Genomic DNA, 72,089 nt, shown 5'->3' with positions numbered 1-72,089 from the left:
ACACTAATGCATTTGCTATTAACAGCAGACCTTGGAGAGAGTTCATTTAATGCTAAAAGTTAATGACAATTTTGTTCTACGAAATTGCGGTGGAGTGATGCCTTAAAACTAGCTTTGTAATCAGTCGGAACACATTTAAAGAGGATTTTATTTGCAAGGTTTAGTCATCAATCTTGCCTTAAATCTATAATCTCTGGTGGGTTGGTCACTTCGTCAGCAAAGAAGAGTAATTTCTACACCAGCTATTCACCCTTTGCCAAAGCGATGTAAACTGATTGATCTATCCCAGTTTACACCCTCAGGACAAAATTGGTCTATTGGCCTCTATAATCCTGAATGACAGCATGGATTACATGATGCACAGCATCTAAATTCACTGGTATTTGCATTCTGGTGACTATGTTTTCAAACTTTTTACTAAATAATTATTATCCCTACCTACTGTAGGCACAGCACTTTACAGTAAAAAAGTCAATAGACATGGCACCTGTCCCGAGGTGTTTACAGTCTAAAGGCCCACTCCTCTCAGTGATACTACAATATAACTTCAATAAGAAGTGATGAGAATAATGAGGATGGGTGGGGAGGAGAGAGAAAGGACCTGTATACAGGAAGGGTAAGAGTTATGTTTAGCCATTACCATCATGTGATTAGAAAATGCCTTCCCGGATACACCTGAATTTTTAATAATTGATTTTATTTATTAAAAATATATTATAAATATTGAAAGTGTTTCTTCATTATGCAATGGAATAAAACTACATGCACTTATTACTTTTTATCATACCACAGCAATAGCATAGAACACTGAACATTTTTGGTTAGATCTGGAGTTTTTAGCCCTGTACTAATGCAAGAGCTGCAGGCTGGCCTCATTAAAAACCTAAATTTAGCAGGAATCCATGTTATTGGTGGTATAAGAATCAGTTCTTTTCCAATTCTTTATTGATAAAAATGTGGAAGGATCAGGCTAATGTGTGGTAAAATGACTTTTCATTGATACTTCAGCAACAGCTTTTAGCAAGTAAGCATATTCCTATACAGCCTGATCCCAATGCAACTAAAGGCAATAAGACTCTTTCTGCTAATTTAATGGACTGTGGATCAGGCCCATCAGCATTAAGGGCCAGAGTTTTACAAGATACTTAGTCACCTAAAGATGAACATAGTCATTGAGTGGGATTTTCAAAAGCATATAGGTACCTAACTCCCATTTCCACTAGGCATATACATGTATGTATCTATCTTTATGCGCTGAAATACCTTTAAAAAAATCTGTTTCTAATGCCCACAGTTTTAAGAGGGTATACCAAAAAAACTGGTGAGCATGTGGAAGTTGGGGATATGTACACAAACAGTTTAGTTTGCATCTAAACTGGGTTATTGTGAACATAATAAAAACTATGCGTCCAAACTTTTAAGGTCAAGTCTTTACTCAGACAAAAACTCCCTTTGAGTTGAATGGGGAATTTTTGCCTAAACACTGTAATTTAGGTTAATTTAAATTAATTTATTTTAAATTACTATACTTGAACTATACCTGAAATATACTATACCTGAACTATACCTGAATATGTAATATTTGTGTAACTTGGCTTCTAAAGAAACATTCACAATAGATTATTGCCAGGGAATTTTTTTTCTGGTCAGGAAACAGTTATATTTTTGGTAAAATGTGAAGTTTTCAAATTTTTAATTTTGCTCATTGTCATTTCTCTACTTGAATAGAAACACATTTTGCTCTGAATTTATTACAAATGCATAGCCTATTTGTTTTCAAGTTCATTTCCCCTGGGATAAAGTGGTAGTAAATGGATAATCCATGGCTTGATTTCACACAGTTGGGTATCCCAGCATGCAATGGGAATAGAGCAAACGAAAGAATCGGAACATTTATAACAGAGCTCCCTGCAGACTCATTATTGGCAGTGCCACAAACCATTACAAAACTACAGACCTGAAAGGCAAGCTGTGGGGAACAGAGTTTTCTGAAATATTCATCAACAATATATGGGTTAAATAGCTAGAAATTGCATTATGCCTTACTATGAGTTGTGCTAATTTAGCTTCTTATGTAAAAGACCCATACTTGTATCTTTCTATTACATATATCTTAGCTTATATGGATGTAGTAACATTGCATCTTTGAAAATGCATCTAGAAAGGTAAAATTGTGGGTGATATGATTTTCAACCTTCTAGGCTCTACACCTCTGTTTTGGAAGAAAGGAACTGAGAAATGAACTGCTATACAGCTTTATTACAGATCAGGATGTTGTAATTCAGTAATGAGATCTAAATTGACAAAACAGCTCTATGTAGCTGTCAATCTTGGTTGCAAACTCTGCTTCAATTTTTGGAAATATTTATTCTAGCTGTGCTGCGTATAGAAATACCCAGAATACTTCTCCTGTTCATCTTTCTTTCATAGCCATCCCAGTGTCTGAAATCTCATAATAAACCAAAATATTTTATAATATCAAGGTTCTAAAATAGTTTTTATAATTTAAAGTTATATATTCTGAAATTATATTTTCTCATTTTTAAAATAAAGACATGATTGTAATAAATTAAGACCTCACAACAGTAGTTTTCCAATTTATCTATAAAATCTAAAGTCCAAAGCATCCCTTTAATCTGTGTATTTCTAAAGGGACAAAAGTTTTATATTTTTGCAAAATCAGAAGTGACCTATTGAAGAAACTGATATTACTTACAAAAGATTTTATGTAAATTGACTTTCGAACTGCGAGTGGAAAAGTTGCTGGTTATGCTGTACATGACTTCATGACTTTTTCATCATCAGTTATGGCATTTTAAAGACTCAAGCAAACCTTCATTTCTTACTTGTGTACCTTATCATAAGAATATAAGAATGGACAAACTGGGTCACACCAAAGGTCCATCTAGCTCAGTATCCTGTCTTCTAACAGTGGCCAATGCCAGGTGCCCCAGAGGGAATGAAATGAACAGGTAATCATCAAGTGATCCATCCCCTGTTGCCCATTCCCAGTGTCCGGCAAAGAGAGGCTAAGGACACCATCCCTGCCCATCCTGACTAAGAGCCATTGGTGGACCTATCCTCCTTTATTTATCTAGTGTTTTTTTTTAACCCTGGTCTTCACAACACCCTCTGGCAAAGAGTTCCACAGGTTGACTGTGTTGTGTGAAGAAATATTTCCTTTTGTTTGTTTTAAACCTGTTGCCTATTAATTTCACTTGGTGACCCCTAGTTGTGTAAAGAGAAGGAGTAAATATTTACTTTCTCCCTATTTACTTTCTCCACACCAGTCATGATTTTATAGACATCTATGGTCTCGCCCCTTAGTTGTCTCTTTTCCATGATGAAAAGTCCCAATTTTATTAATCTCTCCTCATACGGAAACTGTTCCATACCCCTAATTATTTTTGTTGCCCTTTCCTGAACCTTTCCAAATTCCAATCTATCTTTTTTGAGATGGGGTGACCAGATCTGCACACAGTATTCAAGATGTGGGCATACAATAGATTTATATAGAGGCAATATGATATTTTTTGTCCTATTATCTATCCCTTTCTTAATGTTTCCCAACTTTCTGTTAGCTTTTTTGACTGCCACTGCACATTGATTGGATGTTTTCAGAAAACTATACATGACATCAAGATCTCTTTCTTGAGTGGTAACAACCAATTTTGACATGTACAGTTGGGATTATGTTTTCCAATTACTGCATTACTTTGCATTTATCAACATTGAATTTCATCTGCCATTTTGTTGCCCAGTCACCCAGTTTTGTGAGATCCCTTTGTAGCACTTTGTAGTCTACTTTGGACTTAACTATCTTAAGTAGTTTTGGATCATCTGCAAATTTTGCCACCTCACTGTTTACCCCTTTTTCCAGATCATTTATGAATATGTTGAATACTACTGGTACCAGTACAGACTCCTGGGGTACACCACTATTTACCTCTCTGCCTTCTGAAAACTGACCATTTATTCTTATATTTTGTTTCCTAGCTTTTAACCAGTTACAGATCCATGAGAGGACCTTCCCTCTTATCCCATGACAGCTTACTTTTCTTAAGAGGCTTTGGTGAGTGACTTTGTCAAAGGCTTTCTGAAAAATTAAGTACATTATATCCACTGGATCACCCTTGTCCACATGCTAGTAGATTGGTGTGGCATGATTTCCCTTTTAAAAAAAACATGTTGACTTTTGCCCAACTAACTATGTTCATCCATGTGTCTGACAATTTTGTTCTTTACTACAGTTTCAAACAAACAGTTTGCCCAGTACTTAAATCAGGCTTACTGGCCTGTAATTGCCAGCATCACCTCTGGAGCACTTTTAAAAAATTGGTGTCACATTAGCTATCCTCCAGTCATTTGGTACAGAAACTGATTTAAATGATAGGTCACAGACTACAGATAGTAGTTCTTCAATTTCACATTTGAGTTCCTTCAGAACTCTTGGGTGAATACCATCTGGTCCAGATGACTTACTACTGTTTAATTTATCAATTTGTTCCAAAACCTCCTCTAATGACACCTCAATCTGGTACAGTTCCTTAGATTTGTCACCTAAAAAGAATGGCTCAGGTTTGGGAATCTTCCTCACATCCTCCTCAGCTATGAAGACCAATGCAAAGAATTCATTTAGTTTCTCCACAATGGCATTATCGTCCTTAAGTGCTCCTTTAGCATCTTAACCATCCAGTGGCCCTACTGGTTGTTTAGCAGGCATCCTGCTTCTAAAATACTTATTTTTTTATTACTATTACTTTTTGAATCTTTGGCTGGATTTTCTTCAATTCTTTTTTGGCTTTCCTAATGATGTTTTTACACTTCACTTGCCAGAGTTTATGCTCCTTTCTATTTTCCTCACTAGGCTTTAACTTCCACTTTTTAAAGGGTGCCTTTTTGCCTGTCATTGCTTCTTTTACTTTTGTTGCTTAGCTATGGTGGCACTTTTTTGGTTCTCTTACTATGTTTTTTTTAATTTTCGGTAATACCTATGTATCTAAGTGGAGCTTCTATTATGGTGTTTTTAAAAAGTTTCCACACAGCTTTCAGGGATTTCACTTTTCACATTGTGCCTTTTAATTTCTGTTTAACTAACTTCTTCATTTTTGTGTTGTTCTCCTTTCTGAAATGAAATGCTACCATGTTGGGTTGCTGTGGTATTTTCCCTGCCACAGGCATGTTAAATTTAATTATATTATGTTGTCATTATACCTATTGTCATGTGACATTTAGCAGTTAGGGCATGTAGCTGTTTCTTGTTTTTAGGATCTGATCCTGCATTTTTTATGCACACTGAGAACTTCCATCGACTTCAATGGGAGCTGCGGGCATGGTTAGCATGCAGAATCAGGGCCCTAAGTGTTCACTTTTAGATACTGCTTTTAAATTCACAAGGATTAATTGTTCACCACCTGACTTGTTTGACTGGCACATCCATTTTTTAAATGTGAAATCCAGTTGAGTACATACCAAATAGTAATTGTAAAATAAATATTCTATACAATACTTTAATATATAATAAAATGCCTTTTATCTAGAGTGGTTTATAAACACACACACACACACACACACACACACACACACACACACACTTACTTTACCACTTTATATGAAAGGCATCTCTCGGTCTTTTTTATTTCACTATTTTATTTATTATTTATTCATCTTTATTATTTATTTTCAAAGTATTCCCAAGTCTCAGTCAGTGACAGTATAGCCAAAGTTTCCATGGAAAATAGTAATAGGAGGGAACATTTTGTGTTAGGGGTGTTGTAACAATTATTATAAAAATATCTAGCCTAAAATTCCCCCACCTACACTCCTGATAACTTTGGCATCTTCTAAAAACCACAAGTTTACCTGAAGAAAATGACCCTCTTAATCTGCCCCCAACCAGATGATCTATGATGGACACACCCTGAAGGTCAGCTGATTGAGGCTTTATTAAAAGTGTTATGTGAGTTCCTGTGTCAAGAGACCTTCTTGGAGAACATTTCGCCAGCAAACCCTTCTGTGTTATCTGAGTCAGCTCAAATTCAAGCATTTTTCCTAACTGTACACTATGGTGCTAACAAGTGATGGTCACATAAACACCACCCTATACCGGAAACCTACTGACCACTATTCCTACCTACATGCCTCCAGCTTTCATCCAGACCACACCACATGATCCACTGTCTACAGCCAAGCTCTACAATACAACCGCATTTGCTCCAACCCCTCAGACAGAGACAAACACCTACAAGATCTCTATCAAGCATTCTTACAACTACAATACCCACCTGCTGAAGTGAAGAAACAGATTGACAGAGCCAGAAGAGTACCCAGAAGTCACTTACTACAGGACAGGCCCAACAAAGAAAAGAACAGAACCCCACTAGCCATCACCTTCAGCCCCCAACTAAAACCTCTCCAACGCATCATCAAGGATCTACAACCTATCCTGAAGGACAATCGATCACTCTCACAGATCTTGGGAGACAGGCCAGTCCTTGCTTACAGACAGCCCCCCAACCTGAAGCAAATACTCACCAGCAACCACACATCACACACCAGAACCACTAACCCAGGAACCTATCCTTGCAACAAAGCCCGTTGCCAACTCTGTCCACATATCTATTCAGGGGACACCATCACAGGACCTAATCACATCAGCCACACTATCAGAGGCTTGTTCACCTGCGCATCTACCAATGTGATATATGCCATCATGTGCCAGCAATGCCCCTCTGCCACGTACATTGGTCAAACTGGACAGTCTCTATGTAAAAGAATAAATGGACACAAATCAGACGTCAAGAATTATAACATTCAAAAACCAGTCGGAGAACACTTCAATCTCTCCGGTCACTCGATTACAGACCTGAGAGTGGCTATCCTTCAACAAAAAAACTTCAAAAACAGACTCCAAGGAGAGACTGCTGAATTGGAATTAATTCGCAAACTGGATACAATTAACTTAGGCTTGAATAGAGACTGGGAGTGGATTGGTCATTACACAAAGTAAAACTATTTCCCCATGTTTATTCCCCCGCCCACCCCCCCACTGTTCCTCAGACGTTCTTGTCAACTGACCACCTTGATTATCACTACAAAAGGTTCCCCCCACCTACCTCCTCCCCCGTTCTCCTGCTGGTATTAGCTCACCTTAAGTGATCACTCTGGTTACAGTGTGTATGGTAACACCCATTGTTTCATGTTCTCTGTGTATATAAATCTCCCCACTGTATTTTCCAATGAATGCATCTGATGAAGTGAGCTGTAGCTCACGAAAGCTTACGCTCATAAATTTGTTAGTCTCCAACTTGCCACAAGTACTCCTTTTCTTTTCACAGTATTATGGTAAAGGAAGAGAGAAAGAGAGAGAGCCATTTAGGCAATGTTCCACTCTGTTCTACAAGACTTAAGTGACTTAGGAAGCTAAGTCTTATTTTAAAGTGCCCTAAGCACTGACATTCCCAAGTCTCATTGACTTTCAAAGAGATTTAGCCTCCTAAGTGTATAAGACACATTTGAAAATGAAGCTTAGGAGCCTAAGTCAGGTGTTTCAATGCTGAGCAGACAAATATTTAGGGCTAGTCTACACTACCATGCTACATCAGTGTAGCAGCACTGATGCAGCTGTGCCAATGTAGCGCCTGGTGAAGATGCTCTATTCCAATGGGAGAGCACTCTCCTGTCAGCATAATTACTCCACCTCAACCAGAGGTGGAAGCTATGTTGGCAGGACAGCATCTCATATCAACATAGCGCGGTGTGGATATCGCTTTAAGTTGATGTAGCTTGCATAACTTAGGAGGGTGACTTTTTTACACCCCTGAGCAACATAAATTACATCAACTTAAGCAGCAGTGCAGACTTGCCCTTAATGTACCTTTAAAAAGTCTAGACCTTAGGGTTTTATAGGTCAAAACCAACATCTTAAAATCTATCCTGAAACCAATAGGGCAGATCATAGAACACCATTTAAAAGCTTCAGTTTCTGGATGGATTTAAGATTTAGTCTGATGTAAAGTGCACTGCCGTAATACAATTTAGAAGTGATGAAGGCATGGATGGCAATAGCAATGTATGCATCCAAAAGAAAGGATTACAACAAGTGATGAACTGCCAAAATCTTAACCACCGGTTTCTTATACAAAGTTCTTACTGAAGGGATGTGCCAAGAGGTGGAAGGGGTGGGGGGTGTAGTGGCAGGGAGGAGATTACACAGATGCAAAAGGGGATCATTGCAGGGTGTGCAGTGACAGGAAGGGAAGAGGCACAAGGGAGAATTGGACAGGAGGGGGTTGTTGCAAGGGGCTGGCAGGCGGGGGGGTGTATATGCCTGGGGTCTTTGCTTGGGGGTGAAGGCGGCAGAGAGGGGTTTGCACAAGGGAGGAGTGGGCAGGAGGGAGATGGCAGGCGGGGGGGGCATCCTGAGGTTGATGCAGAGGTGAAGAGTAGCAGCCGTGGTAGTCTGTATTCGCAAAAAGAAAAGGAGTACTTGTGGCACCTTAGAGACTAACAAATTTATTAGAGCATAAGCTTTCGTGAGCTACAGCTCACTTCATCGGATGCATTCAGTGGAAAATACAGTGGGGAGATTTATATACAGAGAACATGAAACAATGGGTGTTACCATACACGCTGTAAGGAGAGTGATCACTTAAGAAGAGCTATTGCCAGCGGGGGCGGGGGGTAAGAAAACTTTGTAGTGATAATCAAGGTGGGCCATTTCCAGCAGTTGACAAGAACGTCTGAGGAACAGTGAACTAGATGACAAAAGGCAACACACAACTGCAATACACTTGATAGCACCTAGATTAATGGATAGGTACTTTTCCATATGTGCATAAATCTAAATAAATAAATGGAGCAATGGTCCCAGATAATAGCCCCTGTATGTGCTGTGACTGACACATCCGGATCAGTCTCATGCAGTCCGGGCTGTCCGCTGCACCACTTTCTCACTCAGGTAACAAGGGCCACAATAAGGAGATGATTAAATTCTTCCAGAGTTGAGAAGGAAACCAACTGTCAACCCAGGCCTGAGCCTCCTCTTCTGGAATGACTGGCCAATTGACATAACTAGGAGACACTAGGCAGGAAAGGGAGACCTTCTCTTCCCTGTTTCTGTAGTCTACAGAATGTACCAGTTTTGCCAGATGAGCAGTTTGAGCATGTGCTAACCTGAGTCAGCAATTGGAAGATGCTGTGAAAAAGGGCATAGCACCTTTAAAATGTTATGGGTATAGCACCTTTAAAATGATATAGCACCTTTAAAATGTTCCTATTATTCACAAATCACTTTTGAAGCTGGTGTTTTATCATCCACAGTTTTTATTACTATGACCAGCTCTTAAGAGTCTCTAAATGTGCGTGAAAATAAGATTTGTGCTTACAGTTAGGTGGAAAAAAACATTCTAATTGGAACTAAGGTGTTGGGTGGAAATGTCCACTTATTGTACTGCAAATTGGCACAGAGGGCATTACCTGAATTAATGTCTGCTCATTTGGGAACATAAATAGATTTTTTTTAACAAGCACGTCATCCTAAAAATAGTGTAGGCCTAACTTGACATGAGTAACTTGACATAAATAAGAACTCATTTCTAAGTGGGCAAGATTGGGAAGGTAAATGGAAGATTACGTTGTAAAGAAGGGCATAGCATGCATTAGGCTGGAGTCAGCCTAGCTAAGATAAGAAAGAACACCTTGGTACTAGGGACAGGATAAATCTAGACTGTAGATCAGGTTATACATGAACAGCACATGGACAGAGCGTGCTGTGCAGGCATTGGTTCCTGAAAAGTAACTAAGCCAGTCACAAACAATGTGATGCCATGTATAATAAGGCATGCGGGCGTTAATAAAGGTATACATAAAAGAAAGTTGTCCTGTATAGCCTGGGATTTGTGATGTATGCTGCATCCATTCCCCATGTCTGAGCCTGGCCAGCCTGGGCATAGTGTTGTTATAGCTGTTACGGACCAGGATGAAGGCTGTCTTGTCCAGTAGTCAGAGCAGGAGTCAGACCTAGTGGGCAAAGCAGGTATCCAGGTTGGGAACAAAGCCAAAGTTCAGCACCAGAGTCATCTTCAATTGCCACAGCCAGGGGTCATGCCAGAGTCAAAACCAGGAATCAAAGCTTATCAGAGCCAAGGTCAGATACCAAATGCCAGAGCCAAGGGTCAAGCCAGAGTCAGGAGACAAGGGTTGGAGCCAGGACTGGTAACTGATAATTGGAGGTGAAGTGTCAGGGCAGAAACTGTGGGAGAGACACAAACCAAGCATAAAGCAGGAGCATGGTGGAAACAGGCATGAAGGCATGGGCCATTGACAAGGTTAGGTGAAGGCGGCAGGCACACACGGAGTCCAACACAGGCATCACTCAAAATCAGCTTGTTGCTTGGACAAACTTCCTGTGCCTCTCTCTAGCTTAAATAGTGGGGCTGGACCAACTGAGTGAGCTGAGCAATCCTCCAATCAGGGCTCCTGTGGTAGTGTGTTGGCTGAGGCTATAGTTCTACTATCTTCTCAGCCCGCCCCATTTCAGCAGACGTTGGGTGAAGGCCAGAATGCAGCAGCTTTCTGGGGTGGCCCAGCCCTGGGTTGAAGACCTGGGACATCACAGATGCCAAATAAAGGTACCTAACTGATGAATTATTCAGAGGGTCTCAGGGGATCCCAACAAATAGTAAATACAGGCCCATCATTTTGGGTATCTAGGTCAAGGGTTTTGTTCTTTAAATGAGTACGTAAAACACCCAGAACCCAATACCATCACATGTGAAAGTAAGTTAACCTTTAAAACTTTGCATACACGATTTTTATTGCAAGACTATTATCCTATGTTCAGGTTAAGGTGACCAGCTGTCCCAACACTACAAAGTGTTTCAAATAATAACTCTACTATGTTCATGCCCCAACACCCATTAAAGCTTTTGTTTTCTTCAAATGCAGCCAAATCTCCTTCAGACTCCTTTAAGATTCCTCTTAAAATTCAATAATACCTTTAAATGAGGGACAATGTCACAGCATTTAAGGCCATAAGGAATCACCAGATCATCTACTTTGACCACCTGTATGTCAAAAGCAACACCATCCAGCACCTGCACACTAAACCCAACAACCAAAAATAGACCAAAGTATTACAGGCCCCTACTCCTTCTCTCCCCACCCCCCAATTTTTTCCCACTTAGAGTTTGCAAAAAAAATAAAATAAAATAAAATAAAATAAAGCATTACCCTAACTTGTGCTTCTTTTGAAAGCCAACTTCTAGATTAGGGTCTCACAAAAAGGAAACAATAAGGATTTATCTTCCCACAAAGACAGAGCATTCCCTCTGTGATCATCAGGTTCCCTGGTTCAGTGTACAACTGAACAACCTATAAACACTGCCGCTAGCTTTCTGTGCTGAAGAGAGTAGGCTGCTTCCAGCACTGCTCTTCCTACCCTTCACTAGACTGGGAAAAGGAGGTGTGATGCGAGAGGCAGTACTGATCCACATTTCACCTTCCTTTCTCTTTACAGGAGCAGAAGGAGGCAGAGCTAGTCTTTCTCCCCTCAGCACAAAGAGCCAATGACAGCCATGTTTGCAGACTCTTCAGCTGCACTGAACTAGGAGGTCCTATCCATGCTATGGGTGAGACTGCAGAACTGGGGCTGTAATGGGAGGAGAGAGAGGAGTTTACAATGGCAGTGTTGGGAGCTAAGTGTTGGACAGGGAACACAACCAGGACTAGTGGACAAGAATGATAAAGGTGGGTTCATGAGAAGGGGACAGACTTGGAGCTGTAGGGAAAGCAGGAGAGGATTTATCTGGGGCAGGAGGAGTGAACTGGGGAGGGGGAATGAGGAGCAGAGCAAGATGTTAAGTGGGATGGGGAAGGAGATTTTTGGAGGTGAGAAACCAGGAGACAGAAGCAGACACTGATAGGGGTAAGAAGCTAGTTAAGACATGGTGAAGGAGGGATAACATAACAGAAAGAAAGGAGAGAAAGGAAACAGTGGAGGTAGAGGGAAGGAAAGGAATTCTGGGATATATGGAAAGAGAAAGAGACACAACACAACAGAAGGAAAGAAAAAGTGATGTGGAAGAATGGAAAGTAAAAAGGGGTAGGCTGAAGGTACCAACAGATGTAGCAAATGAAACTTTTAAGAACTATATCACTGAGCTGAGTGTCAAAATATTGCAATGAAATAATGTAAATGTTAGTGTAAGTGTCCACACACACACACATACAGAGTCCAGATTGTGGGGGATTTGCCTGCACTGGTAGAATTCATCCCTGCTTCCAGATACTGCCGTGCTAAATAGTCCTTCCAGAGCTGATGTTTATCCCTAGATCTTAGATTATTCAGAAAAAGTGATTGATTTATTCATTTTGCCTTTGGAACAGACCAAACTGCACAAAAGAGACTAAAAACTAAACATGCAGGGAATACATCTGAACCCCTTTACAAAAAATTTATTCCCTTCTGTGTGGCCATTTCCACACATACCTTAAGTTCACCATCACCTTAGGCTATATTCTAGGCTGGTCAAAAGATGTCATCTGGGTCATTGTGCAGCTGTCAAAGAAATCCTATCAGAACTTGAATCTGCACACCAGCACCAGCAAAGACTGGAGGGGACAGGGATAAAAATGTATCAGTATTTGGCAGAGAGGCATCTTCCAAAATTTAGTGAGGGGTCCCTAGAATCACGTAGTGTGGGTGCCACTGTTATAGAGGTCATTAAATGATGATTCAGGGGCAGCATTAGCTATATTTGAAAAGCCACTGACTTTCAATAATACAGTACTGTAAATTCCCATCTTTCATACTGAGTGAAATGGAAAAATCCTTTTGATACTTTGTAGGTAACAGCCTGGCAATTTTCTTTACATACTGTGATTGCTTCATGGGAAGGAAATGTCATTTGCATTACATTTTAGTGGGGATTTCATGTTATTATGTTAGTGTGCTTCATTTCACTAGCATCTGCGCTTCAACAGTGCACAACTTGGTTGACTTGATTCACATGTTAAAATGTGCATGCAGCCTTTTCTGCTTCATTGTGCATTCTGCCCATGTAATGCACAAAATGATGAAATGCACAAAAGTCATACAGCAGCAATTCCAGATTAAAACATTGTCTTGTCTTTAAAGTCTTCGTCAAAATCCCTATCAGTCAATATGATCTGCTTTATTTTTATTTTATCCATCAATCCATTATCAATACGATCTCCTATTCAAGTAGCACAAATTATTTTAGGGATTATATTTATCCAAACAACAGTCCTATATTACACGTCTTAATTCTGTTCCATTCCCATTTCTGGTATAGAATCATAGAATCATAGAATATCAGGGTTGGAAGGGACCCCAGAAGGTCATCTAGTCCAACCCCCTGCTCAAAGCAGGACCAAGTCCCAGTTAAATCATCCTAGCCAGGGCTTTGTCAAGCCTGACCTTAAAAACCTCTAAGGAAGGAGATTCTACCACCTCCCTAGGTAACGCATTCCAGTGTTTCACCACCCTCTTAGTGAAAAAGTTTTTCCTAATATCCAATCTAAACCTCCCCCATTGCAACTTGAGACCATTACTCCTCGTTCTGTCATCTGCTACCATTGAGAACAGTCTAGAGCCATCCTCTTTGAAACCCCCTTTCAGGTAGTTGAAAGCAGCTATCAAATCCCCCCTCATTCTTCTCTTCTGCAGACTAAACAATCCCAGCTCCCTCAGCCTCTCCTCATAAGTCATGTGCTCTAGACCCCTAATCATTTTTGTTGCCCTTCGCTGTACTCTTTCCAATTTATCCACATCCTTCTTGTAGTGTGGGGCCCAAAACTGGACACAGTACTCCAGATGAGGCCTCACCAGTGTCGAATAGAGGGGAACGATCACGTCCCTCGATCTGCTCGCTATGCCCCTACTTATACATCCCAAAATGCCATTGGCCTTCTTGGCAACAAGGGCACACTGCTGACTCATATCCAGCTTCTCGTCCACTGTCACCCCTAGGTCCTTTTCCGCAGAACTGCTGCCGAGCCATTCGGTCCCTAGTCTGTAGCGGTGCATTGGATTCTTCCATCCTAAGTGCAGGACCCTGCACTTATCCTTATTGAACCTCATTAGATTTCTTTTGGCCCAATCTTCCAATTTGTCTAGGTCCTTCTGTATCCTATCCCTCCCCTCCAGCGTATCTACCACTCCTCCCAGTTTAGTATCATCCGCAAATTTGCTGAGAGTGCAATCCACACCATCCTCCAGATCATTTATGAAGATATTGAACAAAACGGGCCCCAGGACCGACCCCTGGGGCACTCCACTTGACACCGGCTGCCAACTAGACATGGAGCCATTGATCACTACCCGTTGAGCCCGACAATCTAGCCAGCTTTCTACCCACCTTATAGTGCATTCATCCAGCCCATACTTCCTTAACTTGCTGACAAGAATGCTGTGGGAGACCGTGTCAAAAGCTTTGCTAAAGTCAAGAAACAATACATCCACTGCTTTCCCTTCATCCACAGAACCAGTAATCTCATCATAAAAGGCGATTAGATTAGTCAGGCATGACCTTCCCTTGGTGAATCCATGCTGACTGTTCCTGATCACTTTCCTCTCCTCTAAGTGCTTCAGGATTGATTCTTTGAGGACCTGCTCCATGATTTTTCCAGGGACTGAGGTGAGGCTGACCGGCCTGTAGTTCCCAGGATCCTCCTTCTTCCCTTTTTTAAAGATGGGCACTACATTAGCCTTTTTCCAGTCATCCGGGACTTCCCCCGTTCGCCACGAGTTTTCAAAGATAATGGCCAAGGGCTCTGCAATCACAGCCGCCAATTCCCTCAGCACTCTCGGATGCAATTCGTCCGGCCCCATGGACTTGTGCACGTCCAGCTTTTCTAAATAGTCCCTAACCACCTCTATCTCTACAGAGGGCTGGCCATCTCTTCCCCATTTTGTGATGCCCAGCACAGCAGTCTGGGAGCTGACCTTGTTAGTGAAAACAGAGGCAAAAAAAGCATTGAGTACATTAGCTTTTTCCACATCCTCTGTCACTAGCTTGCCTCCCTCATTCAGTAAGGGGCCCACACTTTCCTTGGCTTTCTTCTTGTTGCCAACATACCTGAAGAAACCCTTCTTGTTACTCTTGACATCTCTTGCTAGCTGCAGCTCCAGGTGCGATTTGGCCCTCCTGATATCTTTCCTACATGCCCGAGCAATATTTTTATACTCTTCCCTGGTCATATGTCCAACCTTCCACTTCTTGTAAGCTTCTTTTTTATGTTTAAGATCCGCTAGGATTTCACCATTAAGCCAAGCTGGTCGCCTGCCATATTTACTATTCTTTCGACTCATCGGGATGGTTTGTCCCTGTAACCTCAACAGGGATTCCTTGAAATACAGCCAGCTCTCCTGGACTCCCTTCCCTTTCATGTTAGTCCCCCAGGGGATCCTGGCCATCTGTTCCCTGAGGGAGTCAAAGTCTGCTTTCCTGAAGTCCAGGGTCCGTATCCTGCTGCTTACCTTTCTTCCCTGCGTCAGGATCCTGAACTCAACCAACTCATGGTCACTGCCTCCCAGATTCCCATCCACTTTTGCTTCCCCCACTAATTCTACCCGGTTTGTGAGCAGCAGGTCAAGAAAAGCGCTCCCCCTAGTTGGCTCCCCTAGCACTTGCACCAGGAAATTGTCCCCTACGCTTTCCAAAAACTTCCTGGATTGTCTATGCACCGCTGTATTGCTCTCCCAGCAGATATCAGGAAAATTAAAGTCACCCATGAGAATCAGGGCATGCGATCTAGTAGCTTCCGTGAGTTGCCGGAAGAAAGCCTCATCCACCTCATCCCCCTGGTCCGGTGGTCTATAGCAGACTCCCACCATGACATCACTCTTGTTGCACACACTTCTAAACTTAATCCAGAGACACTCAGGTTTTTCCACAGTTTCGTACCGGAGCTCTGAGCAGTCATACTGCTCCCTTACATACAGTGCTACTCCCCCACCTTTTCTGCCCTGCCTGTCCTTCCTGAACAGTTTATAACCATCCATGACTGTACTCCAGTCATGTGAGTTATCCCACCAAGTCTCTGTTATTCCAATCACGTCATAATTCCTTGACATCACCAGGACCTCCAGTTCTCCCTGCTTGTTTCCAAGGCTTTGTGCATTTGTATATAAGCACTTGAGATAACCTGTTGATCGCCCCTCATTCCCAGTATGAGGCAGGAGCCCTCCCCTCACAGACATTCCTGCCTGTGCTTCCTCCCGGTATCCCGCTTTCCCACTTACCTCAGGGCTTTGGTCTCCTTCCCCCGGTGAACCTAGTTTAAAGCCCTCCTCACTAGGTTAGCCAGCCTGCTGGCAAAGATGTTCTTCCCTCTCTTCGTAAGATGGAGCCCGTCTCTGCCCAGACTCCTCCTTCATGGAACACCATCCCATGGTCAAAGAATCCAAAGCCTTCTCTCCGACACCACCTGCGTAGCCATTCGTTGACCTCCACGATTCGACGGTCCCTACCCAGGCCTTTTCCTTCCACGGGGAGGATGGACGAGAACACCACTTGCGCCTCCAACTCCTTTATCCTTCTTCCCAGAGCCACGTAGTCCGCAGTGATCCGCTCAAGGTCATTCTTGGCAGTATCATTGGTGCCCACGTGGAGAAGCAGGAAGGGGTAGCGATCCGAGGGCTTGATGAGTCTCGGCAGTCTCTCCGTCACATCACGAATCTTAGCCCCTGGCAAGCAGCAGACTTCTCGGTTTTCCCGGTCAGGGCGGCAGATAGATGACTCAGTCCCCCGGAGGAGAGAGTCCCCGACCACCACCACCCGCCTTCTCCTCTTGGGAGTGGTGGTCGTGGAACCCCCAACCTCAGGACATCGCATCTCATGCCTCCCAACCAGCGGAGTCTCCTTCTGCTTTCTCCCCCCAGACATATCATCTGGTCCACTCTCCGCATTGGTACCTGTGGAGAGAACATGAAAGCGGTTAGTTACCTGTGTCTGTGTTACTGGAACCCGGACATTCCGCTTACCTCTTCTGGAGGTCACATGTTGCCAAGCTTCTTCACTGGCCTCTTGGCCCCTCTGTGCAACCTGCTCTATATCTTTAGAGCTTTGTGCCCCTAGAAGGCTATCCTGAGTTTGGTCCAGAAAATCCTCAGTCTCTCGTATACAACGCAGGGTCGTTACCTGTTGCTCCAGACCTTCAATCTTTTCTTCCAATATGGAGACCAGCTTGCACTTTGTACAGACAAAGTCGCTTCTGTCCTGTGGAAGAAAGACAAACATGGCACATCCAGTGCAGGTCACAACAGCTGAACCCCCCCCTTCCATATCACCTACCTACTATGAGCTTCCTCAGAGACGTTGGCAAGATGTAAGCCTCACTGGGCTCACTCCAGGCGAACTCCCAGGCAAACTCCTGCTGTGAGCTGCTCTGCTGTCCCCGCTGCTCAGCTGGTTCGCGAGGCTCTGGCTATTTTTAAACAGCCAGGCTTCCCTGACGCAAACACACAGACACCCTAATGCCCGCCCCCTGCAGGCTAGCAGCCAATCAGACACTCACTCAGGCTCTCTCCCTGCCCTCCCAGCAAACACACGCTCGGATACTTCCTCAGCAAGCAAACACACACTCGGATACTTACCAGTCCCAGGCAAACTCCTGCTGTGAGCTGCTCTGCTGTCCCCGCTGCTCCGCTGCCGCTCAGCTGGTTCGCGAGGCTCTGGCTATTTTTAAACAGCCAGGCTTCTTGCCAGTATCTTCTTGCCTGGGTCATACTGAGCAGTTGACTTTTCAGCCTTCAGCTCAGTTATACTGCTCAGAGTAGAATCCTCAGTTTGTGCTCCTTTAAATTCTTTCATCTAACAGGAGGTGGTTGTGCTGTAAATATTACCTGTACTTCCTCTCCCATTACTCTTTGGGCACCTGGGAAAGCAAAGTTTCAATCCTTTCTGGGTTTGCTTGCAAGAGCTGTGACAGGGCTGGAATGCTCTTGTGAAACTCATCCCTCAGTATTCCCTGCTCTTCATGAAAGACAACCAGCTCTGATGTTGGCTTTTCCAGGCAGATACCAGATGCTTGAATTCAAATATGCTGATTCTGATATCCTGTGATGTTTAGCTTTATCTAACTCATTTTAGATAGTTAAGTGGAGGGTATAACACAGATGGTTCCTAAATGCCCTGTTTTAGTGCTAGGACCTCTACTCTGCATCAAGTGCAGAGGACCGATCACTTCTGCCTGTATTAGTGTTTCTGACCCCATAAAAAGAAAAGGAGTACTTGTGGCACCTTAGAGACTAACAAATTTATTTGAGCATAAGCTTTCGTGGCTGCATTGGATGCATTTGGTGGAAAATACAGTGGGGAGATTTATATACACACACAGAGAACATGAAACAATGGGTTTCATCATACACACTGTAAGGAAAGTGAACACTTAAGATAAGCTATTACCAGTGGGGGGGGGGAGGAGGAAAACTTTTTATGGTGATAATCAAGGTGGGCCATTTCCAGCAGTTAACAAGAATGTCTGAGGAACAGTGGGGGGTGGGGTGGGGGAGAGAAATAACATGGGGAAATAGTTTTACTTTGTGTAATGACTCATCCATTCCCAGTCTCTATTCAAGCCTAAGTTAATTGTATCCAGTTTGCAAATTAATTCCAATTCAGCAGTCTCTCCTTGGAGTCTGTTTTTGAAGCTTTTTTGTTGAAGGATAGCCACTCTCAGGTCTGTAATTGAGTGACCGGAGAGATTGAAGTGTTCTCCGACTGGTTTTTGAATGTTATAATTCTTGACATCTGATTTGTGTCCATTTATTCTTTTAGAATCTGAATGGAGTATTTTTAGTGTCCAAAAAAACCCCAAGGTTGGTCGGTGCTCATCTTGTTTATTCTCAAGCCTCCACAGGAAATTTAGTGTGGGGGCTTGGGGGATATTAGGGGGAGTAGGAACTCCAAGTGGTCCTTTCCCTGAGTTTGTCTAAATCACTTGGTGGTGGCAGCATTACCTAATCCAAGGTACAAAGGGAGAATTTGTGCCTTGGGGAAGTTTTTAACCTAAGCTGGTAGAAATAAGCTTAGAGGGTCTTTCATGCGGGGCCCCACGTCTGTACCCTAGACTTCAGAGTGGGGAGGGAACCCTGACGAGGGGTAAACAATGAGGTGACAAAATTGCAGATGATACAAAACTACTCAAGATAGTTAAGTCCAAAGGAGATCGCAAAGAGTTACAAAGGGATCTCACAAAAATGGGTGACTGGGCAACAAAATGGCAGATGAAATGCAATGCTGATAAATGCAAAGTAATGCACATTGGAAAACATAATCCCAATTATACAATATCAAATGTTGGGGTCTAAATAAGCTGTTACCACTCAAGAGAGAGAGATCTTGGAGTCATTGTGGATAGTTCTCTGAAAACATCCACTCAATGTGTGGTGGCAGTCAAAAAATCAAACAGAATGTTGGGAATTATTAAGAAAAGAATAGATAAGAAGACAGAAAATATCATATTGCCTCTATATCAGGTCTGGGTGGCCAAACTGTGGCTTTGGAGCCATATGCAGCTCTTCAGAAGTTAATCTGTGGCTCCTTGTATAGGCACCGACTCTGGGGCTGGAGCTACAAGTGCCAACTTTCCAATGTGCCGGAGGGGCTCACTGCTCACTAGCTCTGGCACAGATGCCAAAAGATGCATCCGATGAAGTGAGCTTTGGCTCACGAAAGCTTATGCTCAAATAAATTTGTTAGTCCATAAGGTGCCACAAGTACTCTTTTTCTTTTTGCGGATACAGACTAACATAGTTGCTACTCTGAAACCTGTCATTATACAAGGCACTGAATTTAGCCGTATGGAGTGCAAATCTATCAACTTCATGAAAAAACTTGTATAGATACAGACAGACATCATCTTCCTTTGCAAATGCAAACAGATGGACATCATACCAAAAGGACTGAAGGTAAAAAATCCATTACAATCTACATACGACACAGACTATGCTGACAGATTGTGCATACACTCTCAAAGAAACTGCGGAATCACCTGATCAACATCCTATACAGAAAACAGGGAAGGATTAAGAATGAGCTCTCAAAACTGGATACTCCACAGCATGCATCAGATGAAGTGAGCTGTAGCTCACAAAAACTTATGCTCAGATAAATTTGTTAGTCTCTATGGTGCCACAAGTACTCCTTTTCTTTTTACTAGTACACTATGGAATGAGTGTCAGAGAAATATTGAGTATGAGCAGGAGTCAAAGATAGATGTTCTTGGGGAGACCAGAAAGACTTGGGAGAAGTAGAGAAAGTTAGTAGAGTAGCTGGTCAGGGATTGGGTTAGTGCAGCAGTGAGTTGGTTAGAGGGTGCCCATCACAGTGATGACAGAGAAGGTGTTGCCTGCCCCCCTCAAATGTTTGGGAACTAGGCCACCTATGCCTTCCCCCTGTACAGCCCCACCTTCCTCCTGGCAATCATCTGCAAGCCCACCTTCATCTGTGTCCACAGCAGCCCCAACCTTTTTATAGCTTCCACTCTCCATCTGTGCTTCCCCACAGCATCCACCTACTCCTTGAGCTCTCCCCACTGCCTGTTCCTTTCAGTGGGGGTAATTTCTGACAGCCAGATGCCTGTTAAATAGCTGGCATAGTCACTCATGTACAAATAGATGGTCTCAATTTCAGCATCTGGAAATTTTGCCCTTCAGGGAGTATGCTGTGCCTCTTTTGTGAGCACCCCTCAAGTGATCCCTCACTCTCAGATGTAGTATCTGCCATGGTGCTGGGGCACAGACCAAATGGCAGCCCTGGTAATAATTATGTATATTTCCAAAAATGGTGACTATAAGAGAAATGGGTCTTGGAGCAGCCAGCATTCAATCCCAATTGGGGCTGTGCTTCCATGTACGCACCTAAGTCCATCAAATTCAATTTAGTTGTGAATCATGAGTTCAGGGAAGCAATTGCTTGGGTCTGCCCAGAGTGCCAAGTTAAGTACCTAACTCTGATGTCATGCTGCTCACCAGCACAGCCATGTGATTATCAGTGTGTTGCATAGCAACCCGCCATTGACACTTTTCCCTGAGTTCATGCTAAGGGCCGGAGCCCGGCCATGGGGTGTGTGGGACAGCTTGCGACTTTCAAAACAAAGCTGAGCTGCTTCCTTAGTTCCTGGATTTTCTGGGAGTGTTCTCTCTGAAATTGATCATTGGCTACCTATTTTCTTATCCCTGTCTGTGTGTGCCCATCTAGAGCTGTGTGGCCTGATCCGTGAAGGACTGTTGCCATTCTGGCACAGATGGGATCTTTGTTGGATCTTTGTTGGGCTGCCACAGCATCTCTCTCTAAGACTTCTTTGGTTGTTCTCTGTAGAACTGATGAGTGTGGCTGGTGGTGCCTGTACTTTGCCCTGTTCCTGGTGAGCTGTGTGAGTGGAGATGTGTTGGGAGCATGAAGAGGGAGTGAAGGAGAGTCTAGTGATGGAGGGGTACAAGGGCAGAAGGGTGGTTGGGATGTGCTCTCTTATCTTCCTCAGCAGGGCTGCTATATTAGGTAGTGCTGTCTGTAAGTCAGCAAAAGTTGTTTATTGCTGCCTTTTTTTCCTTACTGGGCTGCAGGTACCCTGGCAAACTTCTCCAGCATGAGGTCCTGGATGGTAATGATCAGCCCAATTGACAGAGCTCCTCTGTTTCTTCCCCTGTGAATGAGACTGTTCTTTTCCATAAATGGATTACATCTGGGGACACCTGGCATTTGAATAAGTCTAGAGCATAAACTCAGGGGACCCTGTCTGCCATTAGATGCAAACCATTCCTGAAATGGTTTGGAACATGACTTCTGGGACTATGCCCTATGCCTAAGGCCTGTCAATGTGTTGAGTCTGTGGAAGAGGGATGAGACATTTGTGTGTGTTTGCTGTGTGTGTGTGTGTGTGTAGAATTGCAGCTCTTCTCCCCCATCCCATTCCCTTTGCAGGAGCCTTTCCCCCCCACCCCCTGCCCGTGTAGGATCACATGTCCCCTCCACTGTCTTCTGGTGGTTTCTTCAACTTATCACCTCTTTTGGCTGTTGCCCGGATGTGAAGAATCTGGAGCATGCTGTGCTGGCTGTGTCCAGTTCAAAGTGGCATTGTGGGGAGAGTTTGAGGGGAGATGGGTTGATGTCTTAGGTAGGCCTTGTATCCTTCTTCTGTATTTCACTATGTAGTGCATGTGTCCTTGTGCTTTCAACATTAGCAGCTCATTAGAGCTGATCTTGACTGAGGCAATTGTTTGTCTGGCTGCTTCAATGCTGTCATGTGTGGGGGATTCCTCTAAGGAAATGTGATCTAGACGAAAGTACTACAAGTTGGGTGCACAACTGGTTGAAAGACCGTACTCGAAGATTAGTTATCAATAATTCATTCTCAAAAATTGAGAGGGTGTACCTAGTGAGGTCCCACAGGGATCAGTCCTGGGTGCAGTACTAGTCAATATTTTCATTAATGACTTGGATAATGGAGTATAAAATTTGCAGATGACACCAAGCTGGGAGGAGTTGCAAGTATTTTGGAGGACAGGATTAGAATTCAAATCAACCTTGATAAATTGGAGAATTGGTATGAATTGAACAAGATGAAAGATAAGTGCAAAGTACTTCAGTTGGGGAGGAAAAAGCAAATGCACAACTACAAAATGGGGAATGACTGGCTAAGTAGTATTGCTGAAAAGAATCTGGGGGGTTCTAATGGATTACAAATTGAATGAGTCAAAAATGTGATGCAGTTGCAAAAAAGGCTAATATCACTGTGGAGTGTATTAACAGAGTTTTGAATGTAAGACATAGGAGATAATTGTTGCTCACTATTTGGCACTGCAGAGGCCTCAGCTGGAGTACTGATTCTGATTCCGTGTGTCATACTTTAGGAAAGATGTGGACAAATAGGAGAGAGTCCAGAGGAACAAAAATGATAAAATGTTTACAAAACCTGACCTAGAGGAAAGGTTAACAAAGCTGGTCATGTTTAGTCTTGAAAAAAGGAGACTGAGGGACAGTCTTCAGATAGGTTAAGGGATGTTATAAAGAGGACTGTAATCAGTTGTTCTCCATGTCCATTGAAGGTAGGGCATGAAGAAATGTGCTTAATCTGCAGCATGGGAGATTTAGATTAGATCTTGTGAAAATCTTTTTAAATATAAGGGTAGCAAACATCTGGAATAGGCTTCCAAGAGAGGTTGTGGAATCCCCATCTTTGGAGGTTTTTAAGAACAGGTGGTCAAATGCTGACAAGAATAGTTTAGATTTACTTGGTCATTTCTCAGCGCAGGGCACTGGACTAGCTAACTTCTCAAGGCTCCTTCCATCCCTAGATTTTTTTGATCTGGCCATTTTAGGCATCTCTTTGCTCATCTTGCTGGCTTTTTAAAAAAATCCTACTTCTAGGGGTTTAACACTCATCATGCATTGTATGGGGAGCCTCATGCATTGTAGCTCAAGGTTGTGAATTCTGCTGTTCAAAAAGGCATCTAGCATTGTCATCCCCAGCTCCTAAATATTGTAGTGCCTAAATCCCTCCTGTGAATCCCACCCACAGAGAAAGGCCCCAAGCACAATAGGTGCCCTATAAGGGCATTTAGTAAATACAAATTGTACTGCAATTTGCAACTAAATTTCAGATAACATGATGATTTTTGTGATGCAGAGACACTGCTTTGAGAATTTTCCCCATTTGTATGTGTTTATACAATTTAAAACCAAATCTGTAGACAAGAATATTAATAAAACATGAATAAAGGTGTGTACTCATAAGACAATTGCATATGTTGATGGTTAAGATATAATTATTGCTGCATATAGCTTGTCAATTTATTCTTTATTGTAAATTTAACTACTGACAGTTATTATCCTACATTTATAACAGTGAGATGGAAAATACTTTTGCAACTCTTTTACAGATAAATAAACAATCCCTTTAAAGACTAGACAGGTTATCACTGTGGTTTATGCAACAGTTACATCTACACCAAGCAACTGTTTATCTTCATCGGCAGTAGTAATGATGATCTGCTTGCAGACTCCTAGGAATAAATTGTAATGGTGCTAGTTTATTTTGATAGCGCTAACAAGTAATGTGCCATTCCCTTAAAAGAAAAGATTAACAACAACAGCATCTTCAACTGTTTGTTGATAACATAAAGTACAAGATGTATCTGAAATGACTGGCAATAAAAATTGCACATACACAGTATATATATATATATATATGAAATCTTCAACCTAACAATTAAATTATTCTGAGACATGATAATTGTACCAGATAATTTCATCAGCCAATAAGAAATGAGGGGCTGGGCATCAGACAGTTATGTTCTCACAAATCTTATCAAAACACAGATACACTGACTATTGACTATTTGACTATTGTCTATTATTGACTATTGAGTATTATTTATTTGTACTATGAAGCCCCACAATACAGCAGGCACTGTCCAGACATATAGTAAGGAACAGCCTTTGTCCTTGAAACTAGCCAGATCACTCTCCCCAACACAATTTAAGCCATTAAATATTTTGTTCACTTTGAAATGCTGTCTTTAATCTTATCCATTCAAGTCCCAGAGCCAATTTACATCAAAACTGAATCAAAACCTTTGTTTCTAACTGCTTACATGATGACATTAAATCCATAAACCCTGTTCCAATTGAAGTTAGTGGAAAAGTCACTAACTTCAATGGAAGCAAGGCAGCCTATATTTCAGATATTTTTTCTTCTCCTATATAACATACTTTTGTTCATTTTCTTCTCCAGAGCACCTGAGCACACCCAGTATAAACAACAGTGTTGTGTGGTTATGGGTAATATATTGGCAATGAACTGTTATGGATAATATATTCACAAACATTACTTTGGAAACCTAAACATTTACACAAGGTTTACTTTAACTAGAAAGCTACAAGAGTGACAACTACTAAGGAACATGAACAGAATTCCTCTCAGAATTCAATGAGAAGCAATGGTATAGTAGACCAATGAAACAGACCACAGGATTCAGCACCTGCCATTTTGACCAGGTTATGTGTTGGACTTGTATAAATGAGGGACAACTTTGCACTTTATCTGAGCATGATACACCGAGTAGTGTCAAAAGCAGTTCCTTCACCATCGCTCTTCCCTAGAAAATAGCTCATTGGGAGAAGAAGGCACCATAGAGGTTTTCACCAAAATCAGGGCTCTGTTATGCTAGGCACTGTGCAGGCACATAGAAGTCATAGTCCTCTCTGTCAAATTTAACAGGGATTAATTATTAACACTTTTCTATATTTTGATGAGGAAAAATTACCTAGTTTGTTAAACTACAGATGGTTTGTTTGTCATAGCAAGTGAGTTCATGAGAACTTGCAAATTTATCTTAAACAACTTAAACAAGACAAACAATAGAAACTATTTTTCAATTCTCCTCATACAAGTCCACTCAGTCCTACTTCTTGTTCAGCCAATCGCTAAGACAAACAATTTTGTTTACATTTACAGAAGAAAATGCTGCCCACTTCTTATTTACAATGTCATCTGAAAGTGAGAATAGGAATTCACATGGCACTGTTGCAACATTACAAAGTATTTACATGCCAGATATGCTAAACATTTGTATGCCCCTTCATGCTTCAACTTGTAGGCTTTAAAGTTTTACATTGTTTTGTTGTAGAGTGCAGTTATGTACAAAAATAATTATTCTGCATTTGTAAATTGAATTTTCATGATAAAGAGATTACACTACAATACTTGCATGAGAAGTATTGAAAAATACTATTTCTTTTGTTTACCTTGTATACAGTGCAAATATTTGTAATCAAAATAATAATATAAAGTGAGCACTGTACACTTTATATTTTCTGTTGTAATTGAAATCAATATATTTGCAAATGTAGAAAAAATATCCAAAATATTTATAATAAATTTAAATTGGTATTCTATTATTGTTTAACCGTGCAATTAAAACTGTGATTAATAACAATTATTTTTTGTTTTGGTTTTGACAAATCAGCATCTTCTAGGGGTGACCAGACAGCAAATGTGAAAAATCGGGACTGAGGGTAGGGGGTAATAGGAGCCTATATAAGAAAAAGACCCAAAAATCGGGACTGTCCCTATAAAATAGGGACATCTGGTCACCCTAGCATCTTCAGGCAAAAAAGGTATCATTGAAAAAATTCCAACTAATTCTACATGTCAGCATTAGCTTTACAATTATTATAGCAGCTCCTGCTGTTAGGGTTGGCACTTTACACAAAGAAAACATTTATCAATTTAAACCCTTATCCTTCAATCAGATGACAATGGATGGAAATCATGTGCCCAATCTGTTTACAGATTCATAGTTTCCAAGGCCAGAAGGGACAATTGTGATCATCTATTCTGACCTCCTGTATAAGAGCCATAGAACTTCCTTCCAAAATAATTCCTAGATCATATCGTTAAGAAAAAAATCAATCTTTATTTAAAAATTTTCAGTGATGAAGAATCCACTGACACTTGATATTTTTTCCAATGGTTAATAATCCTCACTGTCAAAATTTACATCTTATTTCCAGTCTGAACTTGTCTTACTTACAGCCACTGGATCATGTTATATCTCTCTCTGTGAGATTGAAATGCCCATTATTAAATATTTGTTTTCTGTGTAGATACTTATAAGAGTAATGAAATCACACTGTAACCTGCTCTTTGTTAACCTAAATAGATTGATCTCCTTGAGTCTATCACTATAAGACATGTTTTCTTATCCTTTACTCATTCTTGTGGCTCTTCTTTGAACCCTCTCCAATTTATCAACTTCCTTCTCAAATACTGGGGATAGTATTCCCCATTGGTTGCACTAGTGCCAAATACAGAGGAAAAATAATCTCTGACCACCTGCTCAAGATTCCCCTGTTTATATGTCCCAGGACTAGCATTAGTTCTTTTGGCCACAGCATCACATTGGGAGCTCATATTCAGCTGAGGCCTGCACATTTTTCCGAGTCACAGCTCCCCAGGATAGATTTCTCCATCCTGTAATTATGGCCTCCATTCTTTGTTCCTAGGTGTATACATTTACATTTAGATCATATTAAAATGCATATTGTTTGCTTGTGCCCTGTTTGCAAAGCGATCCAGATCACTCTGAATCAGTGACCTGTCGTCTTCATTATTTACCACTACCCCAATTTTTGTGTCATCTGCAAACTTCATCAGTGCTGATTTTACCTTTTCTTCCAGGTCATTGAGAAAAATGTTTAATGCTGTAAGGCCAAGAACCGATCTCTGCCTGCCTGTTGACAGTTTCCCATTTACAATTACATTTTGAGACTCTCTTGGGAGCCAGTTTTTAATCCATTTAATGTGTGCCATGTTAATTTTATATTGTTCTAGTTTTTATTGTGAACAAATGGCTCTGATTGCAGGATTGCAGTCACAGTATGTACGTAAAGTTTTCCACACCAGTTCATCCAACCTATTGCTGAATCTTTAGGATGCTGTGGCTGGGTGGTCCCCCCACCATACCTTGAAGGACTTAAAACAGCTCTGGGAGAGGGCTGAGAGGGAAAAATCTGGGCTGTTTGGGAAAACAGCCACAGCTGTAGCCTGTGTAATTAGGGCCCAGCTGACCCTTATACGAGGGCAGTGGACCAGAAGGTGGGACACTCTCTCTAGCTACATGGAGAGAGGAGGACTTGGCTGCCTGGGAAACTGAGGAGGGTACCTAGGGCAGAGGGATCTGGGGAGCTCCAACCTAGCAGAGCCCCAGGCTTCAGGACAAGGTAAAGGCCCACGAAAGGGTACTAAGGCTGCAGAGGAGCAGCCAAGACCTAGACAGAGGCAGCTGGTCCAACTCCCCCCTTCCCAATGATGGGGGTGGTACAGACTGCAGTCTGCCCCAGGGAGCGGGGACTAGATAATGACTGACAGTAGCCACTGAGGCAAGAGAGGAGTTGGGGGTTCCCCTGAGAGGGGAGACCCAGACTGAGGGGTTACTGCCAGGGGTCAGAACCCTAATCTAGAAGGGCACCTGGGTCTGGGAAGGGCACGGGGCCAGCAGCAGGTGAGACACTGACCGGCAGAGGGCACTCCTGGCTGAAAAGAGCTGATTCCCTGGATAACCAGCAGGAGGTGCCCCAGCAGTGAGTCATTGCCCCATGACAGATGCACTGGTGCAAAATCCTGATCTCCCTCAATTTGCATTGATGTCCTGATACTTTATAACATAATCCATAATCCCCTCACTCCAACAGAGGTCTTGTGAATGAAATTAATGAGTAGAACAAAGTATGCCAGGAAGTGGGAGTGTGTGATGAACTTTAATAAAGCTAGGAACTAAAGCGATTCAGCCTTATAAAAAAGATAATTACTTATAACATTATATGCACTTAGACAATTTATTTAAATAGTTACTCTTAGTGCACCAATTTATGAACTATACTATTAAGACTCGTCTTTTATCTTAATTTTAGACAATTATTTCATAATATGTATTGTAGCAAAAATGTTCCTAGCAAGATAATTATTGTAAAAATATCTATTTAGGATAATTTTGTTAGAGTAACAGTGTGTGTGAGAATAATAATGATTGGGGGGAAAATCTTTTCTTTTCTAAAAAGTATTCCAAAGATGCTGAACAAATAAATAAAAATGAAACTTTTCTATCAGGATTCTTACTAGCAACAGCTTAAATGAACCACTATTTTTGTTACTATGAAAACAATTGTGTGAACGAAAAATATCAATTATACTCCTAAGTGTAATTTACGTGGAGGGTACAATCAAGTAGAATCAGAGTCAAAAGGTTAGAAGGGATCACAAGGGTCATCTAGTCTAACTCCCTGCCAAAATGCAGGATTTGTTGTATACAAACCATCCAAGACAGATGGCTATCCAGTCTCCTTTTGAAAACCTCCAATGAAGAAACTTCTACAATTTCTCAAGGCAATCTGTTCCTTTGTCCTACTGTTCTTACAGTTAGGAAGCTTTTTTCTGAGATTTAATCTAAATCTGCTATGCTGTAGTTTGATCCCATTACCTCTCTCCTGCCCTCTGTGGCAAAAGAGAACAACTTTTTTCCATCTTTTTTATGGCAAAGTTTCAAGTATCTGAAGTCCACTATCATATCCCCACTTAATCTCCTCTTTGCCAAACTAAATAGACCCAATTCCTACAGCATTTGCTCATATGGCTTGCATTTCATATTTCTGATCATCTGTGTTACCCACCTCTGGATCCTTCCCACTTTCTCTACATCCTTTCTATGCATTGTTGATCAAAATTGGACACAGTACTCCAGCTGAGGCCTAAGCCGAGCTGAGTAGAATGGTACTATCACCTCCAGTGACTTGCATGTTATGCCCCTGCTAATACAACTTAATATTTCATTTGCTGGTTTTGCAACAGCATCACATTGCTGACTCATGCTGAGGTTGCGACCTATCACCACTCCCAGATCCTTCTCAGAAGTTTTGCTGCCAGGCCAGTTTTCTCCCATTATGAATTTGTGCATTTGTTTTTTCTTCCTGAGTGTAGAAAGTATAGAAGAAATTTTGAAGTTAAAAATAGCAATCTAGCTAATATTCCATGATAATGAGCCTCCATTTCATTCTTCTCCAGTTTACAAATGTGTTTACTGACCCAAGCCAAAAGAATTAAAAATCTGCAATAGATTTCTGATTTAGAAAGCATTATTTTAAAAAGGAGAAATATGTCATTTTGGATATTTGAGTTAATGGAAAAAATAATCCTTTTCTCACTTTCTCCTATTGACCTTATATCACTGCTCTAGACTAAGAAATTCAATAAAGTAATCTAGAGACTAATTTTTGAATTGTGTGAAAACCCAAAGTAATTACAATCACAAAGCTGATGTCAATCCCACTATTTATAAGGAAAACCATAATATAATACAGTCAAACTAATAGTGGTGGCAGTAGCACAGTTGCAAACAATACTGCGCAGACACAGCACTACATCAGGAAAATTGTGTGCCTGTGCAGTGTTTGCAGCTGGGACAGATATCCAATAGTCCTGGATACCATACCTAAAAGGAAAACTGCATTGATATAGCAATGTCTTTTCTCTCAAAGTCTTTCATGTCCAAAATTAAAAATCTGGGCTCTCTTCCTCACTAGCAACAGAGCTAAGTATATGTTTATATCAAACTTCAACCTGAGCCTGCTCTGGGAGTTTGGTAGATTCTTTGAACCTGGGTGAAAGATTATCACAGCTGGAAAACCCATTAATGCCTTCCTCCAACAACCTAACTCAAGCCCCCCTGATAAGCTTAATATCAGTCTTCAAGTGGATCCGGAGACCTCCTTTTCCCCTTCACTGCCTCCTTGGATAGGGTGGCTCTCTCTAGGGCTTTAGGCAATGGGAGCTGCAGAGTCGGCTCTCGGGTGGGGGAGTGGGGGGCACACACTGCCCCGCCCCCCCAGGGCTGCAGGGACATTCTGGTGCAGGCAAGGAGCCTGCCTTAGTCCTGCTGAGCCACTGGACTTTTAGCAGTCTAATATCTCCCTGGTTGGCTTCAGTAGCCTCCGGGAAATAGAGTCCAATTCTGGGAGACTCCTGACAAAACTGGGAGGGTTGGCAACCCTACCTGTGACAACAAGGCTCATTGGTTGGTTCACTTCTCAGTGCCAGCAAGTCTTTTTTTAGGCCTTACATCTCACTAAACCTAACAAATTGTTGTCATGATGTATAACCAAAAGGTGGCATATAATAAATCACTGGAAAATTAATAACTCATTAATCATGAGTGTTCTTGTGTGATGTATTTTGGTATTTGTTTACAAAGAGTTATAAATATATGCTAGAATAATGTTCTTAAATGTGTTTGGCATGCAATGCACAAGCATAGTATGCTTTTGATAAAGGAAAATATATTTGCGTGTCTGACCAGACTGGTTGTCAGGTGGGGAAAATAAAGGTACATTTACATAAAAACCAAAACCATCAAACTAATGGATCAGGGAAATAGCCTCTTAACTATAAGGACCGGGGGGTCTGAACTTCAAATGATAAGCAAGTGAATCAACTTATTGTATACAATATTACAATATTATAAAAGTGTATAAATTAAGGTCTTTAAGGAAAGTCTGAGACACACTGGTGATTAATATCACATGTGAAATGTCTTCATTAACACTATCTGAGGAATTATGGATAATTGCCGATATGATTTAAAGTCTGTGACCAAACACAAGTTTTATCTACCTGTGTCCAATGTAAATTAAACAGTGTCGGATCAAAACAATGGAAGCTCCATTTACCTACACATCAGTAGGGTGAAGGGAGACTGCACCCCCAGGAAGCCTTCCTGCCTCTTGAAGCATGGTCAATGAACTTTGGAAAGACAGCATGGTGTATCTCAAACTCTCAGGAGAGAGATTTGCTTGGGCTTATTTTCAAAGAATACATTTGAAAGGTTTACTGGACTATAAAAAGAAAATAGAGATGGCCCCTTGGTGGAACTGAAAGGGCTGGAGCTCTTAAAATCACAGAACTTCACAGTTTCTGGGAACTGAGTTTAGATGAGAAACCTGTTCAGGCACAGATTATGATGTGCTGAAATTAAATGTATTTTTACTTTTCTTTGCTTGTAAACTTTTCTACCTTTATTCCTTCTACTTGATGTCCCTTAAAGTTATGACTTTTTGTTTTTTATTATACTTTTTTACTTTCACTATAAAGAAATTCAGTGCTGTATTTGAAATAAATTTGTCAAACTCCATTTAAATGATCTGCAGTATATCATCTCTTTAAAGGAGAAATAAACTTAATAACTTCTGAGAGTGTACCAGGAGATAGTTGGACACTGCAAGAGATATCTCTAGGGAACTCAGGAGTTGGGATTCACTGATTGTTACCTGCAAGGCAAGGTTTGGACTGGCAGAGGCCTGAAGAGTTTTCTGGCAAGACAAACAAGCTGGTGTGTCAGGAAGTTATTACACAGCATAGCAGTAGACAAACTCTCACTTGCTGGGGCTGAGATGGGTAATGCAGTGACTCACAATTCCAGGAACCTCCACAGATTGTCACATTGTCCAATGATTTGGGGAAAATTCAGGATGGGAGGTTGTTGGGGTCACTCTGCAAAAACTAACTGGGTAGTGGAAGCCAGGGTGTGATCTGCAAACTTGTAGGCTGGCTGTTGGTGGCAGGGCTGTGAGCAACAACAGACTAGCATAGAAGGCATCCAGAGTTGCAGTTGCAACCCCTGTATTGAACCCCTAAGCATCACAGAGGGGTAGAGTTTATGTATTGTTAATTTTGTCTTTTATTATCCAAATCCCTTTTCCAATTGTCCCCTATCCTGAATTCCCCATACCTAATAAAGCCTCAGTTATGGCTTTACTACTCTGGGAATTGTGATAGCTGCTTTATTTTATTGTGCTCCAACAATCCTGTGTATGAAAGTAGGCGTTGGATATTTTCCCAAGGGACAGGCCCTCTGTTTTCTCTGCATTAGGAGTGCTTCCTTGGGTGCAGACACCAGGAACCCTTATAAATGAACCCTTCAGGAGAAGGCTGCAGCCATGCCTTAGGGCTGGGTTACATTTTATATGTATGTACAGAACATAGCATACTGGGGCTTTGATCCCCAGTTGGGACCATTAGGTGCTACCATAAAACAAACAGTAAACACTAATAAATAGCACCTGCATTCACTTCTGCCTCAGCTGTGGGTTGGTCCAGATAGTTCATTTCCTCTCCTAATTTAATTTTCCATTCTGAAGATTCAGTGTCTGCTACAGCAGAACTTAGATATTCTTTTTTAAAATGCCCCTAACATTTTTACTAGTTGCTTCTGGCTCATTAGTCAAAGCTTTCTGGCCCTCCTTCTCCATTCAGTCCTGATTGCTGTAATCATAGTTTTATGGTTTTGCTTTTGTGATCCTCTGAATTAATAATTTCCCTGCTTTTCCCCACTAAAGTAAGTGTTCTGTAGATCAGCGAAAGAAATGTACTATCTAACTGATTTTTTTTCCTAACAGTTACTCTCCACAGTTTGCTTTTGTCAGATTCTGTTTGTGGGTACATTTCTAAGTCTAAAGCTCTCTTCCAGCTCTTTTGTCATTAGCTAACATTCATGATACCAAACGGTAGTTATAACAAAAAGAAAAGGAGTACTTGTGGCACCTTAGAGACTAACAAATTTTTTTGAGCATAAGCTTTCATGAGCTACAGCTCACTTCCTCAGATGCATCCGCTCACGAAAGCTTATGCTCAAATACATTTGTTAGTCTCTAAGATGCCACAAGTACTCCTTTTCTTTTTGCGAATACAGACTAACACAGCTGCTACTCTGAAACCAGTAGTTATAATGATATTCATAGCTTCACACACAGTTTTGTGCAACAAAAGCTGATACTCAAATGGAATCGCCCTGCTCCTTATTGTCCTCCAAACAATTTAAGGATTCAGTGTTTGAGTTAGGTTCTATCTTTTGTGCTGTATGCTTTTCTCTTTCTTATAAAAGAGCTCTTGAGTTTACCTCCCATCCTCACTAGCCTTTTAAATATATTTTTAAAATATATTTAATATTTTTATTTTACTTTACTGAATATTTACTAATATTTACTAATTTACTGAATATTTTTACTTTACTTTCCAACCTGCTCAAACTCCTTTGGTATAAATCAGAGATGCTGATGTGATTGAACCTAGGAGCTGAAACATACAGCTTGGCTCAGGAAACAAAAGTTTAGGAGTCTGATCTTTCGAGATGCTGGATAATCCTGGGCAGTGCTGAGCACCCTCATTCCCAGTGAGTCACTGGGAGTTGAGAATGCTCCACATCACTCAGAATATGCTCAGTATCTTGCATAATCAGGCACAAAATGTAGCAAACAAACAATATATGGTTCTTTGCTGGCATGAGCATTCATACTTGTTTGGTTCCTGAAGATAGTGCTCATAATTCCAGGTCTTTATTGACCGGCTCATTTAGTCCCTACGGTTTATAATCTTGTTTTGCTCAGTAGCGTGCATATTAAGGAGTGGCCCCTTGAGTCGGTAGGCACTATAGGAAATCATGCACTCAGATAAAATAGGAAGATCATAAAGAATTGGGAAATATGGTCTTTCCCTCATTTCGGAGACCTCAAACACTTCCTTTAACAATATATTTGGAACAAACTAATTAAATCCAAATGTTCCTTCCTAGAATCCTGTGTATATAGCCCACCCTAACTCAGTCATGGTCTGATTGCATTAGCTGACCTTCTTTCTTTCCTTGCCCACTTTAAAATCATGCCGAGCCCAAGAGCCTCTCCCTTAGAAGGGGTTTGGCATAGGGACTTTATAGGTTCTTAATTTTAATTTATTTTATTGGCCATTCCCAATGTTGGGTAGAGCTGATTTTCCAAAAGCTCAGTAAGATGAGACCGCCATTTAACTGAGCAAGGCTCATTGTCATGATATTTCTTGTCATGCTCCTGTTCTGCACACTCTCTCCTGACTGTTTGAGGCCTCAAATGTCAACCTGGATGTTATGAGTCTGAGGACTAGTGGTGTGCAGCCACCAAATGCTCTTTCCGTATTATTAGGTGGGAAGGGTATCCCAGTTAAATCCCAGCTATTTGGGAGGCAGTTCCAGGTGGGGGGGAGGAAGCAAAATACTACCCAAGAATTTTACAATTTTTGTCTTTACAATTTGGTCTAATCTGTTTGCTCAGTCACTTGGCAGAGGCCAGCTACTACATGGAAAACTGTAAGTTGAGATTGTAAGCATCTAACACAGAGATCCTCTTTCTAAATGTCTCCTCAGTATACCGTCTCTGAAGCTTCATCTACATGAGAGTTAGGTGTTTTTATTATGTTTCTTTATTTTTAAATCTAGTAAAAACAAATAAAACCCACTTTTTCAGGTTTTTAAATGAAAAATTGAAAGTGGAAACTGAAAAATTTTCATTTTCCACAAATTTGGTTTTTGAAAACTATTTTTTTCTTTTGTGTGAGGGGGGGAAATAAATTCATTTTGGTCATCTAAAAAAAACATATCAATGTATTCTACATTTCTATGATTCCATAATTATTTTTGTAATCCTCCTTTAACACATCATGAACAGCTTTCTATTTCCTGTCCTTCTTCCCAAACCAGCTGGACTGCTACATATTTTTGTACAGATACAAATTCAAACATCCTTCTCTAAGCAAGGCATGAAAAGTAAACTTCAGTGAGGTAAACGTTCTGATTTCATGGGTCCCTTAATGGTCATGTGGAAGTATAGCAGAAAGTTATCCTAATCCATCTGTGCCTTCACTCTCTGGGTATAACTTTAAATTTGTTAGTCTCTAAGGTGTCACAAGTACTCAGTTTCTTTTTTAAAAAATAAATGTTTTTCTTCTCATTTCTCCCTCTTTTCAAATCTTCCTGCTGCTTCTTCAGGTGGGAAGAAGGCAGGGGGGAAGAACTAAAGTGGTTGGAGTTGCTTCCTGCTGCCTCTCCTGCTCCACTGCACAATTGCCTCAGGAAGGAGTCCTAGACCTGCTGCTTATTGACTAGCTCTCCCTTAAGAGAATCAAAGCCCCACTGACCTATTCAGGCTTTCCTCTTATTTGTAAATACTAATCATCAATCAATGAATAGAACAATACTGTGACATAGGACATAAACCATTTAATATAAAATTGAGACTATTGTATAGTCACAACAAACCTTAAAGCAAAGTTTTGGGCATTCCATGGGCTCAAATACATCTACATGTATCATTCATGGAATAAACATGAATGCACACACCTTAAAACTTTATATTTGTGCACACATACAAACACGTGTGCACACACATCCATTATAGTTACATACATCTATATCTATCAAGCTACATACCTACACACTTGTATATACTGTACAACTTGATAGTTTCAAGGAAAAAAGTTTCTACTTCTTTTAATTGGTATCACTCGCCCTATTCTAATCTGTATGCCTCCCACTTTCAAATAGTTTCTTTTTTCTGATACTGACCTACTCTAAACAGTGTAAAAAAAGCCATCACAGTATGGGACTCTTTGTGATGCACTGCATCTTGATTAGAAGTTATTAAGCCATTTCTTCAATAAGGCTGCTGTACTTTGCCTCCAAAATCCATTGACATTAACTCTGTATACCCCCCACTTTTAAACTTTAGATCTCAGGTGCCATGTGTGCTGTGCTATGTGTGGCTACGCTCCATTTAATACTGGCTGTCTCTTGATTAAATATAATCTGGTTAGAAGTAAATTTAAAGACGTGTTGTGCTGGCATGTATAGAAGTGAGCCAGGAACTGTGAGAAACAGCTATTTTAAAAAATTGTCCAGAAGATGTTTTCTAGTAGCTGGTACTGAATCCTATGCATGTCTAGTCATATATACACTTGAGAACTGGGAGTAAACTGAGGGGAAAAAAATTCCCAGAATTGATATATCTCCTGCAAACTCTGCTTCTGGGCAGAACAAATTCACTAGAGATGAGAAACCTCAGACTTGATCATTGAGGCCCATTAAATGAATTACTGTAGAAAAACAGAAGATAATTCATGAGTGACATCTAATCTATTCTAATTTAATTGCACAAAAACTTAATGGGGGTAGTTTGTGTCTGTAGTGTATTGTGTGACTTTTATTTGGAGCAGCACCCTTTTTAGAAAGCTTTTCTGGGGACCTACAGTTATTTCTGAATTTGGTTGTGGGTGTGTAATCTATTGTTTTCCATTAGAAACCAAGTTATTAAAGAATTGTAATGAAAACCCCAGTAGAGATAATTGTCATTTTGCCACATGTACATTTCTTAAAGGATACAAAGGGTCCTTCTGACCTGCAGGCATAAATTATAACTTATTGTCAAGAGTAATTTTTACCAGAAATAAATCTGTTAGTTTGTCAGTTTAAAATGATATGTCACCAACAAGAAAGGAAAATGATTTAATTTCTTTTCACTGAATTAACATATCTACCAAACCAGGTTTTAAAGAAAAAAGAATGTGAACATTCTATGATGGATACATAGTATTTAAAATGCAAGTATAGTCAGGCCATGAGGCTTATTATGTGGCAGACAGTGGCCTGGCTTGTGTACTTCAACAATGGGTCAAGAGGGTGTGAGGCACCACCCACCTTCCTTGCAATTACCAATTACCTGGATAGTGGGTATCAATGCAAGGAGGAGAGCAACTTCTGAGGTGTTCCTACCTTTCTCCCTGCATTCTGAAAGTGGGTATGATGAGATAGGAAGTGGGCAAGGCCTCAACTCTCTCACCTTCAATGAGCCAGCTATCATACCTATGCCAATGCACTGGAACAGGTATGCTGTACCAAATAGAGGCCTCACACAGGATACTTCCACCATGAAACAGAGAGGATCTGCTGTTGAGGTTGCTCCTGGGGTAGTGCATTTCACTGCTCCTTGCTCAAAGAAAGCCCCAATATTTTCCATCTTTCTTAAATCTCAGGCAGAGAGTCTTTCTAAAACAGACTTCCTCTTTATGTTATGCTTAGACATACATTAATCCTGCCTGACAAGGAATATATCATTAATATCTCTCAGGTGAGTGTCACAAGTCTCAGCCATTTTCTCTTGTATGACACTTAGCAAACCAATTAAAATGCCTAGAGTAATATCCTTTAAAATATTATTCAGAATTGTTTTACATTTTCTTCAAAGGGGTATATTCAAAATTGTTACAGCCAGATGGTATAACGATCTTTATGGATTATCACCATGTTTGTCTATAAAGCTAGCTGGAGACAGAAAGAAATGGCTGCCCTTGATTGTCCCCTACATTTGAAAACTCACACAGAGGGCTTGAAATGATTTACCCAGTCTCTAACATTGTACCTTTCACCATGGCACGTGAGCTTCTCTGTGAGGTTCCCACTGCAGTTTCCTTTAAGAGAGTGGTCAAGGTTTACTCACCACCACAATCTCTCCCTTCTATTGGAACGGGCAGGGGATAGGCTGTGAATCCATAGATTTCAGGGGAAAGTCCCATAGGAATCAACCAAAAATGATACACTTTTTATAGATGTTTGGAACCCTGCTACAGAAAATGACAGAGAATGATATTCCTGATATAGATTTTTATTGGATGGATCAAACAACCTACAGAAAGAATATATACTGTCTTAGAATCCATACGTTTTTAGAGTAACCTTTTATAGTATCCTGCTGATTTCATATTCATTACATTCTTTAGGGTTTTTCCATATGCGCAAAGGCCACAGCTGCCCACAGAGACTCCCTGTCTCCAGGATCCTCTGCCTTTTATTAGATACAGGGCAGAAAACATGCAACCTTAACCCTAGTCAAAACACAGCACTATAATACCTCTTCACGTCACCCACGTAACATTACCACAAACAGTTCAAACCATGTCTGTAACATGAAGATTAGAGGTTGTAGGGTAAGAAGCACTGCCTCTTTCCTGCATCTCACCAATGATGGTAACAATACCCTTTAATTTATTATAGCCGCTTAGTGCTGCAGAACATCAAACCTAGAGTTACCATGTTTCAGGTTCCCAAAAAGAGGGCACTGTCAGAGGGGGAGAGGCAGGGGAGAAGGAGAGCTGGAGAGGGAGGGTATAGTTTGGGGTGCTGGAGGAGGTACCCGAGGTGGAGGTACTCCCTGGAGGTGGTGGTCAGTGGGTGTTGCTCCCTGTCAGGGTGGTAAGGTGGCTGGCACAAGTCCAAGATGCAGTGACAGCTGTCAGTCAGAACCTCCTTTTGGGACCCCTCCCCAGGGCTGGGAGCCAGGGCCTGGGTGGGCAGGATCTGGCAGCTGTGGCTTGCAGGAGAATGGACCAATCAGGAAGTGGATAAATTGGGACTCTTTCTGAGCTGCACTTTGTCTGCTCTGCAAAAATCCCAGACATTTCCTGTTATTTGAAAAATCCATCTGGACAGAGAAAGGAAGATCAAAAAAGAGGCAATACTGGGAAAACCTGGCTGTAGGATAACCTCAAACCTCCAAAGACCTAGTAGTGTGCTTCTCGCAGCTCCTCTCTTATTGGCTGTTTTCTGTGCAGCCTTCCAGGGCTACATTAACCCCTGATACCCCATCACAAGGAGGATAAAGGCAAAAAACATATGGCAGCAGAGGAAAGCTAAGGTCTAGGTTATTTGCATCTGGATTTTTTCAGCTTGTGTCACAACCTGAGTATTATTAAATTAGGGGTTTTTGTTTTTAAAACAACAGAAATTTAATCTAAAAATAAACACACCTTTCAAGAATGGTTATAAAATTGATGTTGTTCAAGCTGAGAGGACAGCATGGCAGCTTCCTGAGGCGTTCTTGTCTCCTGAGCAAGTAGGATTTTACAGCATACATAAAAATGTATCTAAAAATTAGAAGAAATACAACTGTCAGAAGCAACATCTTTTTATTTTATTTCTTTTTTTAAATAAAGTTTGGAGTCTTCCTTTCTGTCAGAACCAGCTAGTTCCATCCAGCTACATAAGTGAAGGGTGGGGAAAGTAGTTGGAAATGACTATGGGGAAAATAGAGAGAAGGGAGAAGAGCCTTTACTACATGATCCCTGGGGTCTTGCAGAACCCCCTATACCTAGTATGGAATGGTTAAGATTCAGCCACTCTTCATAGCATGCTCTGTTCCTAACTTGATACATATCTGACGGTATGTCTACATCTGCCAGTAGATTGGCACTGCTACAATCGATGCAGCGAGTGTCGATTTAGCAGTTCTGGTGAAGACACACAAAATCGATGGAAAAGCACTCTCCCATTGATTTGTGTACTCCACCTTCCCAAGAAGTGTAAAGGAAGTCGACGGGAGACTCCCTCAACACAGCGCAGTGTAGCCAACGCAGTAAGTGGATCTAACAATGTTGCCTTCAGTTACATTATTCATGTACCGATTTACCACGGTACTTATTTACCACGGTAGTGTAGACCAGCACTAAGTGTATATCTACATGAAAATCAATGGTGTTCACAGTAATATACAGCCTAACTCAACTCCAAAAGAAATCAACAAAGATTTCAGTGGCAGGTGGATTAGAATTATAGACTCATAGAAATGTAAGGTTGGAAGGGACTCAAGATGTCATGAACTCTAGCCCCGTGCACTGAGGTAGGACCAAATAAACGTATACTATCAACAACAGGTATTAGACCAATGGTCCCCAAACTTTTGAGGGACCTCTGTGTGCACCCCCCACTAATTCCCCCCTGGAACTGGGGCCGGGAGTGGTGATGCGGATCCGGGGTGGGGTGGGGATGCAGACAGAGGTAAGAGGGCTGCAGCTGGGGCCGCAGCTGGGGTGGGTCTGTGGCAGGGAGCAGTGCCGCAGCCAGGAGCCATGGCTGGGGGTGGAAGTGGAGTCGCAGCTGGGCTGCAGTGAGGGTTGGCAGCTGGGCCCAAGCCAGATGTGGCTCTGCTCTTGGCTTAGCCCCCATCTTTGTCCCCGGGCTGGGAACAGAGCTGTGGCCAAGGCAGGGGGCTGGCGTGGGGCTGGAAGTGGAGCTACACTGAGGCTGGGGCCAGGTCCAGGTGCAGGGCCAGGAGCTGGGGACGTGGCTGGGGGCAGGACTAGAGCAGAGCTGGGGGAGAGGAAAGACTGGGTGGTGCTTCCTTCCTGACCCCCATGACGGGTGGCCTGGGCCACGACACACTCCCCCAAATGTTCCTGCTCACGCCCCTAGGGTGCATGCCCCACAGTTTGATGACCTCTGTGTTAGACCAACCTGTTCTTAAAAACCTTCCCTTGGAAGACTATTCCAGAGCCTAACTACCTTATAATTAGAAAACTTTTCTGAATATCTAACCTAAATATCCCTTGCTGCAGATTAAGCCCATTACTTCTTATCCTACCTGCAATGGATATAGAAAACAATTGATCACTGACCTCTTTATAACAGCCCTTATACATTTGTTATCAGGTGTCTCCAGCACAGTCTTCTTTTGGGCCTATAGTGCACAAACAAGGACAGAGGAGCCAGTAGATTAAAAGGAGTTTAAACAGCATGTGGAGAGGATCAGCATGCAGGAGAGAAGCTGAATCCTTTCCCTGAGTATTACCAAGCGCTGTATGGTTTGTATGCTACATCCTCTGCCACATTCTCCTTACAGTGACCTCTTGTTGGAAGCTGCATAATGGGAAGTGGATGGAGTTTCCTCTACCCCTCTTTTGTGTATATTACTGGCAGGAGTGAACTGTGGCCAGGAAATATACATTTTGGGAACTTACTAAATGTATTCCTTCAGTTATTTATGAAAAATAGTTAACATGCTGCTCAGTTCCTTGCATGCTGAATTTTAGCCTGACATGGATTTTTATGGCTGAGAAATTGCTGAAAATACAGGGCTATAGTAGAAACACTGACATAATCTTGATTTCAGCAACAAAGACTTACCTTTATAGGTCATATTCTGATTCCCTGATGGTACAGTTGAAATAGCATTCATAGATATGAACCAATTTCCACTGAAGTCAATAGAGTTACTCCAGGAGAAAATTTGCCCCCATATTCTAGAGTGCAGTTTTGCTAAAGACTAGTTGGATATAATGGTTGAAATTTCCTATTGACTTCAGCGGGGTCAGAATTTCACCCAATAGGCTCTTTCCATTTCTAATGTCTATGGTTCTCACTCTCCTGTGTCTCATTTCTATTGTCACTGATAGTACATGTATTTCTGTCTGCCTTGCTTCCAGTATATGTTCAAGAATGCCTATAACAATACAATCAGATTCATGAGACTATTATTCCCTATTATTTCAGGTACTGCCCTGCATTTGGCTGAGACACTTACTGTACCCCATTCTAAATTAAAGTAATTAGAGAACTAAAGCCCTGGGAAGGGAGCCAGAACATGGGAATAGCAGAGATGCTTGTGATCAATAAATGAAGGCAAAGAATACACACCTCTTGTATTACATAAGGTGTACACAATTTTCACATGGATTTGCTTTTGTTTATTCAAGAGACAAAGAGCTGCTGTTGTGTAGCAATGAGAGCATTGTATGTCACGCTCTCATTATGTGATGTTCAATCTTTTCCTATCAAGTCAAGATGCCATCCTGTCAAACTCAATTACTCTCCCAGAGATTCCATCAGGTTACAGCCCTGACACGTTACCATTTTTATTCATGGCTGATGCTCTGTGGAACCAGAAACACAATGAAAGAATTAGCCTATGATTGCAGAACATTGGTGTTACCAGCGTTGGTGTCAATCCAGCATTAAAATCTGATGTCTCTTCTTTGAGTAAAACAATAGCTAGACAAACATATATAGGAAGGAGAGGCAATTAAAATATTAATTTATCTGAGGGAACTCTTCCCCAGAAGATTTTGAAATACATGGGTCTGCAATTTCTGACATTTAAGAAGATTGTAAAGCATTTTACATGCACTCCATAGATATTTAGCTATATATCAAGTCAACTGCTCCACTGAGTATTTTTAAGAATTGTTAATGAGAATAACATAACAATGACCATCCTGGGCCAGACCAATGGTCCATCTATCGTAGTATTCTGTCTTCTGACTGGGGCCATGCCTGATGCTAGAGGGTGAATATACAGAACACAGCAATTCTGAGTGATTCATCCCTTGTCATCCAGTCCCAGAATCTGGCAGTTGGAATTTAGGGACACCTGGAGCATGACGTTGTATCCCTGACCATCTTGGCTAATAGCCATTGATGGACCTATCCTCCATGAACTTATCTTATTCTTTTTTTAACCCATTTATACTTTAGGCCTTCACAACATCCCAGGGCAACGTGTTCCAAGGGCTGACTGTGTGTTGTGTGAAGAAGTACTTCCTTTTATTTGTTTTAAATCTGTTGCCTATTAATTTCATCAGATGATCCCTAGTTTTTGTATTATGTGACGGGGCAAATAACATTAACTTATTCACTTTCTGCATATCCTTCATGATTTTATAGACGTCTGTCATATTCCTCCTTTGAATGATCTCTTTTCCCAGTCTTTTTAATCTTTCCTGATATTGAAATTGTTCTATACCCCTAACCATTTTCGTTGCATTTCTCTGTGCCTTTTCCACTTCTAATAGATCTTTTTAGCTGGTGTGACCAGAACTGCATGCAGTATTCAAAGTGTGGGCATATCATGGATTTAAAAAGTGACATTATGATATTTTCTGTTTTATTATCTATCCCTTTCCTAATGGTTTCTAATACTCTGTTAGCTTTTTGACTCCTGCTGCATATTGAGCAGGTATTTCCAGAGAACTATTCATAGTAATTTCAAGATATCTTTCTTGAGTGCAACAGTTAATTTATACCCCCATCATTTTGTATGTAAAATTGGAATATTTTTTTCCAATGTGCCCAGTTACAAAGGGATCTCATAAAACTGGGTAACTCTTCGCAGTCAGATCAGACTGGGGCTGGTGTTGGTGCTCACTCAAGCCCTGCCTCCTCCCTGATGCAGGACTGGCATTGCTGCTTGCCCCCCTGCACATTCCTCCACACCACACTTTTTTGACAAAAGCGGGCATTTGTTCTGTTTGCTCTTGCCAGCTGATCAAGGTGGGACAAATGCCCACTTTTCCAAAAGATTCGGGACAGCCGGGACGGGGTTAAAAAAGGAACTGTTCTGGCCAAAATGGGACGTATGGTCACCCTATATTTGCCTTTCTCCATTGTAAAAACTGACCGTTTATTCTTACCCTTTGTTTCCTATCTTTTATACAGGTTTCAGAGTAGCAGCCGTGTTAGTCTGTATTCGCAAAAAGAAAAGCAGTACTTGTGGCACCTTAGAGACTAACAAATTTATTAGAGCATAAGCTTTCGTGAGCTACAGCTCACTTCATCGGATGCATTTCCACCAAATGCATCCGATGAAGTGAGCTGTAGCTCACGAAAGCTTATGCTCTAATAAATTTGTTAGTCTCTAAGGTGCCACAAGTACTGCTTTTCTTTTTATCTTTTATACAGTTACTGATCCACGAGAGGACCTTTCTTTTTGTGCCATGACTGCTTAGTTCACTTAAGAGTCTTTGGTGTGGGACCTTTTCAAAGTCCAAGTACACTGTATTGACTGGATCACCCTTGTTCACATGCTTGTTGGCACCCTCAAAGAATTCTAATAGATTGCTGAGGCATGATTTCCCTTTACAAAAAAAGCCATGTAGACTCTTCCCTATTTGTATTATATTTGTTTATCGATGTGTCTGCTAACTCTGTTCTTTATTATAGTTTCAGCCAATGAGTTTGGTACTGAAATTAGGCATACTGGCCTGTAATTGCCAGGATGGCTTCTGGAGCCTTTTTAAAAAATTGGCTTACATTAACTACCTTCCATTCACCTGGTACAGAGGCTGAATTGAACAATTCGTTACATACCATAGTTAGTAGTTCTGCAGTTTCCTACCTGAGTTCCTTCACGACTCTTGGTGAATACTGTCTGGTCCTGGTGACTTATTGCTGTATAATTTATCAATTTGTTCCAAAACCTTATCTTTTGACACCTCAATCTAAGGCAGTTCCTAAAATTTGTCACCTAAAAGAATGGCTTGTGGGTGGGGATCACATTCACATCCTCTGCAGTGCAGACTGATACAAAGAATTGACTTAACTTCTCTGCAACAGCTTTGTCTTCTTTGAATTCTCCTTTAGCAACTTAATCATCCAGTGGCCCCACTGTCTGTTTGGCAGGCTTCCTGCTTCTGACGTGCTTAAAAAAATGCTATTTACTTTTGTGTCTTTAGCTGTTTGCTCTTCAAATTGTTTTTTGGCCTGCATTATTACACTTTTACATGTGACTTGCTAGAATTTATGCTCCTTTCCATTCTTCTCAGTGGGATTTGAATTCCAATTTTTAAAGGATGCCTTTTTTTTTTTGCCTGTCTCCTTTGCTCTGCTTTTTAGCCATTGTGGCATTTTTTGTCCTCTTATTCTTTTTATTTGGGGTATACATTTAGCTCGAGCCACTGTTATGGTGTTTTTAAATAGTCTCCATGTATTTTGTAGGCATTTCACCCTTGTGACTGCTCCTTTTAATGTCCACTTAACTACCTTCCTCGCTTTTGTGTACTTCACCTTTTTGAAGTGAAATGCTATTATGGTGAGGTTTCTTTGCATTTTACCCCTTACAAGATATTAAATTTAATTATATTATAGACTCCTAGGCCTTAAGGAACCATCAGGGATCATGCAGTCTGACCTCCTGTACATTGCAGGACATAGAACCTCACCCACCCACTCCTGTAATCATAGAATATCAGGGTTGGAAGGGACCTCAGGAGGTCATCTAGACCAACCCCCTGCACAAAGCAGGACCAATCCCCAATTTTTGCCCCAGATCCCTAAATGGCCCCCTCAACGATTGAACTCACAACCCTTAGGGTTTAGCATGGCCAATGTTCAAACCACTGAGCTATCCCTCCCCCCAACCCTCTAACTTCTACCTGACTTACTGAAGTCCTCAAATCTTGATTTAAAGATTTCAAGTTACAGAGAATCCACCATTTATGCTAGTTTAAAGTATACAAGTGACCCAGGCCACATGCTACAGAGGAAGGGAAAAAAAACCCAGGGTCTCTGCCAATCTGACCTGGAGGAAAATTCCTTCCCAACTCCAAATATGTCAATCAGTTCGACCCTGAGCATGTGGGCAAGATCCACCAGCCAGACACCTGGGAAAGAATTCTCTAAGGTGCCACAAATACTCCTTTTCTTTTTTGCGAATACAGACTAACACGGCTGCTACTCTGAAATTTGTAATAACTCAGAACCTTCCCCACTCTAATATCCCATCTGCAGTTGTTGGATATATTTAGTAATAGCAGTCACGGGTGGGTCATATGCCATTGTAGGCAATGTCATAATACCATCCCCTCCTAAATTTATCATTCTCAGCCTTACCATAAGTAAGTTCTTTTGCCCCCACTACTCCCTTTGGAAGGCTGTTCCAGGACTGTACTCCTCTGATAGAAACCTTTGTGTAATTTCAAGCCTAAACTTAGACATGGCCAGTTTATTTCCATTTCTTCTTGTGCCAAAATTGGTCCTTAACTTAAATAATTCCTTTCCTTCTCTGGTGTTTATCCCTCTGATGTATTTATAGAAAGCAATCACATTTCCCTCATCCTTTGTTTTGTTAGACTAAACCAGCCAAGCTGCTTGAGTCTCCTTTCGTAAGCTAGAGTGTCCATTCCTCTGATCATCCTAATAACTTTTCTTTGCATCAGTTCCAGCTGGAATTCTTAAACATGGGAGACCAGAACTGCACACAGTATTCCAGATATGGTCTCACCAGTGCCTTGTATAATGGTAATAATACTTCTTTATCACTACTGGAAATACCTTGCCTGATGTGTCTTAGGATTGTATTAACCTTTTTCACAGCCACATCACATTAGTGGCTCATTTATCCTGTCATCAGCTAGTAGACCCAGATCTTTATTCTCCTCTGTCACTTCCAACTGATAAGTACTCAGCTTATAGCAAAATTTGTAGTTAGTCCCTAAGTGCATGACCTTTCCCTTTGTACTTTTTCATCCCATTTTCTATTACTCCAGTTTTCAAGGTTGCTCTTATGGAGCAGTTCAGCTATATTCATCTTCTGGATCTATATTCATCTTCTGTGCTCCACTTTGGTCTAAATCAAGAACTGCCTCTCCACTTGTGAGTTCCAGGACAAGATACTCCAAAAAACAATCATGTTTGGTGTCTAGAAATTTCATCTCTGCATTCCTTTCTGAGTTGATATATACCCAATCAATATGATTATAGTTGAAATCTTCCATTATTATTGTGTTTTCTGTCTTTGTAGCCTATCTAATCTCCTTCACAATCACTGTCACTATCCTGAGTGGGTGATTAGTAGTATATTCCTACTGCTATACTCTTAATTGTCAAGAATGGAGTTTCTATCCATAGATATTCTATGGTACAGTTTCATTCACTTAAGATTTTTACTTTATTTGACTCTATGCTTTCTTTCACATATAGTGTTCCTTACCCACCAGTATGACCTATTCTGCCATTCCTATATATTTTGTGCCCTCGTATTACAAGGTCCCATTGATTATCCTCATTTCACAAAATGTCTATAATGTCTATTATATCAATATTGTCTAGAGCTGTCAAATGAATAAAAAATTAATCGTGATAAATTGCACTGCTAAACAATAATAGAATACTATTTATTTAAATATTTTTGGATGTTTTCTACATTTTCAAATATATTGATTTCATTTACAACATAGAACACTGATGCTGGTGACGGGTTCTATTCAATAACAATCCAAAGCAGTGCAGACTGATGCATTTTCATTATCTGAGTCAGATGCCACCAGCAGAAGGTTGATTTTCTTTCTTGGTGGTTTGGGTTCTGTCATTTCCACATTGGAATGTTGCTCTTTTAAGACTTCTGAAAGCATGCCCCACACCTTGTCCCTCTCAGATTTTGGAAGGCACTTCATATTCTTAAACCTTGGGTCCAGTGCTGTAGCTATTTTTAGAAATCTCACATTGATACCTTCTTTGCATTTTGCCAAACCTCCAGTGAAAGTGTTCTTAAAATGAACATGTGCTGGATCATCATCTGAGACTGCTATAGCATGAAATATATGGTGGAATCAGGTAAAACAGAGCAGGGAACATACAATTCTCCCCCAAGGAGTTCAGTCACAAATTTAATTAACACATTATTTTTTTAACAAGCACCATCAGCATGGAAACATGTCCTCTGGAATGGTGGCTGAAGCATGAAGGGGCATATAAATGTTCAGCATATCTGGCAAATAGATACCTTGTAATGCCAGCTACAAAAGTGCCATACAAATGCATGTTCTCACTTTCAGGTGACATTGTAAATAGGAAGAAGGCAGCATTATCTCCTGTAAATGTAAACAAACTTGTTTGTCTTCGTGTTTGGCTGAACAAGAAGTAGGACTTGTAGATGCTAAAGTTTACATTGTTATGTTTCTGAGTGCAGTTATGTAACAAACAAACACAATCTACATTTGTAAGTTGCACTTTCATGACAAAGATTGTATTATAGTACTTATGAGGTAAATTTAAAAATTCTATTTCTTTTGTTTATCTTTTTATAGTGCAAATATTTATAATCAAAAATAATATACACTTTGATTTCAGTTACAACACAGAATACAATATACATGAAAATGTAGAAAAACATCCAAAATATTTAATACATTTCAATTGGTATTCTATTGTTTAACAGTGCGATTAATTGCGATTAATTTTTTAAAATGTGATAAATTGTTTTGAGTTAATCACGTGAGTTAACTGTGATTAATCGACAGCCCTAATATTCTCATTTAATGCCAGGCACTCTAGTTCATCCATCTGAGTATAAGCACTTGTACATTTTGTCAATATTCAGTTGCTTGACTTCATGTGTTATATTTAAATAGGATTCTTTTACATTTGACTGTTCTTCACTAGCTCCTATCGGTACTTAACCAACTTCTTACCTTTCCTCTTTACTAGGATATAGTTTCCCCTTTAATAAATTCAGACCTAAGTGATATCTCCTTTTGAACTGTGTGTTCTTCTGTGCCTGTCAGCTTTCCCTCAGCCCTTAGTTAAAAAATTCTCTAACAACCTTATAACTTGCCAGGGATAAGCTATTATGAATTGCTATTAATTATTATTATTATTTATTATATCACAGAGGTGGGCAAACTATGGCCTGTGAGCAACATGTGGCCCACAGGACCATCCTGCCCAGTTCCTGAGTTCCCGGCTGGGAAGGCTAGTCCCTGGGCCCTACCCCGCTGTCCACCCTCCCCCGCAGCCATGCTGCCACACGGGCAGCGTGGCTTGCACCTGCCCACCTCCCAGGCTTTCCAATAAACCTGTCCTGCCGCTCTGAGCGGCATGGTAAGGGGGCAGGGAGGGAGTTGGATAAGGGGCAGGAGGTCCCGGGGGCAATCAGAGGATATGGGGCAGTTGGATGGGGTGGGGTTAGGATGGTCAGCAGACAGGGAGCAGGGTGGGTTGGGTAGGCGGTAGGGTCCCGGGGGGTCAGGGAGTCCTGGTACAGTGGAAGGCAGTGAGAAGGGGAGGTTGGTTGGGGGTGGGGACCTTGGGGGACAATTAGGGACAAGAGTCCCAGGAGGGGGTGGTCAGGGAACAAGGAGTGTGGGGGGGTTGGATGCGTCAGGGGTCCCGGGGGTCCTGTCAGGGGACAGGGTTGTGGCTAGGGGTTGTGGCAGTCAGGGGACAGGGAGCGGGGGGGGTTGGATAGGAGGTGGGGACCGGGGGCCAGTTAGGGGTGGGGGTCCTGGGAGGGGGCAGTCAGGGGACAAGAAGCAGGGGGGGTTGGTCAGCGGTTCTGAGGGGGGCAGTCAGGGGGTGGGAAGCGGGCGGATAGGGGACAGGCTGTTTGCGGAAGAACAGCCTTCCCTACCCAGCCCTCCATACCATTTTGCAACCCTAATGTGGCCCTCGGGCCAAAAAGTTTGCCCACCCCTGTTATATCTCCTATGCAACCAGAAGCCAAAATTGTGTTCAATAGCTAGAATTAGCTTCAGGGTGGATATCAGTGATGTAATGCTGCAAAGGTAAAATGGTGCTAGTTAAATTAGATATATGCTACCTATGAAATAGCAAAAAGGATCCCATATTCAGCTATTCATAAGTAGTATTAGGAATGAAAGCCATTCAGGCAAGCTGGATAGACTGCATAGACTGTTGGTCCTTCATCAGTTGAGACTGAACCGATCACAACACGTCTCCCTATCTGCTCTGGCCATCCTTTGCCATGCTTGTCCATATCTCCTTGTTAGGAAAATCATCCCAACCTCTTTGGAGGCCAACTGTGTGGCCATTTCTGTTCTCATGATTACCACTCGGATATAGCTGCGGTCCATCTGTTGTCACTAAATTGGGCCACATGTCCCACCCACCACATTTTGCTGAGCCTGCTTTCAACAACAACGTCTCGCACTCCAGACTGCTGCCTAATTATTTCATTGGGGATGTGATTGTGGAGCAAAATGTCCAAAAATGTTCGTTCCATCGCCCTCTGAGTGACAGATAGTTGATGTTCTTCAATCTTTGTCAGCGACCATGTTTCGCTGCCATATAACATCACTGGAAGCACGATCGAGTCAAAAAGATTCGCACTAGCTGTTTTGCTGATCTTTCCTTGGAGGATGTCCTTGATGTCATTGAATGCGCACCATCCAGCTTTTTTTCCTGCTCAACAGTTCACCTTTCTAATTGTGGTGCATGTTGACTTCCTGGCCCAAATAAACGTATTTATCAACCTCTTGAATCTGCTCTCCTCCAAGAGTTATTTGGGTTCTTGGCAGAATATCTGATCTCATGTATTTCGTTTTCGATCGGTTCATTTTTAATCTGACTTGACTACTTTTTGTATTCAATTCATTAAGGATCTTTAAGCTGGGCTGTATTTTCGACTATCAGCACAATATCATCTGCAAACTTGACATGGTTTAGCGGCTTGCCATTGATATTCATCCCGCCTTTCAAGACTGCTTGTCAAAAAAACAATTCAAGACAGGCTGTGAATAGTTTTGGTGAAACTGTATCTCCTTGTTTCACACCGCTCTCAATGGGGATTCGGAGGAGAGTATCGAACAGCAATATGTCCGTGCTGCAGCCAGAGTTCGCTTCCTTTAGTAATATGATATATTTTGTGATGATGCCCTGTTCTGAAAGAGCTTCAAGAACAGTGTTAGTCTCTACACTGTTGAACACCTTCTCGTAGTCCACGAAGACAATGCACAAAGAACTTGTATTCCCTTGAACGCTCTAGTAGTTGGTTAGAGTGAAGATGTGGTCTATCGTACTGTAATTCCTTCGAAAGCCAGCCTGCTCTCTAGGTTGCTGTTCATCCAGGTTTCGTGACAGTCGATTTGTTATTATTCTAGTGAACAACTTATAGATATGCGAAAGCAGGCAGATCGGGTGATAGTTCTTTAGATTATCTCGATCGCCTTTCTTATGCGGCAACATGGTATTGCACTCTTTCCAACTCGACTGGATAGACTGGCTAATATCTCACTGACTTACTATGAAAAATATTTAGACATATTTCCCTTGATGTCACCACCAATTCAGCATAGCACTTAATTTTGAACACTTGTGTAGCACACTTATATTCAGAGGGATTACTCAGATGCTTAAAGTTAACCAAATGCATATGTGCTATGTATTTCTTTCCCAAACTTTTATTATTCCTAAGAACATTTCCATGCTCTTTGTTTCTTAAGAAATCCATTATTGCTGTTTACTGAAGCCAGCAAGGTAAGAGGGTGTTGAAATAAAGTATGATAGATTTGTCTGATAAAAGCTTTTTTCTGAGTAGCAAGGAAGAATCAGACATCACCAAGACCCTATTCTTAATGGCCATCATCTTTCAAGCATGTGGTTCTGAATAGGTTAATAGTTAAGAATTGTTACAAGTGCTTTGACTAGCCAATTAGATTTTCTCTCATTTTTAAATGTTCAACTGTAGAAGAGAGTGGCTTAAAAGGGGGAAAAGGTAAGAATTATTAAATAATTTAATACTTTTGTACGCACTTGCAGAGGGTAACCAAAATATTGCAACTTAGATGAACTTAGATTCTCTAAAAAAGAAAAGGAGTACTTGTGGCACCTTAGAGACTAACTAACAAATTTATTTGAGCATAAGCTTTCGTGAGCTACAGCTCACTTCATCGAATGCTCTAGTGTTTTGATTGATTCTCTCTCTTTTTTGTAGTTTTATATTAGATAATGCTAATAATAAATATATCACACTTATTTTAAAGGTACCCTGAACAGTCTCCATAGAGATGTTTACACACCAACTTACAGGAAATTAAATATTGTTACTTGTGAAATAATTCCACCCAAAGGAAGATTTGTTAGAACTGTTTAAAAAACATGTTTTTATTTTGTTCAGAAAACTATTTGCAAGCTAAAATGAAGAGCACACATTGGTGTAAAAATTAGATTCTGTACATGTTGTTCTTATACTTTTGGACACATGGATCAATGTTCTCTCCTCCAATCTACCTTTTAGAAATGTAAGAATTAAAATATAACAAATCATTTTCTGACAAGCAAATCATTATTGCATTATCCTCCCAGGAATATACCTTTATTTTTTGTTTTGTTTTTCCTTCTTTCTTGACAAGGAAATAGTAATAACCCATGGATGAACATAGCCATTTTATCCCAACAAGAACATGTCTGGAATATTTTCCTGACAGGAAAAATCTTTTTATTATTATTATTATTATTATTTATTATTTATTATTATCTGCACAGAAAATAGTGCTATCATTTCCCTCACAAGGAAACAATTACTTTGATAGGAACTTTTCATTTGTACTGTCCTAAAAAGAACATCATTTTTACCTGGGTATAAAAATGGTTTAAATGAAAGTTGTTAGGTTTTTTTTTTTTTAATTCCAGGTGCTGTTTCTTTGATTTACAGATGGAAATACAAAATAAAATTAAGGGAACAAAAAAATGCAAATAAAAGCAACAGTAGATAAAATCAAGTATAAACTATAAAGCAATCTGATAATCATAACAAACTGACCACTGGGCTTCCCATTGGGACATGTCTCAAAGAAAATTCCCCCACTTACCCAAATCTCAGAAAGTGCCTGCATCTGTATTTAAATACATTTGTTATTGCCAGATTTTTTAACTGATTAGGGAGGAAGGTTAGAACAATGTTTAGGTACACTAGCCTGGGATCTAAGAGACGAAGCTTCAGTTCCCTGCTCTGCCATAGATTTCCCATGTGACCTTTGAAAATCATATAAAGCCACTGGATGTCTAACTCCCATTGAAACAGAAGTTTGGTGCCTCGATGCTTTTGAAAATTTCCTAGACATCTATCTGCATCTTTAGGTGCCTAAATACTTTTCAAAAATCTCATCCTTAGTCTATGGTTTCAGAGTAGCAGCCGTGTTAGTCTGTATTCGCAAAAAGAAAAGGAGTACTTGTGGCACCTTAGAGACTAAAAAATTTATTAGAGCATAAGCTTTCGTGAGCTACAGCTCACTTCATCGGATGCATTTGGTGGAAAAAACAGAGGGGAGATTGATATACACACACAGAGAACATGAAACAATGGGTTTATCATACACACTGTAAGGAGTGTGTATGATAAACCCACCAAATAACAAGAATATCTGAGGAACAGTGGGGGGGGGGGGAGAAATAACATGGGGAAATAGTTTTACTTTGTGTAATGACTCATCCATTCCCAGTCTCTATTCAAGCCTATCTGTTCCTCAGATATTCTTGTTAACTGCTGGAAACAGCCCACCTCGCCCGCCACCACGAAAGGCTTTCCTCCTCCCTCCCCCCCACCCCCCCCCCGCTGGCGATGGCCCATCTCAAGCGACCACTCTCCCCACAGTGTGCACGACAAACCCATTGCCTCATGCTCTCTGCGCGTGCATATCAATCTCCCCCCTGCCCTCTCCACCAAATGCATCCGACGAAGCGAGCTGCAGCCCACGAAAGCCCACGCTCCAATATAACTGCTAGTCACAGACCTAAGAGTGGCTATACTTCAACAAAAAAGCTTCAAAAACAGACTCCAACGAGAGACTGCTGAATTGGAATTAATTTGCAAACTGGATACAATTAACTTAGGCTTGAATAGAGACTGGGAATGGATGAGTCATTACACAAAGTAAAACTATTTCCCCATGGTATTTCTCCCTCCCACCCCACCCCCCACTGTTCCTCTGATATTCTTTACTTGGAACTGCTTTAGAAGATCTTTTGCTAATCGCTGCAGCTTTGCTTTGTATGGTGTTCTTGTTAACTGCTGGAATTGGCCTGCCTGCTTGTCGCCATGAGGGGTTTTCCTCCTTCCCCCCCCCTGCTGTTGGTGATGGCTTGTCTTGGGTGGTCGCTCTCCTTGCAGTGTGTGTGGTGAACCCGTTGTTTCATGTTCTCTGTGTGTGTGTATGTAGATCTCTCCTCTGTTTTTTCCACCGGGTGCATCCGGTGGGGTGGGCTGTGGCTCGCGAAAGCTTGTGCTCTAGTGGATTTGTTGGTCTCTGGGGTGCCACAAGTACTCCTTTTCTTTTTTTAAAGAGAGGGGGGGTACTTGTGGCACCTCGGAGACTAGCAGTTATATTGGAGCGTGGGCTTTCGTGGGCTGCAGCTCGCTTCGTCGGATGCATTTGGTGGAGAGGGCAGGGGGGAGATTGATATGCACGCGCAGAGAGCATGAGGCAATGGGTTTGTCGTGCACACTGTGGGGAGAGTGGTCGCTTGAGATGGGCCATCGCCAGCAGGGGGGGGTGGGGGGGGAGGGAGGAGGAAAGCCTTTCGTGGTGGCGGGCGAGGTGGGCTGTTTCCAGCAGTTAACAAGAATATCTGAGGAACAGATAGGCTTGAATAGAGACTGGGAATGGATGAGTCATTACACAAAGTAAAACTATTTCCCCATGTTATTTCTCCCCCCCCACCCCCCACTGTTCCTCAGATATTCTTGTTATTTGGTGGGTTTATCATACACACTCCTTACAGTGTGTATGATAAACCCATTGTTTCATGTTCTCTGTGTGTGTATATCAATCTCCCCTCTGTTTTTTCCACCGAATGCATCCGATGAAGTGAGCTGTAGCTCACAAAAGCTTATGCTCTAATAAATTTGTTAGTCTCTAAGGTGCCACAAGTATTCCTATCCTTAGTCTATGTCTCAGTTTCCCCATATGTATAATGGGATTGTCATAAATATAAAGGGAAGGGTAACAACCTTCCTGTATACAGTACTATAAAATCCCTCCTGGCCAGAGGAACAAAATCATTTTATCTGTAAAGGGTTCAGAAGCTCAGGTTACCTGGCTGGCACCTGACCAAAAAGACCAATAAGGGGACAAGATACTTTCAAATCTGGGGCAGGGTGGGGGGGGAGGTTTTGGTTTTGGTTTGTCTGTTCTGTGCGCTTTCCAGACACAGTTCAAGGAAGCAAGCAATCCAACTCCATTAGAATTAGTAAGTACTAGCAAGGGAATATGTTAGCTTATTTTTGTTTTGGCTTGTGTTTTTCTCTCTGTGGTGAGAGAAAGGTATATTCTTGGTTTTCTTTTTGTAACTTTAAAGTTTGGCCCAGAGGGAAATCCTCTGTGTTTTCAAGTCTGATTGCCCTGTAAGATTATCTTCCATTCTAATTTTATAGAGTTGCTTCTTTTACCTTTTTTCTTTATAATAAAGATCTGTTTTTTTTAGAATCTGATTGGGGTTTTTTTTAGTGTCCTAAAAAAACCCAAGGTTGGTCTGTGCTCATCTTGTTTATTCTCAAGCCTCCATAGGAACGGGGATGTGGAGGCTTGGGGGGATATTAGGGGGCAGTAGGAACTCTAAGTGGTCCTTTCCCTGAGTTTGTCTAAATCACTTGGTGGTGGCAGCATTACCTAATCCAAGGTACAAGGGAGAATTTGTGCCTTGGGGAGCTTTTAACCTAAGCTGGTAGAAATAAGCTTAGGGAGTCTCTCATGTGGGTCCCCACATCTGTACCCTAGAGTTCAGAGTGGGGAGGGAACTCTGACAGGGATAATAGCACTACCCTATACCACATGGATGTTGTGAAGATAAATACATTAAAGATTGTGAGGTATTGAGATACTGTGGTCATGGGTGCAATACAAGTATTATACATAGAATTCACTGGTATCCTAGAAAGATCGTGACAAATTGGAAGCAGTTCAGAGAATTGTGACGGATGTTGTCAGAGCCACCATTGATGCAGCTGCTACAGTAGACAGGGCTCAGGAATTTTACTATTGTGTCATGAAAATCTGCAGACCTCTGTCCACACTAGCTCTCATATTGTTGCTATCATGATGCACTAGCTGGAACACTGGGAGTAATAAAGTCCTAGTACACACAATATTATAATGAACAAATGGCAATAAAAGCATGTACATCACAAATGTGTCTTTCCAGGGTAAGGAAAACAAGAGCAAGAATGCAGAATGGAGTGGAAATCTGGCAACCTCTCAGATCACTGAAAAAAAAATTCAGACAACATATGGAAATGATGTTTTCCAGATCATAGAGAGGAAAATCTGAAGATGAAAAGTGCAGCTACATGGATTGGCGAAAATGTGTATCACGTTAACGCTATAATTTTTGGAACAGATACTAAACCTCATTAAGGACTTAAGCCAGTCTAACCACTGGAGATCAGAATATGATGGCATATTATCCCACATTTGCTTACTGTAGGATTGTTGCACGTTACTTTTAAGCAGCAATCAGTGGCCACTGTCAGAGACAGGATACTAGACCAGATTGACCTTTGAGTCTGAGTAAGCATGGCAATTCTTATGTTCCTATATTTAACATCCTTGAACATTACTACATGGGATGCTAAAGTACTGAACTTATTCTGATACACATGAAGCATGTGTTACTCCAAAAGAGATAGTCAAGTTTTTGCTAGATGCAAAAATATAAGAAAAAGCACCAGGATTCACTGAGATTTTAAACAGTTTTAGACTGCAATTTCAAATAGGTCTAGGAAGCTAGATGCCCAATTTCCTTGGCCTGAAACTGGTGAAAAGATGTTTTGTTTTCCCACAGAAAATTTTGATTAAAAAAAATCATGTTCGTCAACATTTTCACTGGAGAGTTTCACCTGTTTGTCAAAAAAAAGCAATAAAACAAAACAAACAAAGAAACAAGATGTTTTGAAAATCCCAACCTTAAAGCTGCCATTTAAAGATTGTGGTTATATGGACCATGATTAAATGCTAAGAGGTGGTATAGTTTTGATACAAGGTTTACCTGGGTTAGAAAAAATGAATAGATAGAACAGATATACAAAAACTCATGTAAAATCCAGTGCATTTAGTGGTGAAAGGCTACATGAACCTTGGCAAACACACATACTAAAACAAAGGGAGAGAGAGACATAGATAAAATCCACATTGAAAAGCAACTTTACATACCCAAAGTGTAGAAATTGTTCAGAAACTCTGGAGGAATATATACTAATGCTCACATTTGGCCAGCAAGAGGTCATGGCTCTGCATTATATAATAACTGTAATCACTTTCTCAAGGGATGAAAATATGACCCCAAAAGCCATGAATACTATTGATCAGCAGGTGACAAAACAATGTTTTTTTATCAGAAGTAGCTTTTTATTGACATGGTCAATGCTAATGATGCTCAAAAAACAAAAACCCCAAGTAGATCATGCACACAAGTGAAATGTTTGCTAGTTTGTTATTAGGGTCACAGATACTCAGATTGTTAGATTTAAACTTGATACTAGAGCTCAAGCAAGCACTGAATCAGGCAAAATATTATGTACATTCAAATCTCATATTCCATTCCACTCTAACAAATATCTATCTGTGTAGTGAACAGTGTAAAGTATAAAGAAAAGGAGTACTTGTGGCACCTTAGAGACTAACAAATTTATTAGAGCATAAAGCTTTTGTGAGCTACAGCTCATTTCATCAGAGCTCATGAAAGCTTATGCTCTAATAAATTTGTTAGTCTTTAAGGTGCCACAAGTACTCCTTTTCTTTTTGCGAATACAGACTAACACTCTGCTACTCTGAAACCAGTGTAAAGTATGAGGTCTATGAAAACTGCAAAAAAGATAGAGAGCACGATTAGGCTTGAATTTTATGTTGTGAGCACTCAGTTATGGGAAACATTTAAATATTGAACTTAAACTACTACTATCTATAGCTACAAGTGAGACTAGACAACCTGATAATCATACAAAATATGGAGGTATCTTCAAGGCAGTTGGACAATGTCCAGGAAAATGTTCTTTTCTTCTTAAGCTAACAGTCACCCCCTTTTGTTAACACTCTAAGAAAGGTACCATTTTCATTCCATGATTACTTGCAGGAGGAATTAGTTTCTAGTGTAGTACAGAAACCAATCTTCAGATTGGTACTGAACCAATTAGTTGGTATATTAAAGACGCATACATTCAAAATCTGACTGGATATCTGAAATATTAAGCAGGCAATACAAAAATAATATTACCCTTCAATATTCTTTGTAGTGAGTGGTGGAACTCCATTAATTTTTTAATACACTACTCCACCAACCTGAACTGTTCCTTTGTAGAGGGAATTACTTTTGAAAAAATATGCTCCAATCAACTGAATCCTTATAGTATGATTAAAATAAAACACGGAATACTATGACCCTGTTTGCTTGCCTTATTTAAATGGGTCACAACAATGTTTACTTTGTGCACAACCTCCCACTTCATGGTCTTGTCCTTTTTCTCCCATCCCATCTGACCCCTCCTGTTTCCAACTTTCTGGTTTACCTTTTTTCTCCCTCTCGCCAGTCTGTTTCTTCCTCATCCAGAAGAGTCCTTATGGTTCTTAAGAAGCACAAGAGTAGATTTTACCATGAAACTGACCTGCTTAGATACATTTCACTTTTCCATAGGTGAAAAAGAATAGAAACAAAGTGAAATTTAAAGCTGGTCAGTTTCACTTTGAGGTCAGTGGTTGTGACGCAAACAGAGCACAACATGGGCTCTGCTGGGACATCTTCCAATAGGGCAGCAGGAGTTGATGGGAGATAAGGGGAGGCATGGTAGGGAATAAGAGAAAAGTCCCTAATATGGAACTCTGCTGTGTCAAGAGACAAGGTTTGACGTGCCTGCATGCCGGCCCTGGTGGCAGAGGTCCTTTCTGGACTTCAGAAATATTGTGGTGGTCCCCCGCTCTCACCAGGCTAGGGATTATGAAGAATGGCACTTTAAAGCTTATAAGTATTTTTCAGCCTCCTTCTCTCAGTATTAGTTCTGAATAAAAGCGAGGGTAGACCCTTCCTTCTTTCTACTGCACTAGTGTACTGACCACTTCAGACATGTAGAACTTGCTATCCCCATAAGATACAGGTTGTCTGAACCTCACCCTGCCTCCCAGAAGACCATCCAAAACCATGCTCCGAAGTGTCCCTAGCCTCTGTTTGCCAGAAGCTGGGAATGGATCACTTGAGGATTACCTGTTCTGTTCATTTCCTCTGAAGCGTCTGGCATTGGCCACTGTTGGAAGGCAGGATACTGAACTAGATGGACCATTGGTCTGACCCAGTAGGGCCGTTCTTATGTTCTTACACACTTTGTATATTTGTAGACACTGATTCAGAGGTTAATGGCATGAAAGGTTATACTGAGGCAGAGTAGTACAGTACAGTATGCCACTTTGGTAATATAAGATTGCCACCTTTTACTTATACACGTGTGCATGTGCACCCACACACACACACACAAACACACACATAAAATACAAATTCCTTTATTGATATCAATATTTTTTACAATTTAAGTCCTTGATATTTGGTTTTTCAGTTACAGAATATGGTAAAGACAAGATACAGGTTGCTAATTTCATCATAGGAGAAACAACTTGAAGGGAGAGAAAAAAATGAAACAAGGGAACGGAGAATGCAAATCTGCTAGAGTTTTTATTTTTAGTGAATATTACTGATCAAATAATACAATTATAAATCTTTGAATAACTTAAATAAATTTTGTGAAGACTAGTGCTGCAAGAATATTCTAAGAAGTGTGTTGAATAATGAATTAATTATGAACTAGTAGTCTCATGTGGTTAATTTCCAGCTTCCCTACCAGATACAATATCACTGATTTGAATATACTGCAGTTTATTACAGAAGTTTTCCTTTATCCTTCCTAGGTGGTAGCTGCCAGAAGTATATATTTGTATATGTATGGGTTATTTCTATTTTCACATTCCAGACACCTATGCAGCTCCTTGCAATCAGACAGTACAAATGAAATGCTGGGCCTGTGGATATTATTTACAAAGCTCAGTGGTCTCTCCACATGAAGACCCAAAGGAGGGTGCGGTAAAGAGAAGAAAAATCTATGATGAGAGTCTCATTGAACAATTTTCCAAAAGATTCCTTCAAGCTGAAATTTGCTCTCCTCTTCCTTCCATCCCTCAAGAGGAAAAAACAGAGGTTTAGTCTCCTAACCTCATGGATTTCTCAGCATTTAAGTGAATCTCTGTTCTTTCAGAGACCCTGCACCTCTGTAGTGGCCTCTGACCAACTACAGTCATGCCCTCAGGACCCTTCCTTTAAAGGAATTTCCCCTACTCACAAGGACTCCACAAGGAAATGTACACAACTTCCTGGTATTTATCCCTGTGTCTACCATCTTAAGACATAGAAGGTATGAATTTCATAGGATAAAAATAAAATCCTGCTTACTGACTTCAGTGACACTACTTGCTTGTGCCTTGGAAGCAGGAGTATGCTATTAGTTTGGGAGTTATTTCTTGATCAGTCTATCAAAAATATGGCTTTGGGCAAAAGTGAAATAGATTACAGAGTTTTTTGGCCTACTGTATCTTTGTTTCTGTTATATACACAGACATATTAAAGCTCATGAAAGGTCTGAAACAGGAATCTCAGAGGTAATGAAGGCTACGGTCCAGCATTCTTGTAGCTGACAGAGGAACAATGTATATCCAAACTCTCAAAAAAGTCTTGTGTTGCATATAACAATTTGGAATGTAGTGTCTAAAATATTGATGTCTGAAATACAAAATTAGAGCAGAACAAATTAGCAGCAACATTATTCAGTCAGTGGAAAGCTGTCCAGAAGAAACCACCAGAGCAGCTGAGACAAATTTAAGGATTTGTCAATGATCCTGAATATCATAAGGCAACATGGGGTAAGAGATTGAACAAATTATGCCCTATCAAGTCTGACAGCAGAAAATTAATTATGGATCATGATTGTGTTAGGTCATATGCTGCTTGATAGCTCTGAGAGAAATTTCACAAACATGAGAATATTATCTATGGTTTCCCATTGGGGAATGGGTCCAGAGTGGAAACATCATAGAGATCAAATTGTAGGCCCCATATACGCCACTGACAATCAATCACAGGGTAGGTACACCCCGACTTGGAGTTTGGGGTCACATGTGGTAAAAAGAAAGGGCAGAGGCAGTACCGCAGCAGGTTAGGACACATGCTGATGGCCCTTACTATAAAACAGTATTACGGCCTAGTGGCCAGAGTCAATAGCGCAGCCCTGCTGCTCGGGGCAGCGTGGCCCAATAGCCAGAGTCAATAAAGTCTCACTCCTCTGTCAGATTGTGTGGCCTATTGGCCCTTTGGGGAAGTGGGTGTGTGGAACCCAGGTTCGGAGGGGACTCAGACCATCCCTGCTCCTCTGAGCCCCAGCCCAGGGCCTTGGCAGTGGCAGGGTTACTCACCACCAAGTCAACATTGATCCTCCTGAAACACACTGACTAGTTCCCTGGTTCACCCACCAGAGCAAAGGAAGTCTCCATGGCTGCTTCCTACACTGTCTTCACCAGCAATGGTCCACTGTTCCCATAGGTCTTTGGGGTCCTCTGTTGGTGAAGCTCCTGACAGCATGGCCTCCTCTCTGGGTTCATCAGGCAGCCTGGAATCCATCTGGGGCTGCGTGCTTTGGCTCTGGGCCTGTAGCAGCTCTTTGAAGAGAAACTGTAGTTTGCATCTTCTACTTTCAGCAGCCTGCCCAGACTGAGCTGGCTGCTTCCTTTAATATATTGCCTCCAGGCTGAGCATGTCCAGTGGAGGCAAAGGGGTGGGCTTCCTCAGCCTTCAATGCACAACTAACCCCTGTGGGGCCAGGGCAGAGTAGGTACACCCTAGCACACCATCAATTGGTCAAAATGCATTTATGACTAGTTTGAGAGGACTTCTGGCTTTTCAATAGAAAATGTTTGTTATGTTTTCTAAGTTGAAAAATGTTTTTACGCAAAAAATGTATTTGCTTTGGTTACCCTACTCTGTCCCTTATTAATGGTTTAAGTTTAAGAGAACCGTTCAAAATTAAATTAAAAAATCCTCCACTAGGGTCAACTGCTGGCTAAATCTTACCTTTATGGTCTCAAGAAAATCTCTATGAGGCTAATACATATAAGTATGCTCTTGATGAGCTTCTTAACTGTACAACCACATTTGATGCTGATCTCATGTGTGCTGCTGTTCACATTAATCTCTGGTATGCTGGACAAATGAGAAATCTAGCCTGAAGTAACAATACTGTACTGTCCTTGGACATGGGCCACAGCCCAATAACACTGGCAGTAGAGTTTAACTGCAGATTTGGACATGAAAATGAACAATGAGCTGGTTTAAATGAAGCTAAGGAAGTCCTTGATCCTGCAAAGATTTACAAATGTACTTATCTTTAAACATACAATTAGTCCTACTAACTTTAATGGGACTATTTTGTCAGTGTTGCTTAACTAAAATCCTACATGATTCACTATAGGATAATGCCATGGTCAAGCTAGATCAAAGGCCCATTCCTACTGAACTTGAGAAATATGAATAGTCCCACTGTAGTCAATTGAACTGCTTATATCCATACAATTAAGCATGTGCATTAGTGCTTTGCAGGATTGGAACCCAAATCATGTATGATGGAAGGTTGAGTGACTGCTTCTCTAGACAAAGGCCCTCACAGAATGGCTTCTGTTACTTGCGGCCAGATGGAACGGGGATAGACTGGAGAATCGCACCATCGCCAGGAAAAGGCAGGTCTACGTGATTGGGGACTCATTATTGAGAAGAATAGACAGACCTGTAACAAGAGCTGATCCAGAGAACAGAAGGATGTGCTGTGTTCCGGGTTCTAAGATATGGGATGTGGACCTGAGGCTGAAGGGGACCCTAATGGGAGCAGGAAAGAATCTATTGATTATCCTTCATGTGGGAAAAAATGATATGGCTAGATTCTCACTGGAATGTATCAAGGGAGACTATGCCAGGCTGGGGAAGATGCTTAAGGAAATCAAGGCTCAGGTGATCTTCAGTGGGATTCTGCCTGTTCCTAGAGAAGGGCAACAAAGGTTTGACAAGATTATGATGCTCAACAGATGGATCAGGCACTGGTGCTATAAGGAGGGCTTTGGGATGTATGGCCACTGGGAAGCATTCATGGCAGAGGACTGTTCTCTTGGGATGGACTTCACCTGAGTAAGGAGGGAAATAGACTTCTCGGATGGAGGATGGCACAACTGATTAAGAGAGCTTTAAACTAGGAATTGGGGTGGGGGGGAGATGGTTGGGAGATGTCCAGGTAATCTCCACACCAGATTTTCTCTTTGACAGGGAAGAAAATGAAGTAAGAAAGGATAAAGCAATGAGTAGGAGAATGGACATAAGGTGGAAGGGCAGTGTACATACCAATCTAATAGGTAATATTGGCGGTAGAATGTCTGTGCCCAATCGGGTAAAGAATGTGAGCTAAGCCAAACAGCAAAAATTAAGATGTTTGGACACCAATGCGAGGATCCTAGGTAACAAAATGGAGTAACTAGAGCTACTGGTGCAGGAAGTGAAACCAGATACTATAGGGATAATAGAAACATGGTGCAGTAGTAGTCATGACTGGAGTATGGATATTGAAGGGTATGTGCTGTTTAGGAAAGACAGAAATAAAGGCAAAGGTGGTAGAGTAGCATTGTATATCAATGATGAGGTAGACTGTAAAGAAATAAGAAGTGATGGAATGGATAAGACAGAGTCTGTCTGGCAAAAATCACATTGGGGAAGAAAGCTACTAGAGCTTCCCCTGGGATAGTGCTTAGGGTGTGCTATAGACCACTGGGATCTGATTTGGTTATGAATAGAGACCTCTTTAGTGTTTTTAAAGAAGTAAATACTCATGAGAATTGTGTGATCATGGGAGACTTTAACTTCCTAGGTATAGACTGGAGGACAAGTGCTAGTAATAATAATAGGGCTCAGGTTTTCCTGGATATGATAGCTGATGGATTCCTTCACCAAGTAGTTGCTGAACTGACAAGAGGGGATGCCATTTTAGATTTGGTTTTGGTGAGCAGTGAGGACCTCATAGAAGAAATGGTTGTAGGGGACAACCTTACTTCGAGTGATCATGAGCTAATTCAGTTCATATTAAATGGAAGGATAAACAAAAATAGATCTGTGACTAGGGTTTTTAATTTCAAAAATGCAAACTTTAAAAAAATTAAAGAAATTAGTTGGGGAAGTGGATTGGACTGAAAAACCTAAATAAATGTGGATCTAAAGGTGTAGGAGGCCTGGAATTACTTCAAGTCAAAGTTTCAGAAACTATCAGAAGCCTGCATCCCAAGAAAGGGGGAAAAAGTCATAGGCAGGAGTTGTAGACCAAGCTGGATGAGCAAGCATCTCAGAGAGGTGATTAAGAAAAATCAGAAAGCCTACAAGGAGTGGAAGATGGGAGGGATGAGCAAGGAAAGCTACTTTACTGAGATAAGAACATATAGGGATAAAGTGAGAAAGGCCAAAAGCCATATAGAGTTGGACCTTGCAAAGGGAATTAAAAGCAATATTAAAAGATTCTATAGCCATATAAATAAGAAGAAAACAAAGAAAGAAGTGGGACCGCTAAACACTGATGATGGAGTGGAGGTTAAGGATAATCTAGGCATGACCCAATATCTAAACAAATACTTTGCCTCAGTCTTTAATGAGGCTAATGAGAAGCTTAGGGATAATGGTAGGACGATAAATGGGAATGAGGATATGGAGGTAAATATTACCGTATCCGAGGTAGAAGCCAAACTCGAACAGCATAATGGGACTAAATTATGGGGCCCGGATAATCTTCATCCAAGAATATTAAAGGAATATTAAAGGAATTGGCACATTAGTCAATCTGTAAACTCAGGGGTTGTATCGTATGACTGGAGAATTGCTAACATAGTTCCTTTTTTTAAGAAAGGTAAAAAAAGTGATCTGGGTAACTCCAGGCCTGTCAGTTTGACATCTGTAATATGCAAGGTTTTGGAAAAAAATTTGAAGGAGAAAGTAGTTAAGGACATTGAAGTCAATGGTAATTGGGACAAAATACAACGTGGCTTTACAAAAGGTAGATCATGTCAAACCAACCTGATCTCCTTCTTTGAGAAGCTAACAGATTTTTTAGACAAAGGGAATGCAATGGATCTAATTTACCTCGATTTCAGTAAGGCATTTGATACAGTTCCACATGGAGAATTATTAGCTAAATTAGAAAAGATGGGGATCAATATGAAAATTGAAAAATGGATAAGGAATTGGTTAAAGGGGAGACTACAGCGGATCACACTGAAAGGCGAACTGTCAGGCTGGAAGGAGGTTACTTGTGGAGTTCCTCAAGGATTGGTTTGGAGACCAATCTTATTTAATCTTTTTATTACTGACTTTGGCATAAAAAAGCAGGAATGTGTTAATAAAGTTTGCTGATGACACAAAGCTGGGAGGTATTGCCAATAGAGAGAAGGACTGGGATATCATACAGGAAGATCTGGATGATCTTGGCAACAGGAGTAATAGGAATAGTAATAGGATGAAATTTAATTTTGAGAGGTACAATTTCATGCATTTAGGGATTAATAACAAAAAATTCTGTTATAAACTGGGGATGTATCACTTGGAAGTAACAGAGGAGGAGAAGGACCTCAGAGTATTTGTTGATCACAGGATGACTATGAGCTGCCAATGTGATATGGCCATGAAAAAAGCTAATGTGGTCTTGAGATGCATCAGGCTAGGTATTTCCAGTAGAGATAAGAAGGTGTTAGCACCGTTATACACAGCACTGGTGAGACCTCATCTGGAATATTGTGTGCAGTTCTGGTCTCCCATGTTTGAGAACGATGAATTCAAACTGGAACTGGTACAGAGAAGGGCTACTAGGATGATCCGAGGAATGGAAAACCTGTCTTATGAAAGGAAACTCAAAGAGCTTGGCTTATTTAGCATAACCAAAATGATGCTGAGATGAGATATGATTGCTATCTATAAATGTATCAGAGGGATAAATACTGAAGAGGGAGAGGAATTATTTAAGCTCAGTACCAATGTGGACACAAGAAAAAATGGATATAGACTGGCCATCAGGAAGTTTGGACTTGAGATTAGACGAAGGTTTCTAACCATCAGAGGAGTGTAGTTGTGGAATAGCCTTCCACTTGATAAGTTTATGGAGGAGATGATATGATGGGGTAGCCTAATTTGGCAATTAATTGGTCTTCAACTATTAGTGGTAGATATGCCTAATGGCCTCTCATGGGATGTTAGATGGGGTGGGATCTGGGTCACTACAGAGAATTCTTTCCTGAGTGTCTGGCTGGTGAGTCTTGCCCACATCCTCAGGGTTTAGCTGACCGCCATATTTGGGGTCATGAAGGAATTTTCCTCCAGGACAGATTGGCAGAGGCCATGGGTTTTTTTCACCTTCCTCTTAGTGTGGGACACGGGTTACTTGCTGGAGAATTCTCTGCACCTTAAAGTCTTTAAACCACAATTTGAGGACTTCAATAGCTCAGACATAATTTAGGGGTTTGTTACGGGTGAGATTCTGTGGCTTGCATTGTGCAGGAGGTCAGACTAGATGATCATAATGGTCCCTTCTGACCTTAAAATCTATGATTCCATGATTTCAGTACACTCGCTTGACTTGGGCCACTAATATTTTCCCAGGAAACAGCTAGAAAATAGATATTGCTTAAACAAAACAAAACAAAAACCCCTTTCCCCTCATTTTGGCATATTTGCAAAACTGAGCAGAATTTTTATAAAATACCTGCAAAGTAAAACTGACTCATTTTGTACAGTTCTGAACTAGAAACAAAGCTTTTCACAGCACCCAGTGTGCTTGTGTTGGAAGATTTTTTAGCATCTATTAAATATTTTCTTGATAACTCAGAGAGGAGAAAAAGGAAAGCAATTAGAAGTTAAAACATTTTTCTGAACTTGATGTAGATTTTCTCTTTAATGAATTACTTACTAACCTACCTTCAACTGCAAAGCTGTTGTGTGCTTGTTGGCTATAGGAGCAGAGTCTCCTACAAACCACCAACATTGAGGTAAAAGATGTGTCCTTTTTCCCAGTCTCCACCTTCTCAGTTTTAGGTTTAGTCACAATTGTTGCACAGATAATTATGAAAAGAGAGGAAATGGAAAGAAAGAGAAGAATATCTAATTCTACAAAAAGGCCTAAGCTGAAGGGACTAACATCACTTTTTGCCCTTCATTATCAGTAATGCTGGTTGGATATTTTATGTGGAAATGATTTTCTGAAGGAAAACAAACTTGCTGCATAATCAAAATTTTCCACAGGAAAACTGAATTTCTTCATCAGAATATTGTCTTATGGAAGTTGTTGTTCAGCTTCTTGTTATCTCCTAGGGGCCTCTCTCACTGGAAAACTACATCTCCCATAATGCCATTTGGCTTTCCCTCTGACCAAGCTATGTGGTGCATCATGGGATATATAGTCTGTCCCATTGGGGAATCATGCTCCTAAACTACAATCCTAGGAGGCAATGCAGCACAATGGGAAAATATAATTTAATGTTGATCTGATCTCAATATGGCTAAATGCATACATATACATCTACAAACAAAGAACGTAGACTGTACTTACATGATGGGGGACTCTATCCTGGTAAGCAGTGACTACAGAAAAAATTGGAGGGTTGTGATGAATAATCAGGTGAACATCAGCTCCCAGTGCAGTGCTGTAGCCAAAAGACCTACTGCAATCCTGGGATCAGGACTCTCAAGTAGGAGTAGAGAGGTTATTTTTCCTCTGCTTTTGGCACTGGTGCAACTGCTGCTGGAATACTGTATTCAGTTTTGGTGCCCACAATTCAAAAAGGATATTGATAAATTGGAGAGGGTTCTAAGAGGAGCCACAAGAATGTGTAAGAGATTAGAAAATATTCCTTATAATGACAGACTCAAGCAGCTCAATCTACTTAGCTTAATTAAGAGCAGGTTAAAGGGTGACTTGATTTCAGTCTGTAAGTATTTCCAACTATTTAATAATGGGTTCTTCAGTCCAGCAAACAAGATATAACAGGATCCAGTGGTTTGAAGTTGAAGCTAGATAAATTCAAACTGGATAAATTTTTAACAGGTGTTAATTGTTAACAGTGAGAGTAATTAACCATTGGAAAAACTTACTAGGGTTGTGGTTGTTTCTCCATCACTGACCATTTTAAAATGAATATTGGATGTTTTTCTAAAAAAAAATTGAGGTAGGAATTATTTTGGGGAAGTTCAATGGCCTATATTATACAGGATGGCATCAGACTAAATGATCACAGTGGTCCCTTCTGGTCTCGGAATCTGTTAAAATAAATAGTTTAAGGCTAACTGAGCAAACTAAAATGAAATATTTAGATTTAGGGAATATAGGGGAAAAAATTTATCAAAATTGTTGAAACATTTCTGAATTGAAATTTTTCAGAATTTCCATTACATACAAAAAATGAAATTTCATCTTTTCAGCCAAATTTGGGATGAAAACTAATGTTGAAATGTCATCATATGTTCTGGTAGAAAATTCTGAATTTTGCTTAGCTTTAATGATCAGTTCTATTATTTTAAAAGTGGCCCAAGGCCAGATACAGGCTGTAAGCTTTTTTGTCTTGATACCTCACATGGAAACTACAGGTTGCAACATGTGGTGATTTACTTGATTAGAGTGACCCAACATGTAGATTTCATTATAGGAGAAGTTAGAAACCTTCTTCCCAGGATTTACAAGTTTACTATCAGGATGACTTTGTGAAAGTCATGGGGCTGCTCTGTATTAATTTATGAATGCATATTAATATATTACTACATCTTGGGAAATATTTACTATATGTCTATACTGGAATGCTTACTGTATGCATGTGGAGGTTTAGTTTAATAGCCAAGCTGTTAGGAAACAAGCGGGAAGGCAACACAACAAATCCACATAAAACACCTCCTAGTAAACAGGTGAGGAAGTTAAGAAGTAGCACCTGAGCTATTAGTTTTGAACATGCTACTTTCATGCTCCAGACAAAGCAACACAGCTGTCTTGACAAGACTGGAAACAATCAGATTAAAAGACTGAACCAGTTAAAAAGCGACTTGGAAGCAGGGAGCAATTATCTGGGAGGATAATCTGCTGAGGAACAGACTGATGCAGAGAGATGCCTACTTGGAGCCCTGAAGAAGTAAAATCTTTCCTAAGCTTCCAGGGGGTGGTAAGTCTTAAGTAAAATTGATATGCTGAAGAGTGATGACCAGCTTGTATTTTCATACTAGTCAACCATGTCATTGGTTGAATTAGTGTAGGACAGTAATGTTATTCAGGTTCAACATTTGTAATTGAGGTAATCAATGCTTCCTTTTTGACGTAACAGCCAATATTTGCAATACTTAATGAAAGCCACAGTCTTTAGATATGCAGCTATTTTCAAATTACTTCAAAGGTTTTAACCTTTCTGTATACCCCTTTGTCAGAGTGATGGCCATTCATTCACATATAGTTCCATCCCCTGGGGATCCTTTGCTGTATTTGCCTTGAGCAAAGAGCTGTAAAATATTTCAACAAGAAGGAATCATCTGTATTTTAGATAAGTACAAACATTCAACCACAATCTTGGGTATATCTAAACTGAAGTAAGGAGGGGTGACTGCAGCATGAACAGGTGTACCCAAGCAAGCTTTGATTAAACTAGCTTGCTAAAAATAGCAGAGAAGTTGTAGTAGCATGGATGATGCATGGGGTCAGCAGCCTGAGTACATACCAAGGTTCTGGGTGAGCTTGTACACAATCAACTAGCCCATGATGCTGCAGCTTCACTGCTATTTTTAGCCACCTAGCTGGATCACAGGTAGTTTGGGTATTCCTCCGTGTGATGTAATCACACCTCCTGATTCCAGTTTAGACATATCTATAGAGGCCACATAGCCCGGAGATGAAGACAACAACAATAATGTATAAACAATAGTTTTGGCAACAACAATAATGTATAAACAATAGTTTTGGCAGCCCAGCCCTTCTGAATTTTGATCCCCTCTCTGTCAATGAATGAATTCCATCCTTTACATTTAAATAATTTTGCAAATGTTAGTTGGGCCTCTCAACACCTGTATGAAACAAAGATATGTAGATTAGGCCTAGGATAGGGCAGTTGGCTTTTAAACCTAGTTCTGAAACTGATTTGCTGTGACCATTGGGCAAGTCTCTGAGCCTCAGTGAAGATAATGATATTTATCTGCTTCAAAGAGATGTGATCATTTAACCCAATAACGTTTGTGAAGTGCTGCTCAGTTGAAAAATATTGTTAAGATCACCTCTTGACAGAACCTGGGAATCTCTGACTCCCATCCTGCACTCACTCCTCTAAACCACATGGTGTCAGAGAGATACTTTCCCTTATCATTTGGGGCTGAAGCTTGCCATGCTTTGTCTCACCCTAGAAGTCCTTTTTTGCTTTGAAAGCTTAAGTGATCTTCAACCACTTCTGAGTTGCATTTTTCACCTTCTTTCTAACTGCTTGTTTTTCTATTCATGCAAAATGCTGAAAAATGGATTAACTTTAAATGTACTAACCGTGGCATACATACAAGTGCTCAAATGTGGTTTTGTCTCATAAAGTACTGCGGTTTTGCCTGGGCACAGGAAATTCTCTCAAATTTAAAGCTGTGCACTAACAAAGAGCATACATTTCCAGCTATGTTTGGTGCACAGTACATGGGCAAACCCAATTAAGGGCTTGTCCACCTGGTAAGGTATTGCGCTCTGTGAGGCGTGTGATTTCTAAGCACACTAATGTTTTGCATATTAATTGGTCGGTGTGGACCCTGCATGTGTGCTTTAATGTGGTGCTGTTTGAAACAGTACCTTCTAAAGGGCAGTTGGGGATCTTTAGTTTGTACCATCAGGGTTTTCACAAGCAAATGAATGTGCAACACATTAGTTCACTTTAGAAATCACACTCTTGTAGAGTGCGTTACCACACTGCGTAGAAGGACCCTTTGTGTGCAGTTTCTGCTGGTGGTTAAGAAGTACTAGATGGATAATTGATGTCTGTCCCAAATCTCACTACCCAGCACATTTCTTTGGTCTTGCCTTCTCTAACAAGAATATATTTTAAAATAAACCAAACTTTAAATCCTAACAAAATAAAGCAAGACACTCCACAGCACACGTCTCCCTCTGGGAAGAGGATGAGAGAACAAACAACAAATGACAGATGTTAGTCACACTGCTTAAAGCACTAATGGAAGGATTTCAGATATTATGGTGTTGAGTACCTGTATAGACCTATACATAACAGAATAGGATCCAAGGATTAAAGCCACCCTTGCTCCTTCCACATGCATTCCTGTGCCAATCATATCGGAGCTAGATCACTGAATCTGGCTCCCAACCTCCTGATTCTAATACTATTGCTAATCCAGCAGACAACATGCCCTTCTGCATACCATCACCACCAGGCAAGTCACTTAACTCCTCTGTACTTCATTTTTCCCTTATCTGTGAAATAATGATGATGCCCATGTCTATGACACGGGAGTACAGAGAGCAATCCTTTGAATGAGGCATACCTATTGACATAGGTGCAGGAACTAAGAGTGCTGGGGGTGCTGCTGCACCCCCTGGCTTGAAGTGCAGGGTTTACAGTTTGATTCAGTGACTCTCAGCACCTCCTCCCCCTCCCCAAATTGTTCCAACACCCATGCCTATTGACTGCAATGAGAGTTACTCCTGCATAGTACTTGCAATAATGGGCTCTTAATTAATGTTGGTAAAGTGCTTTGATATCCCTGGATGGTAGGCACTATGTAAATCAAATAGGTTTACCATAGTAGGACAGGCATGTTCTTATTTATATTCTAAAATCCAACTGTGGTAAAATCCCTTTAGCATGGCAGTATTCTCCTTAGATCAAACAGCTGGTAGTTCTGACAAGCTTCTATGGGCTCAACAACTTTCTGTAATTTCCATGTGCAAATTGTTAAGAAATATACTTAGTAGCCTGAAATTGTCTCTGCATGATTGTGAAGCAAAGGACTAAAGAATTAATCTTTGCTTAGAGAGAACTCAGTCAAAAAATTACATTTCTGTAAGATGCTACAGATGGGGAAACTGAAGGCCATAAAGAGAATAGAATGAACCGAAGTCAGATAATCTTGCTTTTTGCTGTTACTCTACTTGTTTTCTGAAAAGCCATTTTCAAATATTTCCAAGGGGAAAAGTGTTGATTTTTTTTAAATGAAATGAATTTCATTATGTAATGAAAGATCCCTTGTGTTTTAGCTTATCTGATAAACTTTGTTTAAACACATGCATGTCATACTGAAATAAACAAGTTTCAGAGAAAAATATACTAGT

General features: G+C 40.8%; 1 long non-coding RNA gene across 2 annotated transcripts; it reads left to right on the top strand.

Annotated features, from left to right (window-relative positions):
• Positions 1–53,712: 53,712 nt before the first annotated feature.
• On the top strand, positions 53,713–68,347 carry LOC122459895. Of its 2 annotated transcripts, XR_006280863.1 has the most exons (3): positions 53,713–53,966; positions 57,427–57,488; positions 68,338–68,347. It is a non-coding gene; the product is annotated as an uncharacterized LOC122459895 (long non-coding RNA). The 2 variants fall into 2 exon arrangements; XR_006280862.1 differs by lacking the exon at positions 68,338–68,347 and having other exon boundaries at positions 57,427–57,490.
• Positions 68,348–72,089: the final 3,742 nt, after the last annotated feature.

Source organism: Dermochelys coriacea, chromosome 4, assembly GCF_009764565.3.
Source record: "Dermochelys coriacea isolate rDerCor1 chromosome 4, rDerCor1.pri.v4, whole genome shotgun sequence".
NCBI lineage: Eukaryota > Metazoa > Chordata > Testudines > Dermochelyidae > Dermochelys > Dermochelys coriacea.
Note: the sequence above shows the minus strand (reverse complement) of the source record. Positions and strands in the feature narration are given on the sequence as shown.